The 72,089-nt window shown below is 42.2% G+C and overlaps 1 long non-coding RNA gene across 2 annotated transcripts; it reads right to left on the minus strand.

Annotated features, from left to right (window-relative positions):
• Positions 1–7,310: 7,310 nt before the first annotated feature.
• Positions 7,311–50,254, minus strand: LOC128146182 (uncharacterized). Of its 2 annotated transcripts, none has more exons than XR_008236704.1 (3): positions 50,205–50,254; positions 40,919–41,761; positions 7,311–7,693 (listed from the first exon to the last, which is right to left on the minus strand). It is a non-coding gene; the product is annotated as an uncharacterized LOC128146182 (long non-coding RNA). The 2 variants fall into 2 exon arrangements; XR_008236703.1 differs by lacking the exon at positions 7,311–7,693 and adding an exon at positions 24,937–26,751.
• Between the last annotated feature and the right edge of the window lie 21,835 nt (positions 50,255–72,089).

The following is a 72,089-nucleotide window of genomic DNA, read 5'->3' on the forward strand; positions in this document are numbered from 1 at the left end:
CTTCGCTGAACTCCCACAGAGTTGAGCACACCGTAATGAAGGAATTTTTAGCAACGCTACATATAAAATTGGAGCAGGTGCTCTCAATAAAGAAAATTCTTAACCCTGCTCATATTTATTTCAGTTCCTCTCTGTCTGGGCATAAAGCCACCATTTCAGTTTCAAGCTTTCCTGGCTTGCTGGAAAGGGTGAAGGATAACCTTTTTTTTTTTTCCCCCCACAAGAAAATGTGGAAACAGATTTTAACATCAGCCCTGGAAGAAGGTTAGGTGATTTGCCAGCAATACTTCTGAAATGAACTGCTAGGCCACCTAATTAAACAAACTCTTCCAACATTTTTTAAGCTTTCTCTCCCAGAGCGCACAGAAGATCGATTTTGTTCCTTCTGAGGGTGGCATGAAGAAGGGAACTCAAACAGCCTGATCCCGGTTGTCTCCCAGATATGGATTTATTTCAGAGATGAATACCACCTGCAGAAATTATGCCTGGATCCAGACTCCAACTGCAGGATCCAGACACTGCATGTTTGAGCATACCCCTAAGTGGAGCTGGAGCCGCGGGTGATGGAGAGCGCTTTCGCATTTGGGTTATATTGGGAAATGCCTATTTAAATTTGACCAATTATTTTTCCTGTTTAAGCATGTGAGGTGCCCAGAGTCATGTGTCTAGGAATAAAAGCAGTTCCTTGTCCTCTACCTTTTCACAAAGAAGAAATTTGGCAGTGAAAAAAAAAAAACCCAACAAAGCGCCAGCATGCAGGGTACAAGTCAGTGGAGCCATATTCACATTTTCATAATTCATGTGAGCTGCCATATCTGCTAAACTGCTTTGGGCCACTGGACAAGTGTGGGGTGAAAAAGGAAGGGGAAGAAAAAAAAAAGAAAAAAAAAATGGGCTGCCAGGGGAGAGTGAGACAAACAGGCCATTCATAAAGGCATCACTGCAGCGCTTTATGGCATTTCACGCTCGCAGAGAGGAATCACTGGGAACACTGGAAGGAGGCTCCGTGTTAACCACTGCACGGGTCTTGAACTCTCCTGCTGTTTAAAAATAAATGTCTGCCCCCACCCCACGGCCGGTCTCTTAAGGTGGACCCCGGCAAGAGATGCGCTGGGTGGGTATCGAAGAGAAAGTTTTGCTTTTCCTACTTGGTTGAAGTGCCCAGAGCATGTTTGGAGTCAAAGCATGCTGCTATTTTTATTATTTCTAACTCGTTAGAGAGGAAAAAAAAAAAGATGGGGCAAAAATAAAATAACTTCTATTGATTTGAGGCGCTGTGTATGAACACTGAACTTTCCTAGTGTAGCTTTTCTTACAGTTTCCACAGTCACCAGATTGGGTGACTTGAAGGAAAATATTTCTTGCTTGAAATTATTATTTGAAAGATTTCACAGGAATCTTTCTTTTCTCCCCCGGAATGGATGGGCAAGTTACCAAAGCAATACTATCAGCTGGGAAAGAGATGAATATCATTTTATTCAAATCATTTAGTAAAAGACATATTGTAAAATCTGCCAAAAGCATTGTCCTATGAATTTATTCAACAGACTCCAATCACCGGTGGATCTGATGGCAATCAAAGTAGTGCAATGCTTTTTTTCTGCCAAGGAAGCAGATTTTTTAAACAATTGGTTATACGCTACTGAAAAATCAGAAATTGTTTATCTGCATACATGAAACCTACCACTTGTAGCAGAACTAGCTTACCGCTTAACGCCCCCACAAAACAGTTAAATATTGCTTAAGAAATTTAATTGAAGAAAGAATTAAGTGCTCTTTCCTGAAAAAAGATGATAACCTGACACAATTAGATGCAAACTTAAAGCAGAATTAGGAGTACAGCCTGTGTCTCTGAATTCCATCTTATATTTACCTCATTGCATTATTCAGGCTTACAGATAAGTTTTTTTCAGTAGCACTATGTGAATTAAATATAAAAAGTCCTCACATATTAGGAAAATAGAGGGAACATTAGGTAAAGATAAAGATGTTTAGAAAAGAACTGAGTAAGTCTAGAATTGTGAGGAAAACATTATTCAGAGGAGCAGAGAGAAATTCAAATATTCAGTGAATTTGGGAGATTTTAGTTACAAACCTCCCATTAACAGCACTGAAATACAACAGTGAACATAGATTTTGGTTTTTTTACTTGCTTTCTTTGATCAGAGAATGATGAGCTACCAGCTAGAGAACCTATTTTATCTTTTCCTTTACAATTTTTTTCCCCAAATTCAACCCCAGTAAGACTGCACTTTATTAAAGTGATATTTAACTTTGTTACTTCATGCAAAGATTAGCTCGGAGGTCTACCCATAGTATCTGATGTAGGAACCACATTCAAGGTATCAAATATTTTGTCATTGCTTTCTCTAGAGAAAAAACATCAAACCCACTAAGTCCATAAACATATGACTACCCAAACTACACCAATTTAGGAAAAAAAAATTAGTTCCCTAAATATAACTACCAGTTTCTCAGTCTTTGTACATCTAGTTAGGTTTCTTCAGCTTCCTCATTAGCTAAAGTCTGTGAAATTCAGCCTCTTTTTGATAGCAGCCACAATTCTGTGCTTGAGGAAAATAACGCTTCAAATTATTACCCGTATTACTGAAAACTCAATATACCCTTTGAATGTCACAGCCTAGCTCTTAACAACAACTGAAACCCCATTCCTGCTAAGTGCTACAGAACTTGTCTAATTTCATGGTGGGGGCAGCCTGGTCATCTATTTATAGCATTGAGATGAACATTTGCTGACATACACATGGAAACAATTGGGAATGCAAAGTGGCTCATGCTGGGTCACAGGCTGACACACATTTGTTAATCCCCAGTTTTGCCTTCACCTGAAATTGGAAAGAAATGGCGATCACACTTTAAGCTAAACATCTCCAGCTAGCGTTTCAATTAGAGCTGATAAGACACTTGGCGTGTTTCAGTTAAATAGTGAAGGCACTGTAAAAAAACCCAATTAAGTTTAATTGTTGTGCAATGGTTTAATCAATGTGGTTGGTAATTAAGTGCAAATTATGCACATAATATATTACAGATGTGGAGCCCTACTTTTGAAACATAGAGGCTATTATGGGATGTAGGAAAGGTTGTAGGGAGAGGAAGAAATTTGTTGTTAAAGTTGCAGTGGAGACTTTGGTTACCCAAGAGTGAGGTTATATATCTCTATGTGTCATAGTAGTTTTAACATTAGAGCTTATTCTATCAAGAACCTTCTTTGTTGTTGGGCTTTAAACCAGCAGAAAATGCAGAAAACTCAAGCCCTAAAATATGGGATGTTGGTGAGATTTGTGATGGTTATTAGTTTCCTCAGAACTTGAGTAATACCGTAAACACAATAAACTCGAGTTGAAAGAGTCATTCCATTCTAACCCACTGTTTTTATATCTTCCCACATAACTTTCTCAAAAAAAATTTCCTCTCTGGCTACAGTTTCTCGTGTTTAGTCTGAACTTAGAGGTTAATTTTTTTTCTTTCAAAGCTGAAATAAAATTAGGTTGACTACTATAAGGTTTAAGACATGAGGAAGAAGATCGTTGGAATGGACTACCTTGCTTTGTATATGCTGCTGGCATCATAGAAGTAAATAAATAGCATTTTCAAAAAGGGTTTGTGAATTTTTCCTTTTGAATTCAGCCTGGAAAGAGTAAAAAACTTTTTGGCAATGGGGTGTGCTACAGTGAGAAAAAGGTTTTTAGAAGCTCTGAAGAAATTTGATTAAAATTAAATGATTTCCGAAATCTGTTTTTTTACTCTGCATCAAACATAACTCCGAAGAGAAGCATAGGACTGTGTGAGCATGCACACAGCTCACTTGCTTTGAATCAGTTACCTCTGCTTTATTTTCAGCATTTGTGAATGTAGCATCATCCATCATATTGCTAAGGGAAGGACTCTGAGTAGCAGTAGGGTAGTTGGATAAAAAGGTAAACCTTTCACCAGAAAGGACTGATTTTCAATTTATTTGAAGAAATATGGAGTTCTCTCTCTTACATCCCATCACCTGAAGTTTATGACTGACTGACTACATGTTCACAACTCTCTGAGAAAGGGAAGTTCGATAAATCCCATTTTACAGGTGGGGAAACTGAGGCACAGAGGGAAAAAATGGATTGACTATGGTTTCTCAGGAAGTGTACGATGGTATCGGCCTGACTCACCAAACTTCTGCCATCTGTTTCACCTCAACACTTTTTTTCTTCTTGTATTATTTTCTCCTCTTTTTTACCTAAGTCAACCGAGCAGCATACATACATAGTACTAATTCCATCGCTGGGCAGACTCGTGATTTTAAGCCGTCTGTCAAGCTCTATAAGATTTTTTAGCTAGAATATGAGGTGTGAATAAAAAGAACTGTTAAAACAATTGGGGTCAGAACCTGCCCACTGGATATGAGAACTCCTGTGGACTTTAATGGGATTATTTGCGTGAATAAAAAGAGCAGGGATACCCCATGGCTTCCTCATTTATTTCCAGCAAATGGAAACCTGGTGTTATATGACCAGAAGAAAATGAAAAAGAGGTGGTTGGAGTGTGGTAGTTCTCTAGTGATTTTTGTAAGCAACTGAAAACCCCTGAATTTCCACAGAAACGTTCCTGTTTACTGACAAAAACCCCAAACCTAACACTTTTCCAATTTTTAACAACTGTTCTTCAGTTACTTCTGGTTTCTGAAAATTAAAGCATCTTCAGATATATTCATATTTTTCTCTCTTCTGGTTTTCAACCACTCCTTCCTTACAGACTCCAGTAACTAAATCTTCTTAGCAGAAATAGAAATTTTAGCCAAAAAATTCAGTCAGAAAAAAAAAAAAGGTCCTTTTTTGTTCCAAAGAAACCCTGGAACTTGCGATAATAATTGTAATATCAGACAAAGGTTCGAGATGAAATGTTGCTGCAGCCCAGCCCAGGTAGAGCTGTGCAGATGCCATCAGTAATGCACCCCAGCCTGCGTAGGGAAAGGTCAACGGGAAAGGTATCCCCATGCCCTCCTCGCTCTATAGGACAATGAGGTCCATATGTTGCATGCGCTCCCGAGACCGTTGCAACTGGAAGAAGGTCAGCGACGTAGAATTATGGGGAGGAAAGTGAAAAAGCGAGAAGAGGTTTACAAAGGCCAAAAAAGCAAGGCTTTCATTTTACATTCAATTTATCTTTTCGCCTCTGAAAAGGGCACAGAGGTTGGAAATTATGATTGAGTTTTTTAATTTTATTAATGGCAGGCTTTGTGGTTGCTAGGGGAACTTGACCCAAGCAGGGAAAAAAAATGGCCCAATGCAGTATTACCAGGATTAATCTGCTGCCTTGAAATAGTTGGATCTCTCTCCATTGGCCTCATGAGTCCTTCCTGCACTGCCTGTATCTCCACGACCACCTTGTTGACACGAGCCTACCGCTTAATCCTTGGAAGGAAACCTAACCCTTGGCCTCGGAGAGATGTCCCCGAGAGAGGGTAACCAGAGTGCAGCCGCACGGGAGGTGAAGCCCACCGGAGCCAGCCTTCAAACCTCCAGGCGGTCGCTCCCGTCAGACAATAAAGCAGCGAGCGCAAGCGAGACGCTAATTTAACGGGAGGCTTGATTACACTGCGATAGGGCCCTGCTGGTTGTTTCCAACAGACCCCTTTATAGTATTAGTATTTATTACACCCCATATTATAAGGCATGGGGATTTGCTTCTGTAGGGCAGTTTGGCTGAGCAATGAAACATAATGTTTCTTTTATTGCTCAATAAACACTGTTCTCTCTTTCACTGCCACTCCAGCCCAGCTTTTTCAAGCCCGTTAAGCCCCTAACACAATAATCTTACAGGCCAGCAATGAGAGATTGCAGCTTCTAACCATTTTTGGTTACTTCTGAGGCCTCCTAGAGGCGAGATATGTGGATAATTCGGTCTCTGGGACTTTTGCAATCCCTACCTTTTTTTTTTTTTGGAAAGGCTTTGGTCTTCTGGATGGACAGGTTCAACGGGTTCTCCTCATCCCCCAGAAAGAGAGAAGAAACCTAGTGTTGGTCTGAAGGACATGGCTGTAGAGCAATGGTATTTTGTTTTCCCATCCGTGTATATCCACGTGTGGGTTTGCATCCCATGATTTAACATGACTGGTCTGGGCCAGGCGAAGTGCTGACAAGGAACCTACAGGCATCTTCCACACTTCTCTGCCAACAAACCTCAATCTTTTCCTGTGACATGCCCACCTCTGAGCTGTTCCCAACCTGGCCTTCTCCTCTGAGGAGACCAGTGTCTGTAGCACACTAATTGATAGTGTTATGAAGTGCTCGGCTGTCCTACCACGGTCAAGAACAAGATTTTCCAGTGTCGACTTCCCTTCTGCATTAGTTAATGTTTGGAAACTCGGTACATCAACACGCCGGACTCCTGCACCGGCCTCTCATCACCTTGTACGGCTCCTAATGTGCCAGACCGTTATCCCTCATGCTGTAACGGGATACAGCCATCACAAATACACCTCCTTGCAATAATATTGTGGACGGGTAGCATTTACAGCAGTGAAATTAAGCCGTTTTAGACATTAGCTGTGTAGGGCAAATGATTAAGGACTTAAAAAAAACACTGTACAAGCTTTGAGGGCATTACCAAACATTGCAGACAAGGATGATAGTGATTACTAGAAACTTTTACAGGTTGTTTAGCTTAGAATTATGGGGTTTTTATTTCAATTTCACATTTTACACTCAAAGTAGAGTTCAGATTATTTTTTCTTTTTTTTTTTTTTTTAAGTTTTAAAGAATCACAGATCTTTGGGTTAGACTGTGCCAAAATCTTGCACGGGATTTGTGTTTAGTATGATTTATCATGAATGGTAACAGCAGTGTGTGCCACTGGAAACCCTCTTGCAAGCAAGTGGCTCTTTCTCTGAAGTTCTCCTTGAAACATAACCTTTGTTTTTTCCTTCGCACTGGACCATTCTAATTCTCTCCCTCTTTATTTTTGTCACCTTAAATGTTTACTCTTGGTCGCTCTTTTTCACAAATTTGTAGATCACTTTAATGTCCCCATAGGTCAATGCCAAGTATGACTGCAGTTAGCAGTTTTAATCTTTTCTCTTTTTCCAGTCCATGCAGCTATCCCAACAGGAATCTTATCCATGTGATTGTATTTTATGACGCTGTCCACCTCTTCTGCTGAGTGATAACGTTTTTGTTTTAATTAAATACCAAAAGCATAATGATAGAATTCTTGTGCCGTCTTCAGTAAACGTCATGGCAATTTTCATACCTGCCATGATGCCGGCAGCTTGTTCTTTCCCAGAGATTATCAGGATCCTGGATTTCTCTTTAAATGCACATACATATTTATACAAAACTCTACTGCCATGTTTAGCTGTTTAAAATTATTTCTATAGTTTTCTATATTTAAAAAAAGTTATATTGGGGGAAAAAGTATACAATCAACATTAGTATAATTCAGGAAGAAGAGAGGAGACTTAAGTTTCCAGTAACATGTTTTCTGGCAAATGTAACATTGTTTCAATTTAAAAATTTTTATTAATAAATGAAGAAGTGTTAGTTACTGTAGCAGCAGCTTCTCTGTTCGCTTCTAAGATGATTTAGTTCTGCGTAGGAAAATCTGTTTTCAAACTGTGCAGGTGGCCTCGCTCCTTTGATTGCTAAATATTCCAATGCCTCTTTAGGGGATGTTTGTTCTCATTTATTCCTCTCTGTAATTAGAAATAGTGGTTAGAATCTCTCTATGGATCTGATTCGAAACCCACAGAGGTCAGCTGGAAGATGTGCAGTGACTTCCCTGGGTTTGAGTGAGCCCAAATCACCCTCGAGTTCTTCTTTTAGTTTACAGGCAAGTGTAACATCTTTAGTCCAAGCCCCCAACCACTTTTATACATAAATGCGCCCTCCTGGACCCGAGAACAGTAGCATCGCAAACACTCCTGCTCAGAGCTCTTCCCACTTCAAAGACTCACACATCTCTATTAAATACTTTGTCCTGCCAGCAAAGGGTTAAAAAATACACATTTTGCAAATAATCCCTTTGAATCATGGCATGAGAGGGAGCTCAAATATTTTCTCAATGGAGAGTTAGTGGAATTTTCTATAGATCTGGGGTGAAAGAAAAGTCTTCAGAAAGTCTCAGAAGAAAGATCCTTTGAAACGGCCCGACTTCTGTTATGATAAGCAGTTCGATAAGCCCACCCATGGTAAAGTTATTAGGAATTCATATCATATGGATCCCATTAACCTAAACGTTTGCTTTTAAAGTAAACTTCTCGGTACATGACTACCACTAAGTCCAAGCACTTCAGGTTTGAGGATTGTGTTTTTACAAATGAATCTCGGGTTATCCAATCAATTAGCTGAATTCCCTGTGTAATTGTGCTTTAAATGAATCACCTGGTACTAATGAGACTGCTTACCCATTAAAAAAAAGAAAAAAAATATCACTGCCTTTAAGGGAAACACTTTAAAATCTGTGGAAAAAATATCATGCAGTATATAGTTAATCTTTGGCACTCACTGCCTTGGGATATAACCAAAGCAGGTAGATTTGAAAGATTAGGCAGAAGGATTTAGGTCATATGGAAGTCAAAATATCACTCAAGCTATTTTTAATGAATTATTACAAGACCATGTGAAATCATTATTGAGATCAAAACCACATTATTTAGGTGATAATAAAAATATAGGCTAAGAATAAGGTTGTAGCTTATTCTTCACAGGCAGCAAGCAGAGCAGTGTCATGGAGATGACAGATAGAAGAGGAGGAAGGAACTGAGGCTCGCTGAGGCTGAATGACTAGTGCCGGTTACGCAGAAATTCAGCGTTAGAGCTTGGAAGAGAACCCAGTTATTTTAATCATCTTGCCTGCTACACTCTGTTGCACTTTGGAAGGGTTTAATACATAAGCTTTTGCCGTGAAATAATTTATCTCTGTGCTATATTATTGCACAGTTTAGACATATTATAGGCCTTATAGAAGCATAAAGGATTCCAGACTAAATGGGCTATTTGTCTGTCCCAGTCAGGCAACACTTAGCTATCAGTGGTTTAGTGAAGGATTTTATCATTAACTTATATTGTGTTTCTAAATGAATTCAGTTGAGCAAAAAGAAAAAGAGAAAAAAAAGCAATTAAGGCCATGCTATAAACAGTGCAGTCCGCAGGCAGGAGGCTGCAGCGAATTATACGGAGCATACTTCTCCCAACCGCAGCTTGATTGAAACAATTTACTGGATGTGTGCGTTGAATGACAGTGGATCCGAATGACTGATGGGGGAGCACCACCAGCCCTCCTTCCTCCCTCCCAGCAAACACTTGATTCTCCTGTTGGGAAAGGGTCAACACTTTGTCCCGCTCCGCTTTGTCCCGGTGCAAAGTGATGTAACGTATCGGATCCAAAGGGGCCTCCAAATCAGATATTAAGCATATTGTTGAAATTATTGCACGGGCTATTTTTGGTTCATTCAGAGGTCAATGCCCTTCCACAAACAGGGAGTTATTAGATACTCCCCTGGACAAACAAAGAGATAATTACTCGGCAAAATAAAAGGCGGCGCTTAGAAGTTGGCAAACCAGAGAATATTTTTGTTCTAATTTAGAGAAAGTTCTGATACATGTAGCTGGGATTTCTGGCATGTAAAAAGAGTCTGATTGAACGTCTACCCAACTGTTTTCAGTGAAGTGGAAAAAAATGAGAAACACGTGAGAAGTACCTACTTTTGATCACCAAGGTGTTTTGATCTCATAAATTATGTCTGAAATTAGGCATGGACTGGAAAATGTGAGTGTGTTTTCTCTCGGTCTGGGAGCTTCTTGTTTTGAGAGAAGGAGCACTGTTCCTCTACCTTCATCAAATACCTTTTTTTTTTTTTTTCCACCCCTGCTTTCTAACAAGTAGGTTTCTCTTACCATTTATCAGAGATGTCATGAGTATAGGATGGAGAAGCACTGCATACCTCCCTTTCTTTTTCCTCTGGGACTTCCTCAGTCTAAAACTCAAGCTTAGATCCAGAGAGACCTGAAAATGTTCCAGTCTAAGGAGCAGGTTGACCTACAACCTAATCTCATCCCAACTGTCATAACACTATGTTAGCCATGCGCAGCTAATAAATCATAATAATGCTAACTTAATGGACCAGGCTTTGACGGTGCCAGGATTAGAAGGGCATACAATAAACAAAGAGTGTCTGAGTAGAGAGGTACAGTAGAGCAGTGAAAAATCACCAAACCATGCAACAAATCTTCTGCTGGTATTTCCATGGGCCTCCGCTATAGACAGTGCCGGGAGGAGCTCAGCTCCCTGCCCCATCCCTCTTGTCCTCCTCTTCTGCCAGACCGTAAGACAAGGCACGAGAAGAAGAGGATCGGTGTAGGAGCTCAGCCCGGTGCAACGTGCAGCTGAAGAAACAGGATGGGCTGTCTGGAAGGGTATGAGAGGAGGCTGGTGAATTCTCTTGCCTTAAGCAGAGATTTCCTCCTCTAGCAGTAGGATTGCTCACCGGCAAGGCTGGGAGTTTGTGGCTTAGTCCGGCCGGCTGAGACAAAGCACTGCCCTGAGCATGCCACCAGGTTCAATTTAAATAGAGATAACGAATAAGGAGGGAAAATCATATCAGAAAAAGATGTCCATTTGTTAAAGATTTCAGGATGTCTTACTGAATAGACACGTGCCTGGAGAATTCTCCCTGTAACTTCTACAACTTCTGAAGAAAATGCATGCATAGGTAGAAAACCTGCAGAGGAACTTACTATCTTTGCACTAGAATGCTTTTGGCACTGAATTGTGCATCTCTTGGATCCTGAAATAGATTTTAACATTGTTTTCTTAACCCTGTCATGGGAAAGAGGGTAGATTTTTCAACCTTTGTTAACGATGGACAAGTCTGAAGACTTTTGATAATTTACTTTACAATGGGTAAATAGCCAAAGTAACCTTATCTGAACTAGCCAGGATCATTTGGTCTGAATAAAGAAGCTCGAAGTCTCATGAGAACGGGACTTCTTACAAGATTTCCATTATTTCCTCTTTCCAGTAGGAAAAGTGACACAAAGAGGATATCCTATCTTTCTGTATTTCAGCACCTCTACTTCTCCTTGGAGCTGGAACCAAGAAGCTGCAGAGTCATGTGAAACTAGAGATTGGGAATCATTTAACTGACCTTTTGGGAAAGATTAAATGTGTCTGTAGGTTTATCTGCATAACCACACAGTGACAGAGAAACAAGATTTCTTTGATGCATTTCTTCTGTTAAGTCTATTAATTTCAGTGGTGTTCTCTCTTCACTTACACACTTTGTTAAGAGAGGAATCAGATTCCCCTTTATCCCCTATTCTTTAGCAATATTTTTGCTGGTAGAACTGGGGCTTTCTTAGCAGAGGAGAAATCTTAATTCATCTTGGAGTCACCCAGAGAGGTGAAACAAGGATCTTAGGTTACAAGTCAAAAGAGTAAATTGTCAACTCAGAGGAACTAATCTTAAGCCCGAGTGAGCAAAGTGTGGTTTAGCTTTCAAATGTGAACTTTTTAGAATTGCTAGAAACATCCCTTTGCTGCAAACCCTTGGATTGCCAAGACAAAAATCAAAACAGTACAAGAGTTAAGTTCTGCCTGACCTGACTACTAATACGGAAAAACACCATTTGTAAGAGGTCTGAGCTAAAAGAATAGAGAACCTGACATTGGTAAAAGTGTGCACCTCCAGACAATAATGGGACCTTATGATTTAAATTACATTTATTCAGAAAAAAAGAAGGAAAGGAAGAAAAAAACAAAGGAGAAGAAGGGCCGTGATCCCTGCTGATGCCTGCATTTTTGCTATTAGTAGTGGCCCTGTCCCAGCCAGGAACGTATCACATGCAGAAATCAAAACTAACCATTGAGCAATACATTGGGGGGCTGGGGGTTGAAATCTCCTTGTTTGGGTTTGCTCCAAGATGAGCAGAATAGTGTGATCTGGATCCACCCATGCTTCAGTGGCTCCAACAAAATCTGCTCACTGGGCTTTTGCTTGTGGTACATGCCAATGTGATCCAAAGCTCTTTGAAATGAGCAACTTGCAGGGATTTCCTTGGTCTTTGGATCTTGCTCTTGAGAATATTTTTGACCTGTGATAAATGTGGGTTTCTCCCCCAGTTCATGCAAGGAGTCACCATCGATGCAATGGCTGCAAAGACTTACCAACTTCTCTAGTTCAGGCAAATCGGTAAATGTCTTTTATCAGCTGATTCTTCAATTATTTTTTGTGTGGGACTGCTGGAGGCTGATCCCTTGGATTGCCTCAGGGTGGATGCACCCCTGTAACATCTACCTCTTCCTAGGTCAAAACAGATGTACAAATCAACTCTTGAACATTTGTGGATGCTCTATTTTCTTGCATACTAACTTGAGCGTTAAGGGTTAGAAAAACCTGAGGTAGCTCTATGCAGATCCAGACGGAGTCCAGCTGGGCTTATTAACCCAGTACAGCTTTACCTCCACCCAGAGACAATCAAGGCTCAGGCTGAACCCCAGTTAATAAATCCCGAAGGCTTGAGCCCCTGCAGATGGGTATCTGCCCATCTCCTGGTGGTGCCTTCTCTCATCCATCCAATACTTGAGAACCTGGTGAGTTCATTGCCCATTTTATGAGCTATTGACTGGAGTGAACACGTGACTTAACTGTAATTGAGTTTTAACTGCTAGAAAAATATCTCATTTCTATTTGGGTACTGAGTTTATTGGTTTCTCAAATTTTTATCAGTTTTTTTTGGTGTGCATATACTATGTAGCTCTGATGACTAAGAAATAGGAGAGGACACTGTGAATTAGGGAGCATAAAGAGGAGGAAATGTAAATTAGTGACATTCTCTCCTTCCATAAATAAATATTTATGATTCCACCAATAGGTTATCCTGCTTCAGCCTTGTACAAACACTGTCTCCAGCAGAGGTAATCTTGATTTTAAGCAATGTGCCCTCAGATGCAGAGTCCTGGTTCTCATTGCCTGGAATGGGAGTTAGTGCAACTCAGCTCCTCACAACTTTAAGACTCTTTGATGCTTGAAATCCATGTCCATGTGCTTCCCAGGCAACTGGGAAACTACTTTATGCAGATCCATTTCCACAGTATCTCCTGAACCTTTGCAGCATTAGTCTTTGCAATTGCTGTCGCTGAAAATTTATCCAAGCTATTAAATGAATCGCTGCAATGTCGCTCAAATTCCTCGACTCCTGTTCCCTCAACACGCGTCTTTATTTAAGAGATCCTGTCCCTTCAGGCTGTCCCTCATCTCTACTTGCAATGTTTTGAACCGAAGTGAAACGTAGACTATTCTCCTGTTGACATTCTGATTTTGGTTGTGAAGAAGGATGTTTTTTCTGCGAGAGCTGGAGTTTCCGCAGGCAGCTAGCTGGGCTTGTTTACTCCCCGAGCATTTCAAAGCCTGCACTGTCCTGTGGCTCCACGTCATTAGGGCAGCTTTAGTGCCTGACAAAAGTGCGGAGGAAAACCCCCTTGAGCACTGGATGTTACAGCCTTCTGCAGAGGAGTGGCCAACGACCTCAGCCTTCCAACGCTCGCCTGCCAGACCACGCAGCGCTAAGATGCTAAAATATGTTCTTTCCTGGCAGGGCTCGAGAACGGCCAATTTAGTGGGAGAAGGAAGTTGGCAGAGCTCTGGCCGTAGAAGACTTTGAAATATTATGATTTTTATCAGAAATGACAACAACAAAAAGAGTGTAAGCCAAGTGTGCTCCAAAAGCTACGCTTGTCTGCTGCCTCCCTCTACTCTCACCAACGTCATGGAGAGAATTTCCTTAGGTTTTCTCCAGGAGACAAACGAGACTCTGTATGGAGGAGTTTGACTCAGTTACTGCAAACGTCTTGGGTCCTTATGTTTCTAAGGGACAATGTGTGTTTTGAGTAAATTATTGACAAAGCAAAAAGTGTGACTCTTCTGAGGTCGTTTAAGTGCATGAGGCTACATTCTTTCTTGCAGAGCTGGTGAAAGTAAACAACATTATTATAGATTTTGGTCATGCCCTGGCATCAGTAAGTATAGTTTCTGTGTTTGCCATATGCTCGCATTGAACTGGAACAGCAGTGCGTACACAGGGAAATTGTTTAAAGAGCCAGTTCAACCTCAGTACTCGCTGTCAAAATTATGATGTACACGATTCATTCTGCTAACCACAAAAGAGTTTTTGTTTGTCAAGTGAAATAATGTGTAATTTGGTATATCATTTGGGAAAGCTGTTTTTTTTCTTCTTTTTTTTCAATAACCCACCGCAGGCCTGGAGACTGCAGCATCAGATTAGTGGATAGCATCCTGCAGCTCCCTGGGACGACAGCGACTCAACGTGAGATAGGAGACAGAGGAGGCAGAAGCCAAGACTTTAAACTGTGATTGCAGAAGGTGGCTTGCTGAGCCAAATAAAGAGAAGAGGGAAAATTGACACCCCACAAGACATGGACAATTGTTGCCACCGGCTGGGAGGCCTTAAATTACAAACCCATTTTGTATATCCAAAAGCTTACACTTTCTATTTATATATCCCACTTCTTCTGTGCACCAAAAGTTGGATTTGGCAAATGCAGCTATTCCCTGCAGGCGTATGGGTGAGGTTTTCTGCAGAGAAAATAAACTTGATTGTTGAAAACCTGTGTTTGCAATTACTCTGGGTTTCAATATTCTGAGGTCAAAATAGATCCTTTAAAAAATCATAACGCTTTGAAACAGATTCATTTTCTTTCTGAAATGGTTATTGGATTAAAATGAAATATTGAAACATTTTTCGTAAGCAAGGCATAGCAAAACTTTTCAATAGAAATTATGAAAATATGGAAAGAAAGAAAGACAGAAACTATACAAAGTCAAGAGCTGGGGACCAATTTTTGGAGGGTTAAAGAAGACCATTTCTGTTAAAAATCATTAGTTCTAAAAATGACAACCAGCTACATTAATCAGTTCAGCTACATTGAACAGGCCAAACCAGGTTTCCAATACAACTTTTGGGAGATTATTCAATGGTCTGAGAGATCTTTGCTTGGCAAAGGAGCAGGTATAAATAGTAAGAAACATTTTCTTCAGGGACTTTGGTAGACTGGATGAGAATCTTAGTTCATAAATATTGTCACAGAAAACTGTGTGACTGTCTTTGGACAAAAAGCCAGATTTTGCAGGGTATTTAATGTGCATTAATTTCCTTAGGAGTGAGCAACACAGGCTGGCATTTAAAAATAAATTAAGGGTCCCAGACAGGACTGAGCCAAGGAGGTCTCAGAAGCTGGGAATAATCCTTAAATTCTAAAGCAATCATTCGAGGGGACGAACTATTTTTAATCGTCTATTTGCTATTTATATTTCAATGACATCTCCAGAGCATGTCAACACAGCTTCCACCTTGGACGACCAGCTCGAGGTGACATTTTGTCTTTCCAGCAGTGGAGAAAGAGTAAGAAATCAGAACTTCAGTAGCAGGAATGAAAAAAAAAAACGAATCCAGAAAAAAACCCCATAAGTAATTATTTAGGTCCTTGAGGCATACCAGTGCAGTGCAAAAGAGCTTCAATAAGACTAAGAGCCGGAGCCTTTCGCCTCCACCTCGGACTAGAGCTACATCTGGCATTTCACCCTTGTAAGAAAACAGTGAGGGGCTTGTTCCAAGGAAGGTGCAAGGAGGGTAGCAAGAGCCCGCTCTGCATGCTCTTTGCCTTGAAATATTCCTTCACTGCATGCCCACTTGAAGGCCCCTTTATGCTAAGGAAACTTAGTGTAAATAGGAATCAGGCTCAAAGAGCCTGGAAAGCCATAGCACGAGAGTTCAAACCTTTTCAGTTCAAACTCTTTCAGATCAGAGCAGCCCTAAACCTCCACCCAGATTTCACTCCACCATATAAAGTTGTCATGTGCTCATTAGGTCTGGCTGATGAGCTCTGCTAATTACCTAATGCTTGGGGTTGCCATGTTATGGATAGCAAGAAAAACCAAGGGTATGTTTTTGGAGGGGAGGAGGGGGCGTCTCTTAGTTCTCTTCAATATCTTGAAAAGAAAAAGCTTTTTTTTTTTTTTTTTAACCTTAAAGTGTTACTTGTAAATGGAGGCCAGAATTTAATTTCAGATAGTGTTACTCCACCTTGTGCAAGTGATTTCTCTTGACACTGCACTGACTACCCGTGCACAAAAAGCCCTTTATGACTTACATGCCAAAGAGCCTGAAGTATTTTTTGCCTCTCCGAAAATGACATTTCATCCCCCCTCCCCCCCTGCCTTTTTTTTTTTATCACCTGAACACTGGTCTTAAAACCACAGCACGCAAAGGCCCCATGTGAAGTAGGGAAAGGCATTCAGCATCTGCTTATATCCCCAAACTGAAGCACCAGTGTGCCTAAAAAAGCTTGTATTTAAAGGCATTGCAGCTGCATCAGCTCATATTTCATCCAGCCACCAATTTCCTTTTCCCCCTGACAAACAGGCCTCAGAAAGAACCCAGGCCAGAAATTCTCCACGTTAGCGAAACATTTCCTCTTTCCCGTTCTCCCTTCCATTAACATTATTACACTGCTCCTGGGAAAAGATGACTTTTCCAATCCAGGCAGCATATTTCTCTCTTTTCTTTTCTTTCTGTCTGTTTTCTCCCTCTCCAGGCTAGCGGTAAGGAAAGAACTGGGGCGGAGATAACAGGGGGAGAAAGAATATGGGGGTGAAAGGAAATATAGTGTTTCTTCAGGAAGGAGACCTTAAAATCCGCCTCCCTTTTTGCATGCAAATGCAGAGGAATAACAACTCCCGGCTCTTCCCTCTGCTGAGGGTGGGAAACAAAGAGGGAGAAAACCACAACGTTGGTGACAGCGTCCATCGAGGGTCAGGTGCTCCCTCTGGGATCAAGAGCTGCTTAAATCCCATTTGACTGAGCCAGGGGTTAAATTCATCCCAGACCTGACTGCAGCCAAATCTACCTACAGCTAGTTAATAAGTCACTATTTGCAGCCCTCGGGATATTATGTCTTTTTCTAGACGTCCAGCAGCCTTCATGATTTGTGCAATACTGGTTGTGTATATCCCACCTTGACTGAAGCTCTCCATCCTCCCACCTTGCAGGACCAACCCAATGGCAGCTTTAACTCACACGTCTTTACTGCCTGACATATATCACGACCATAGCAAATACGTTCAACCTACGCAAGACCAAAACCAGATCTGATACAAAAATGAGTGATTATACCGGGTATCAGGAGAGTTGCATTCATATCAAGTCTGATTTTACCATGTGCATGTTCACTTCAGCCTGCTTTTATTTTTCTTCTCCTTCAAGAACTGGAAGGCAAAGTCCCAGAGGAGAGAAAATATCTCACTGAAATTAGCAGCAAAGGACAGCCAGGTCATAATTCCTTGCCGCAGAGCAAGCGTGTCGTGACTGAACCATAAACTTTCTGTTACGCCTGTAAAAAAGGGGAACAGCAGCATCTGCTCACTCTAAATACCCTCTGGCACTATTTTAAAGCCACTTTACCTTATTCTAAGGTAACTAACCCAGGAAATCCATTCTTGAGGCAGCTCTTATAAGTTCTAATGGGGAATTGTTTCTTCTTTACCATTTTGCCTAAAAGTCCTAAAATACTTTGGGTTGGTTATGTTTGGTTTTTCGAGAAGTCAACACAAACAGCAGGTAACTTTTCTGAAAAAGTGGATTATAAAGAGAGTGATGTTCCAGTAAAGAATAAGCTTGGCAGAAAATTTCCTGCAGGTACTGGTTGCTTAATCATGTACTAGTGGCTGAATTGGGTATTTTTGATCAATTAGATTTTACATAGTATTTTAGCAATTCTTGGCAATAAGTACAAAACATGGCTGCAGAAATGGGCGAAAAATCAAAACTTAAAAAAGTCCAGGAATGGTTCATTTCAAGAGATCAGACTGAGCAAATTTACTTTTTGTTGTTCTATTCCAATTTGACTTTGTAATTTTGTTCTAAAAAAATCTTCTGCATAAATTGCCATTTACAGCGAGAAAGGCAAGAATCACATTGAGCCAGACCCCTGAACTTTCTCCTCCAGGACTGTCAGAAAGGGGCAGTTTCTCTAATTGCTCTTTGTTCCTCCATATTTTTTTTTTTTGTTATCTTACTTGCTTTTCTGTTTTTGCTTTTCACTTTGACTTGGGAGCTTTGTTCAGACAGACCTTCCCTTGTGAATGGTTTCAGTTTCAACAAATTGCCATTCTGTGACACCCCGCCAAATGAGTACCTTGGAAAATTCCCAACCACCTCTATTCTGTACGCTGGAGCACATTTCATTTCCAAATCCTCGGCTAGCTATGGACCAAACCATCCGTGGGTGTAGCTCCCTTGACTCCAGGACATCCCCTCTGCAAGGGAGCTTGGCCCCACGTTACAGGGAGGCAATTTGTATCAGAGGAGTGCAATCATTTTGGAGGTGAGATACAGACTCAGTTTAAAGCTGGGGAGGGTGCTATTCAGCAGTGTTGACAAGAACAAAGTAATGATATTGTGTCTGGTTTTGATTTAGAGCTAGTTGCAATGCCACATTTAAAAAATTAAAATTATTCCTGTTTTGCAGGGCTTGAAAAGATGAATTTTCTACTTTTGAAGGTTAAAGGCAGGCAATCCTCTCAACTTTATGGCTTTATCATTTTCAGATAGACAATCCTGTTACACTTAAGAGTGTTTACAGAAATATGAAGTCAATAATATTTAAAAAGAAAAATAAAAGCATTGATAATGACAAAGTTTTGTAAAAAAAAGTCATTTTCCAGAAAGGAGTGTTTTTCAATGATAACATGCTTGTAGTGAAAAAGATAAGATGAACTTATATTTTTTTTTCACCAGGTGTGAAAAGAAATCTATAATTAAAGTGCAGAAGATACATAATGAGAAGCAAAAGCATTAGGCGCGGATGGACTCAGTTAGAGTCCGAATTAACACAGGTTAGATCTTTAGTTGCATATTATGCACCTCTTGATGACTGACTCTACTCAGATCCCCTGAACGTGATCCTTGACTTAATTTTTTATCTTTACATTTACACTGGAACAGCTTACACAAAAATTTTGAACCATGTTTTGACTGATTTTTTTTTTCGTCTTACCTCACATGGTTTCTATGGCCTATAAGAATAATAAAAATAATAAAAACAATGTTAAAGCTATGCCTGGAGAAGCTTTATTTCAGCAGTCCACCAATGTCAAAATACCATTTTTAGCAGTCCTCATTCCCTGTCACGTGGTTCAAGATTTTTGTTTCATGCCTTTCTGGTTAGAGATGTCTTGTTTGAGAATTTTATTTCATGCATGTCATAGAACAAGTATGGTTTTTATGACATTTATGAATGTGACCAGTCTGGGAACATGCTGTCTGTCTGGTCGGGTTTAAGCCAAAATTTAAGTCATTGTAGCTAGAATTTCCAATTTTGGTGATAGCTGATACATCAGCCGGGGTCAATAAATTGGCAAAGTCATCTTTTAGAGTATGAAAAGGTAACTTGTCTTCTGCCTTATGAGAATTGTCAGGGTGAGGTTTTAATTATCTGAGATATTAATCAGAAAGACTCCTTCTACCTTGCTCTGCCTTTCCTTTTCGTTAAGCTAGTCCTATAAAATGTATATTAACAACTGTAGGATTAAAGCAAAAAAATGCATCTAGATTCTGAATGCCTGTCACAGAAATCAGTGCAAGAATCAAGCCCGTAGCATCAAAACATCAAAGAATTACAGTTTTATGTTGTATTAAGCCTCCCTGTCTTATTTCAGCTATTCCAACACTCTGAAATACATGATTGAGAGCTGTTAACTCCCAACGATACGCTCCTGGCAAGCAGACTTGAGGTTTTTTTAATATTTTATTTTAATTATTTTTAGTTTATAGCTCAGCAACTCAACTGACCCAGGGGAACACTTAAACTAAATTTGATAGATGTCAAGTTAGAAAAAATAAAGACAGCAGTGTTCTTTCTCCCTGCAATTACAAATGTTTGCTGGAGACTTTTCTGACAGTATTAAGCAGAGCAGAGACCTGGGGAGAGCAGAGAGGGACGTCGTACCCGTTTGCTGAGGTCAGTTTGGCTGATGTTCTCCAGAACCTGGAAGGGGAGGAGGACTAGGACATCTACCAGTAGCGGTTGCTCCTGACTCCAAATACAGTGGGTTTGTCTTTTTTTCCCCCTTTTGCCCGAGTCTTAATGTGTCTTGCATCAACTGGAGGAGCTAAAAAGAGAGTGCTTGTTTTTTCAGCTGACATTTGGAGCTGTGGAGACCTGTGAGATGCCCCATAGATGGGCTGAAAAACCCCCAAGAAAAACAAAAAAATGGAGCTTAATGAGCTGCAAAGAAGCCAGGAAATGCTCCAGGAAACTATGCAAAAGCCTGCTTTTGACAGTCTACCTGAAAAACAAATATCAGAAACATCCAAAAAAAAAAAAACCCCATCTACTGTTTTCTAGTCCATTTTTTTCCCTTGCAAACCAAAATATATGAAGATACTGTACAATACACTGATGCAATCAGTGAGAAAGAGAGAAAAACTAGTCTTCACAAAGTTCTATAGGAATTATTCAGAGGGGAAAAATGTTGCATATCTCCAGTATAATATGCTGGCTAGCTGCATCAGGGAAAAGGAATGGGCTTTCCAGTCTTTTATCATTAGATCACTGGCTCAAATCTCTCCTAGGGATTTCATCCAAAACCCAGTGAAATCAGTGGGAGTCTCATTACTCTGAATCAATACCCAGGTACACAACAAGAAAGGACTAAGAGAAATGATTAGAAAAAAATTTGAATTTTCACATGTTACTTTGAAAATGTTCAGAGTTTGCTTTCAACTGGAATAAGGGGAGAAATTTCATAATGGTCTGATCTTTCCCTATTTCTTTTCAATATTTGGTTTTGGGTGTTCCCTAATCCTGTAGGTTTACTTCTTACATTTTATCACTGGAAAAGAAGGGGAGGCATGGGCTGGGAACGAATAACCCACGCACATCAAAAATTAGATTTGGTTTGAAGGTTGGAAACCACCCCTTTTTGCTGCTTTTCTTTTTATAATGAAAAAATCAGAATTATATCTATGGGAGTGGATCATTTTTCCCATTGAAAGAAAAAGCTGAATAAGAAATGCTGCCTGAATTGATATCATATGAAGCTGTTTCATGGTTCATGTGAATTCCTCTGATGCTGGCCCGATTCGGTGAATTTTCTGAGCGGGTGCATACAACCTGAACTGCATTTTCCTGCTGGAGATGTCCTTTCCATAATGGGAGCCAAGGCTGGTACTACACTTGCTCATGATTTAGAGTGTTTTCACTATCTATTTTCCTATCTTATTAATTAAGGTAAGCCCTTTACTGAATGGCCGGGTATTTTTATAACACATTGAAGAACATAAAGTGAAGTGCAAGCTGATTTACTTCTATAACCATAGAGGCCAAGACTATTCCCTCCATATTTTTCTTCCCAGCTTTCAGACAAATAAATCAACACACATATATGTATTTACAATACTTGGTAACAAAAAAAAAAAGTTGAGGTCATCTGAATTATTTCATAATCAGGCAGGTGAAGTGGCTTAGCAGATTATGAAACCACACCGCTGCCAAATTGTTCCATGATGATAATTATTTGCTTCTGTTCTTTAATTCTGGGTGGGCAACACTGCTTTTCCTCTGTCCACTGGAAAAAAAAGCAGGATGGCTCTCCCTATGGTTTTTGGCTTAACTGCACACATCTGGGTTTCGTATCAAAAGAAATAAATATCAGACCTAATTAATCCTCTGAGGCTGCTGGGTACTGACTCCTGAGCAACACAGACTTTAATTACAGTTTCAACCAGGCATAGTGATGGAGTCAGTTGTAGAAGGCTGACTGTTGATTTAATGCAGCATATCATGTCTAAAAGTATCTGGAACAACACTGATTTACATCAGCTGAATATTTGGCTCATTTGAGACTCTCTTGGGAAGGAGAGGGGGGATACCTATATATATACATTCACCCTAATTTGTTCAGATGCGGTGTGTAGCAAACTGTATTGCAAAATGCTTATGAAAGCCAGGGAACTTTTTAGAAATGCAATTTGCTGACATTAAAATGTTGAAATTGCTTAATTGGGAAAAATTAATGTTATTATATATTCTTTCAAGAAATGCAAACTGCTTGATTTACTAATCCTTTATAAATGGTTATTTATAACTGATAACATATGTAATGATTCTACCAGAAGATAAAGTTCCTATATTTCAGACAAAGGAGTATCTAGACGGCAGTATTCTGATTAGTTTTACATCTTTTCTAATTCAGCTAATTTAAAGATAGACTTGAGGGACTTAGTTGAACACTAATAAAACTTGTCAGGAATGGGATCTGTTATAACTTTTACAATTCAAAAGCTGTCTCTCTGTCGCTCTTTTACTCCCCCCCCCCCTTTTTTTTTAAAGACTTAAAAACCGTTTTGATTGCAAATATACGAGTGAATTCAGAGCAAATGAAAGAGACTGTTAACACTGGCCTCGGTACAGCCAGGCTTTGTGCAAACTTCCCCTCCCTGCCAACGCACCTCAAGCCTAGCTTGCAGTAACCCTTGTTATTCTAGTCCCGGATTTATCTAACGAAGGGCTGCCAACAGTACCAAATCATGTGGTCGATTTTTGTAATGAGGAGTAATGAGACCACCATACTTATTTGCCCTCCCAACCAGAGCCCAAACTGGAACCGACATCCCCAGAGGTTCAAACCTGGTCTATTAATCCCCTGCGAAAGTCTTCCTGCCTCCCTGCTATGCCATCTGAAGTCATACCCATGAAGCCAGGCTGGTTTTGTTGTGCTAGGCAGCGGTGTGTTTACATGACTATCCATCTATTACAGGATATTATTTTTCCAGTGGAGAATATTTCAAATATTTCCAATGAAGATTTTTTTTTCCTGCTTTTTTATAGGTATTATTAAAAATAAAAAAGGAAAGAAATAAAACCGTACCACAAGAATCTATGGTAAAGTAAGAAAAGCAGGGAAAATTGAGAATTTAAAGATGAAGCTGATGTTGATACTTGCTCCACTACATGATGGCCCTGGTTGATGCACAGATCCTAGCCAGAAATACATGCAACATTTTCTAAAGTTCCTTGCATGTGCCTTAAATTCGCACTCTTATACATGCATATGTCATATGAAGACAAAGCAAGAGAATCCTCTAAATAAATAAATAATTACAATCACTGTAATTAATGTCAGTGTACAGTCCTGCTTTCTGAAAGTATTTCATAAACACTAAGGGCCAGATTCATCGGTGTAACACCAGGAAATCAATGGCATAAAGAACGAATTCGATTGTAGAAATCTTCCAGAGTCACTGCTTTCTCGTACCCGGTCTGTGCGTGTTCTTTATGGACAATCCAAGATCTGCCACTAGCTCTGATTTAAGTTTTTAAAATCCTTTGATTAAAGGAAGAAGTAAAATCACAATTATCTAAACGATAGCCCCCGCCGTTCTTGGGCTACCGAAGCCCTTGTGAAAGAAAAGCGATGGCTGCAGAAAGGTCATTACCAGGAAGCACACGAATGCCATCAATCCTCCTCTGTCAGCCCTTCCCAGCTGATAAGACTCTCTTTAGACCCTTAAGTCAAGTTCCTCTTACCCTGATATCTTCAAGTGGTCACTGACGTGCTTCTGTTCTTCACGTCTGTCTGTAAGGTTGCGTTTCTCCCCCGTTTTTTTTCTTTTACTTTAGTAGCTCTGGAGCCAGGAGAGCGTGGCCTCATCGGCTCTGCTCTTCTTCATTAGGAGTGAATCTTCTACCAACAAAGACCAACGGCAACTTTTTAATATGAGTGTGCAACCCCTATATTTGTATTTAAATGTTCATTCTACATTTATCAATGATTAAGCGTCTGGTTTTGGCACATATAGGAATACAAAATTATCTCCTGACCACCTTTCTCCATGAATAGCACCATTAACTGTGTTTTAACTCTATTCACACCTAAAACTTCACAGATACAAATGTGCGTTTGGGCACTAGGGCAAATGGTACCCAAGACTGCATCAGTTAATTTGAGATTTTTCCTCTTACTTATTTCTCCAGCTATTTATGGGATCAAGCAACTTGGGATAAAAACTTTAAAAATATGGGTCCTGCAGTAGTTCATTCCACCTACTCTTTATCATTCTGCTGAGCTATACGAAAAGCTGTTATACTAATGAATAACTGTATTTGGATTCTTTATAGCTCCCCACTACAGCAATATCTGAATACCTCATTGCTTCTACACATGTATTTGCCTAACGAGAGACATGAAATGACTCTATTTCACAGGTGGAGAACTGGGACACTAGAATCTAGGAGAAAGGTAATTCAGCTCAAATATATACTTGTAACTGAATTATCAACATACGGCACAAATACTACTGCTTGTGAAACCACAACCTGAATACCTTGTTTGGTCGCTCCAAAAAAACCCCACCAAATAATTGCATAGTCAGAAAGCATGCTTCTCTCAGTACCATGTTTTAACCGCAGATTTCTCCTCCCTCTTATCCAATATGCCATTTTCAAGAGCTATTCCACATGGTTCAGACGTTGGTACACAGGGAGGGACAAGCGGTATGAAAAAAGGCACAGAAAGTTGTTCAGGAAGTGACCTATCTTCAAAATTAATTTTGATCCTCTGTTTTCATTTTCTCTTTATATTTAAAAATAGCACTGAAAGGAGAAAGCAAAGTTTTGAGCAATTTCATGTAATAAAGGAACAATGCAGGTTTGGCTTACGTAGGGAAAAGTTACGTTTAGAGCAGTGAAATATTCATCAGAGACTGCATTTCTCGGAGCTGCTTAAATAGCTCAGAAAACCCATCTGATTAGGCACTTTGCAAATAAAAAAAACCTCGTTTGTTAAAATAGGCTTTAAATGTCAAATTAAAGATTTATGACTCATAATTGAACACAAATAAATAGCTGGCTGCATACTTGGAACAAATTCTTCTTTATTGTGCAATTAATATTGCTGAGATTGCTATTTAAAATATGAATGAATTTGTCTTTCTGGTTTGCACATTACTGGTAGCGATGGTGAGGGCAGCACTGAAAACATTTGCTGGGACATAATTTTAGCAGAGGGCAAAACCTGGGATGCGAGAGGCTGGTTGAATACCCTGCACCCTTGGAACCAGTCTTACAGCACTGAAAGCGCTCGATTCTGCCAGCAGACTTGACCATCGGTCCAATTTCATCCTGTTTATTCAGCTAGCAAATATGTAGTTAAGGTGGGACTGACTGTGATCTAATTCTTCTGAGAGAGACTTGCAAAATTATTGCCAAAAGAAGCAACGAGAGGCATTATTATCATTAAGAGCTGGTAAGTCCTTTGTCGGTTGTGCAAAGATCATCTTCTTGAGTGAACATACAAACCAGGTGGATGCTTCCCCCAATGTCCCATTTTAACAACACTCAGGCACATATCTGAACCTCAAAGACATGTTTAACCATTTGCTTGCAGTTAAACATGTGCTTAAATAATTTCTGCATGAAGATAACTTGCTGCATTGGAGGTCAAAAAAAAGTCAGACTGCACTTCCACTGTGCTTCTGGAGAAATGATGCAGGAAATTAATTGATAACTATTTTGTAAACTGCAGTCAAGGATTGCAGCTGATGTAAATCAGCATTGCTCCATTGATTTTGAGGATGGAGAAGTTGGCTCAGTCTTTCAACTAGTTTATTCACCAGGGGTAATTAAGAACAAAATGGCAAAACTGTAGGATCTCTCGTGTGTGAACACGCAGTTGCTTTAGATTATGCCATGTTACCATAGGGACTTTTATGTTGTAACACACTGCATAATAAGGTTTAGAACAAATATAGTCTTTCACATTTTCATTGTATTATCCGTATAGAAACTCATCTCAACCAGATGTAATTTAGAAAGTGGAGGAGAGTTTCATGATTATTGGTTACATCATCCAAATCCACTTGAGAAACAGTTCGTGAACGTCAGAGTTTGGCACAGATTTGGAAAATTTCATATCCCTTTGGTGGAGGAAGCTGACTAGAAATATTCAGAAATATATCAGATTTTCAAAGATGTTGAACCTCTACAGCTCTTCACATTTCCATAGCAGTGTTCCAGGGTTTGACACAGCTGAGAATCTGTTCGTTATCATCTATACGTTTCTTTTATGACTCCCTTAGAAAAAATTAGTCTCTGCAAAATGCATCTTCCAGAGAAGAAAATACGGCCAGCTTTGCCTGTGCCCTTTAGGAGTACACACAACTTAAATGTGTGCTCATGCCAGCCTATATGTACTGGCACCCCCAAACCACTGCCTGACTTCACAGCCTGTACCAGGCTGAAACTTGCAGGTCTTTCTACTTCTTGTTTATATAGCTATTTTTTAAGCATGTCGTTTTATGAGAAAAATTAAGGATTTGTGCTGTGAGCCTAATTTCTTGCCCTGTGGATTTGCATATTATTTCTACAGCATGGACATCCACCCCAGCTTTCCCTTTAAGGAAGACATTAATGCAAATTTCTGCCCTAACTATTTTTATGAAACATGTAGGAAGTTAATATTTTGGGAGACTCTGGCTCATTGATCAAATTTGACAGATGGATACACAGATACAACACAGACACAAGGATTGCATAAGCCTTAAATCCCCAAGGACACCAGCTAAAAAACACTTTGGGAGGAGCAGCTTCACTTATTTACACAACAAGCGGTTGCAGAATTGCAGGTGGGATTTCAGATGGACTGTGTAGCTTTGGCTTCAGCCAGGATTGGATTGTCTGTACAAATGAAAAACAAAATAGACGTTAAAAATGTGTGAAATGGGAAAATCAGATCTTCCAGTAATTTACAATTAGGCCAGAAAAGATGATTGCACCCATCTAATCTGCCTGCTCAGTATGCTACGTGCTCTAATTTGTCTGGGTCACATGTTTTGGAAAAAACACCCAATCATATATACCAATGTCCACCGATAACTTTGCCTTTTTCTGTTTCTTTTTTTTTCTTTTTCATCATAAGCAATTCTTTCTTTTCTATTATGACTTGATTATAAATATGGCATTTTGGCGATAGGTGACAGAACCACTCTGGGCCAGATGTGCTGGCTGCCTATGAAGGGCTTGGCCATAGGATGTTAGTGGTTTAAAGTAACAGGAAACCTGAGGAATATCATAAATCAGGCTTTTCTGACTAGGTTTTTTGTACAGAGTATAACAAAATGTATTGAATAACTTAAGTATGTGTGAGCCTCCTGCCTACCAAATTACTGGGGTCTGCCAGTGGAAAACACACTAATTTGATGTTGGCCTCAAACAGAAAATTGTTAAACGAAAATTAGGTTTCAGCATTTTAACAAAAAATCAACTTGGAGTTCAGTGTTAACAGGAGCCTAAGGATTTAACTAACTGTAATGAAAATAAAGAGAGACAAAATTCTTGATTTTCTAAGCCCCAGTCCTGAGAAAAGATTTCTACTTCTGGATCCCAACACAGCATGAGGGACAAAGCATGTACCAAAGGGTGGGTTTTCTTTCTTTTCTCTCTACTGCCATGGATTTCATAAGGTCATAGGTTGACATTTTGTACTTTTCCACACTTCCATTGACTTTTATTAACAATAAACAGAAAGTACTGGGCCAAAGTCATCGAATCCATGATAGAGTGTTTTAAAATATTAAGCCTCCTGCATGCAAAGACATCAGAAGGGGCTGAGCAAAGAGGTCCTCTCACCTGGTGTCCTGGCTCTGCCCCAGCCAGTGCAGGGCACTTAAGGAGAGGTATCAGAACCACATCTGAGCTATTCTCCATCGGGGAGCTGTTTCCAACCCTGACTGATGTAAGCAACTACATTTCAGTGAGATAAACCTGCCTACGGCAGTGCAGCTCCTGGCCTGACCAGCTAAAATAAGTTCTTGCAAATTGGTTCGTCCAAGGCCTTAATTAAAAGATGATCTATTCTTACCATCCAATTAAAAGTCTTAAAAGGTTGCCTATTTCTCTCCCAGCTCTTCTCTACTCTAGTTAAATAACAGAAGTAGAAGCAGCTGAATGCCTTTTTTTCATCTCATAACCATTCTTTTTGGGGGAAGAAGTAATTCTAAACTCCCTTCAGTCTCCTCCTTTTGACCATTTTGTGGAGACAGTCATGACATGCTGATGTATTCTTGTTCCCTGAAGTATGGGTCCCACATCAGTGCCTTAGCATCTACACCTTCTCAGATGCCCGTGTTTTCCCTTTCAGAAACCACTGCAAAGTCACTTTTAAACTTATTAAGTTAATAGACTTACAGTGGATTGGCCCAAATTTTACCATTTCCTCCATACTGTAGATGGGCTTTGGTCAAGCTGAGGCGATCTCTTTCCTGCCCTTCCTCTCCCTTTCTCCATGGCATCGCTACATGATATACATAGACATGGACCTCCTCCTATACCAACTTCTTAGGGCTGTGAGAGCAGTTAATACATTAAATGTTAGAGAGAGCTCCGACTTGAAATGCATCTGCAAACCTTAGTCCCGGGCCGTATTTCTTATACTTTTTTTTTAATATATATTTTGGTTTCTGGCAGAGATACAGGGAGCGAATGTGGCGTGCAGTGTGCAGCGTTTCCCAGACTGTGTAGCTTGGCACCAGAAAATAATTTCTTCGGAGTTCAAAACCTGTCAGGATGCTCTCTCGAAACCGCTCCACATTTAAGACGTGTAACACTAAAATGTCACTTTTGGAGCCCAAACCGGAGTGCCTTCAGCTTTCTGATTGGCAGAAAACTGACGGTTAAGCTCCAGGGAATTTCTACTACAGCTGTAAACTTTCAAAAATACTTTGCTGCTGCAAAAACTATAGAGTGTGGTTTAAACGAACAATATGCCCTCTTCATACCTCATCACCTGAAAGAACATGCTTTCGACTTCAGCATGAACAACCCGTGGTTTGATGGGGGGTTTTTTTTGCCCACACGAAACAGGTTAAGCAGTTTTCAGCTCAGTTTCTACCTGTCACACAAAAAGGACTATATTCCAGACATCTCTGGGAGGAGGAAGAGATGATACAGATGCTTGTGCAGATGTTTGGATCCTGTTCTCTTAATGTGCTATGCAGGACAAATTTAACCTCCTTATATGCCTCGCAGAAGACTAGATCACGGCCCTATTCCATCCCTGGGATCTCGGAGAAAGCCAAGTCTCTAGCTAATATGTTTATGTGACATTCTGAGCTTGGCTCTCCTCCGCCCTTGTGGGCCAAATCCTAATATGACCCAGTGCTCTCTCACATCAACTGGAGTTTTGCCTGAATAAAGTATAAGTTAAAACTGAGCAATGCCTCCAGGTTTGAGGCCAGCGATTCCATTTCACAAAAACTCATTGTATTATAAAAAGATACATCGGCTTCAGCCCACTGCAGGGTTGTTGGGTTTGGGGTTTTGGGGGGCTTGGGGTTTTTTTTTTTTTGGTGATGATTTTTTAAAATCTGAAATAGGAGAAGGCAGGTCTTCTCCTCCCACTCCTGGGACTACACCCTTCCCTGAACAAACCTACGCTCAGCGGGACCTGAATCCCTCCCGAACCAGTTATGTCTCCAGGGGCCAGTGCTGGTTGGCACCCTGCCCTGTGGCAGTCAATAGAAAAATGTCTCCTGAGGTTGCTAGGGGCTGGGTCATGTCCTGTTTACTTATAAACAAACCCCAGCTTTTATTCCAGGATTATCTTAATGTTTACTCCTATATTCTCTCCCTCCACTTCATTCAAACCCAAGAAATGACTAATGGTTTTATAGGAACAATCCTGACAAGCAACGTAGGAGGAGCTAAACAGCCTTGGAGAAGGAGATGACAGCTCTCCAGCTGAAGAAAGGCTACTGGAAAATACACAGGCTCGGGGAAAAGCCTCGAGCACTGATTCCCACTGAGGGTTGCAAGCCTTGGGTTTACCTGTTGCCTCCACGGTGTCCACACTTGTACAGCCAGTTCTGGCCATATATCTCGTGGTTCCCAATGTTGAGGCTCTCTGGACAGCTGGGGCTGCTGTGGGACATCTGGGCTGTCCTGTGCAGGGAACTGTGAGGAAATTTGCGGGAGGACTCTCTGCCCCTTGCACGATACAGCAATCCCAGTCCAAATTAGTGGAGACCCCAAGCTTGAACCCACCGGCTGGATGAGCTGCTTTTGGTTGTAAGGGGTTAAAAACTTGAGATGGCATCACCTCTTTGGATGGACCGTGGGTCTGTAGGCAAGGAAATGTTGTGTGCATGGAGATACCCCTGACACGTTGGGTATAGCCTGGCTATATGGCCTCGGTGTGGAAAGATGTGCCCCCTTGCATGGGGGTCAGCTTCCCCTGAGGCTGGATGGGGCACAGCTTTGTTGCTTTCTGAGCTCTCTTGCCAGCAATACTTGAAAAATTATGAGCCCAATGAAGACAAGGAACGAGCCAAATTAATCTTTGATATCAATCTCTCATACATATAATTTGGAGGTGCCGTTGAGTCTCTAATCACAGTGCTTCAGTGCTTTAATTGTGCCTTCTGCTTTTGAAACACATTACAGCCAAATGACTGAGTAATCATCACAATCCCATGAATGAGCCGGATAAGTAAGATTGTGCATGGAGAAACTGAGAGAGAAAGAGAGACCACACAGCAAGTAGTGTGAGCCATGGGATTAGAAATTGGGATTTCTTTTTCTCTATGCACAATCCACGAGGCCATGCTACCCTGTATGATCTCATGAAAGAAGTATATTTTCCATCTGCAAGGAACTCTTAACAGTATCAGCTAAGTGCAAATTAGTATGATCATTAGCCACTCTTTGAATGAGACGGCTGCCAGGAAGCCTGTGTGTATGTTTGAGGAAGAATTCCTAATGTCTGTGTGTCTGGAGGAGTATAAATTCTTCTATTCCCCTCCAGTAGCCTAATTAGATTTTACTCTGTTTATTAGGAGAGTTCAGTTGCTAGCTTAACATGAAATAAAATCTGCATGATTAAGAAGTCACAAGCAGTAAAGCTTACAGTATGCTGTTAGAAATTTTCCTTTCATATCAGCAACAGTGAAATCCTCCAGTGTTAAATAAAGGGAAAGCAGGAGTGTGTTTAGATCCAGCAGCCAGAATCAAAACAGTGTCAGGGATGGAGAGAGGGTGGGAAGGGCGGATCATGCCATTTAAATGGTACCTGAAATGAGAGAATTACTGGAAATGTTGCATTTTTAACCACATAGAAGACTGGAAGAAACATTGTTCTTTATGGATCTTCACTGTAAAACAAGGATAAGAAAGATGCTCTTCCATTTTAAAAGATATTCTTCAGCTCTCCTCACCTCCTTCTGTAGACATAGCAGTATATTGATGCCTGATGGCTCAGGCTTCAATATCAAGAGCCAAGGGTCATAAGAAGATGGAGTAATATCTCAATCTAAGGCTATTTGAACATCTTCAGTAGATGTCCAGATCTAAGCCCTTCAGGGGCTGGTGGCCCTAGTGATGTAAAATAACCTCCAGGAAGAGCTATATCCATTAGACATTAATTTTTCTAAAGTGACGCCTGGTCTTGTCTTTGGAATAAAAATCCATTGGAGGCAATGAAATGTTTGGGGTTAGGATCAGATCCTTGCATGAAAAATGCAGAAGTCTATGATGAGCAGCTAATAACCACCGAGATTTCTGCAGTTCAGAGTTTGTCTCCCAGTTTCCAGATCTGTGGTGGCACTGAAATCCAGGCATGCATCCCTCAAAACCTCCATGTAACATTTTAGGTACTGAAGGCTGAGGAACCAGAAAAAAAGACAGATACTCTGTTTCCACTGACTGTTGGGAACAGCTGGCAGTGTGTCACACACAAAGTCATTAGCAACCTGCAATAAGGAATTTTCCAAATGGTCTTTGAGTTGATGACCCCAAAATCCTACTCAAAAATTGCCTTCACATTCATTTATCGGTGGAAAGAAAAATACAGAGTGTTTTTTCCTTCCCCTAATAATCTGAGAAAGGGGCCTTTAATTACAAGGTAGGTTATTCTTCTAGAGGACCTCCATGACAAGAAGCAGCTGTGTCTAGTGCAGGTTTGCACCCATGCTGGGCTGCACCCACAATCTCTGAATCCAGGCTATGCCGCTGGTCGTCGTAACCTGACCTATAGCCACAGACGTGATGGAGTCCTCCTTCTCGTGCGTCGTTTAGAAAGACACTAGGGCTTAGAGTCAGGGTGCAAATCTGAGGACAAGGTAGGGAGCCTGGTGTAGAAAGTAAGTTCTGGAGCCTGAGCAAGAAAAGAGCAAGCTCAGAGAAGGTTAGGAGTCAAGGGAAGGAGACTTGAAACCTAAAGCTTTCCCAAAAAAGCAAAGGGATTTGTGTAACCCAAGGGACTAAAAGTACATTTTGGCCCACGGTCTGGTTTTCCTCAGCACGTGCCCAGCCACAAGAGTCCATGTGGTTCTTCTGTTTTCCCAAGTCTTTTGAAATATAGATGCAAGAGTCTCGAATCCCCGCACTTCCCTGCATTCCTCAAGAAATTGGCCCACCAAGTAGTTGTAATTCAGGATACCACCATACACCCACGTGTAAGATTCCTTAACAACTATGCACATTTTTAGGCTCAAATATTTTAGAATTGTTTTCACTGTGCCTGAGCTGTAATTGGCTCAGCTTCCCAAGTGTTGGATCATCTAACTAGAGTGATTTTTGACTCAGAGCCCAGGCACCATATCAAAACATTTATCAATTAATCATAAAAAGTAACTAACATTGTTGTCCACCCAAGAAAAACTGTCACTTACAGACTCATGTATGTTATTCCTTATGAAAGAGCTGCTATATAGAAGTTGATTTCCTGCACAGACCAGGTGGAAAATCTGCTAAAGGCAGAGGTCAAATCTAGTTTAATTTTATACCCTTTGTTAAGAATGTTCTCTCTCTCTCTCTCTCTCAAAAAAAAAACCCGTAAGAAAAAAAAAAACCCACCCTTGTGTTCCTTTCCAAGTTTTCTAAAGTTAATTCATGTGGAAGAAAAAAAGATTAGGATAAAATTTCAAATATTAAATTCAAATGCAGGATTAATGAGTTTTATTTCAAAGCCCCAGAGGTTGTCTGGAATTTAGGACATTTTTTTAGTAGCAGACACGAGACATAGCCAGATGCAGTCGTGTTTTGGACCAGCTCAGCACAAATTTAGCACCTTGAAGAAGAAGTTTTATGTCTGTTTTGTAAAGCAAACATTTCAACTTTTCCAAAATCCGTTGTCCAGAAGATATTACTGTTGCACTGGATGAAAGAATGGATTTAAAATAATGCTGACTTGTTGCTCTAGCACATAGTAATTTCCACCCCCATCACCATCACTGTAGGTGATGTAGGTCCTCTGCCCCATGCAATACATGGAATTTTTTTTTTTTTTTTAATAGCATGAAGCAACCCAGGTAAAAAAATGAATTAAACCTCTCTCTGACGCCAAATTCAAGACAGTCCTTGCAACACTTTGCAGGAAAGAGCTTTTTGCAACTTGGTTTCTTAAAGACCAGCAGGGAACAGCTTGGCAGAGGTACAAACACAATTCTTCTCACGCCCTTGCAGATAGCATGGCAAACCCATGGACGATGAGCAACTTCACTTCACACCCGGTCCCTGAGGCAAAGGAGTTGTAGGCCAAACCCGTCCCTTCATTAAAATATTTTTTTATCATCACAAAAATTAACAGCATTCAACTTTCTTCACAAACAGGATTGCTCCCAAGAAGCACCAAATAAAAGTAGTGTTTCAAGTCAGCATTGCTAGTTTGTTCAACTGAGACAGAAATTCTTGTTTTCAGTCAAGACTGCACTTTACTGATGACTCAGGAAAGGCCAGTAATACCTGCAAAGCATAGCCTAGAGATCCAGAGCAGGTTATCTGGACCACGATGTCTTTCGGACAGCCAAAAGTGTTTCGCATTGGCCTGACTGTGGTCTGCCTGAAATCAAAGACTAAAATCCCTGTTGAGTTCAATGGAAGAAGAAGGTGGCCAACATCGAGTTTAATGCTTTATACATCAGCACTGAAAACTTGATGGGAAAGGACCAAAACCTTGCAGTGAACACCTTCAAACATTGGAATCTTGTCTTGAAAGATTCCAATTATAGCAAGAAGAAAACACTGGCGTTTCAGTTTCAGATTCTGGCTTTTCTTCAAATTGACATACCACAGTCTGTAAATAGAACCAAAACTGAAAAATCATTCTGTTTAAATACCTTCATTGCCTTAGAAGTCTGCCTCACCTACAGAGAATCAATGTAATTAGCTGTAACACGAACAGGTAATTAGGACCTGGTGACAGGCAAGCTTCAGATGAACTATTCCATTTAGAAAAGGACTCACAAATGTTTTTTTCTCATTTCTTTTTGAGCTGGAAATCCTACAAGAACACGTTTTCTTTTCTCCCCCCCCCCCCAGTACAGAGCAAAAATAGTCCATGGAAATAGCCTTGTCTTACAGTATTTCTGTTCATGTTTCCCATCAAAATCAGTAAATGTCATGGCACACAAAAATATTATGCAAAGTAACAAAGGTACGTAAAAAAGTCTTTAAAAAGTTTTATTTGAGTTGCAGCTAAATTTTCTGGTCAACCACAATTTTATCCCATCCAGTTGCTCAGAATCACATCCCATCTCTAGCCCTTTTTAACAGTGAGGGAAGTTTGGATTTGAAGCTTCATTTTCAAATGGATTTCTTTCATCTATTTGATTCTGGACAGGATGGGAGAAGATGGGCATAATTGTCAGGCTTCTTAGGTTATAACTGCCTTGAGCTATTCTGAATGCAATGCTGAACCATCACCAAAGGAAGGGAAAAGCTGTGCAAGGCAATGGCAGCTCCACTAACAGCAAGCAGATTTCACTTACATGAGGCTAATGCCTCTTTTGGTCTTTCTCATCTCTGAACTCAACTCCTGACATTTTCTCAGCATTTTAATATATTAAAAGTCCAAAATTTCCCCCCAAATTGGTGAAGACTTGGTGTCATACCTAGTTTAACAAAGCCATGCTATGTGCTATCAGTGGCACAAGTCTATGTTTCACTTTGGATATACTAAGAAACGTTTTATTCCCAGACAGTGCTTTGCACATATACTATCAGTATCAATATTGTACAGTTTGACCCAAAACACTCGTGTCCAAAAGTCGCCCCCAAATCAGTTGCATCACTATGACTTATTGCCCGAGGACAGCTAAACTGGAGACTCAGCCAAGGGAAATGCTATCCAAAGGAAAACAGCAATAGCTGAAACATATCCAATGCACCAACAGGATGAGAACCTTACACAACATCTTCCTTTTTTGAGAACATATACTCTTAACACCATAAAAATATTGGGCTGTGCTCACACCTGGACCGTGTGAGTACCTCATAAGGCTGCTTAGCTGAACAGATTTGATGATTTTCCATTCTTGGCTTGGACTTCAGTGTGAAATATTCCCACAGTCAGATGCTCATTTACACAGCGAGCAAAGAGTGAAGCATCCCAGTGACCAGAAAATAGACACGAATGAGCCAAACCAAGGACTGGGTGGAAGCCTGCTCGGTGACCAGTTGCTCCACACCTGGCTCGGAGCTTGGGGATTTCGTACATGGTGTCGTGAGGTTTTATGGGCACTCCATCTATCATTGCATTGAGGAAAAAAAAAAAAGAAAAAAACCAGCAAAATAATAAAACGAAGATTTTTATGGGCCTAGGAGGAGCTAACCTGGAAATATCATTGGCACAAATAGAGCTGTTCAGCAGACAATAGCACTCTGATATTGCCACAAGTTTGTTTACCCAAACGTGGCCATCCTTGTTGTGAATTCCGCACCGTCCTGGTCCCCAGCCTGGTGGGTGTCCCCACCGCCCTCCGGCTGGTGGAACACAAGCACCGCTGTGATTGCCATGCTGACAGCTTTATTGCCTCCCTGACCTTGCTATTTTTAAAGAAACAGGTTATCTCGGTGATGTAAACAGGTCTTTCTCATGCAGTTATGTTATCCCATTGCAGGGAGCTGGAGCCTTTGGTCCTCACTTGTACTGTCAAGTCAGCTGTTTCGGGTGCCCAGGAGGTTATGGCACTGGTTTTACAGAAAGCTGCCTAGACTGACAAAGTGATTTCATTTTCCCAAATCACTTGGGAAATACAGCTTTAGATTTCTTCTTCAAACCTCGTTTACCCAAATTGCTAGAAAGAGTTAAAACTACCCAGATTCTGACAGCTAAAGCTTAAAAGAACAGCAGTGCATCCCGGCGGGGGGATGAGCAGAGACACTGATGTGAGATGCTGGATTGAGCAGGGATCAGTTAAATGTGTACTCTTGTTAGAAGTGCGAAAGTGCAAGTACGAGTTTTAGTGCATGAATGATTCTCCAGGTTAAGTGCAATAAATAGGTAAATGACAAAAATGGCATTGTAAAAAATGGCATTGCCCTCCCGCTTCGAAGGTGCTCGTTGCAAAACAAGAGTAGACAGAATGGCTAGACGCTTAGCTAGGGAAAATAAAATATTTCAGCTGGCTGAGTGATGCAGATTTACTAAAGACTTGATGTCTAGATTATCTTTTCTGGGGCAGAGATGGACAGGGTTTCAGAAAATGTTAAAAGTTTGGGTAAATTAGAAAAGCACTTAATGATTTAGTAACTATTTGTCCAACATTCTCTGTATGTATGTAAACTATTTACTCAGAAGGATACAAATAAAATGGAAAATGTCACAGTCTCTCTCCAATGCTAAAATTCCTGCCTCCAGTCCTAACTCCGTAAGCAAAGAAGCGCCCATGGCAAGGGTTAGACCAGCTCCCTCAGGAGGCCTTTCTTCAGCTCCCATGAAAACGGAACATCTTTTTCAGTCTAAGCTGGGATGAGGAAATTAAACGGGAAAAAAATGAAATTCTCCTAGAACTAATGCAGTCTGAACATGGCCAAAGGTATCTAACTGCTCCAAATCATTTCACCCATCTCTATTCTTGTTGATCCCAGTGTCAAGAAGGTTGTGAGACCCTATGACAAAACTGCCTGGAAGATTTCCTTGGTGCCTTGAAGCCCTCAGGAAACCTTAAGAGACATGCATTAAAGGAAGCAGTGTCCCCTCCTACTCCACTACTACTGCTTAGCCCTTGGGAATGGGAAGAGGGGCTTATGGATCACCAAGTACCTACGGTCCCTTTAGAGGTGATGGAGATAGATGCATCTGAGGCGTCCAGGGGGTAGCCAGTGGGTGTAAGCTGCACAGTGACACCGTTCCCATAACGTCAGAGCAAGAAGAGGTGGGTTAGAGGGAAAATGCAGTTCAGTTGCTCACCACTCACCCTTCTATTTTGAAGGAGTTCAGATAAGCAAACTGAAAATGATGTCATGGCTCCCAAAGGACACGGCAATACGTTGCCATTTGTCCAGCCAGAGTACAACTCTTATTAGCATGATATAACACAGTAGTTGGAAACTTAATAGAAAAAACAAAGCTGGAATTTAATAAAAAAAAAAACTATAGCTTTTAACTCGTTGCCCTTAGCATGCAGAGCTACTGTAAGTGAGCGCCTTAACATGAAAACTCTGAAGACTAAAGAATTAAAGTAAATGCAATCAGCAGATTACTAAATACCAATGGGAAATTTAGAGCCATAGAGCAAAATCCCGGAGCATTAAAGGATTTACCGCTTGGCATTGATGAGAAGCAAATCTTTGGATTTACATTTCTATCCTTAATTAGTAACTGAGGTTTATTTTAGTCTAAACTAAGTCACAAAAGATAACACACCCTAAAAGAAAATAGAAAGCAGTGCAATAAACTTCATAAAATGTCTTATTAAAAAATAATAAGAAAAAAGAATAGATTCAAATGGAAAATCAATTTCCAGCACTTCCATTTCCTTTTGTTTTCTTGTCTTCCCACCCATACTCAGCTCTTTTCTCATAATGTTCATCTCTGCTGGAGAGGTTACCAAGGGTGGTAACAAAGATAGCATTTTAAACCCAAAAGGGAGGCTCCCTTTTAGAAGGGACAGTTTAGGAGTGTTCTTGCTCCTTCACAGCTTGGTTTTTGAAAGTTTGCTGTCTCCCTGCCCAGTTCCCAGGGCCCCTCACTGGAAGTAGGACCTAAAATGGATGATCCGTGCTTCTCCGTGGCTTCAGCTCTGAAAAAACCAGCTGTGTCAAATGAAGCATTTTTTTATACGGGCACTTTGGGACAGGGGAAAGATAAGGTTCTTCTGGTTAATCAGGAGATCCCTAGCTTGGTTATCTGATGTCCCCATCTGCCGTTTGCATCACCAGTGATGGACTCCCAGGATCTGGCTCGGCGGGGGCACCCCGGTTTACCGGCAGGAGCCTGGCTGTGCTGGAGCGTGCCCAGCTCCTGAGATGCACCGAGGGTTCGGTGTCTGATTTCCTGAACTGCGATACAAACTCCCACTGCAGCATTTCCAGCAGAGCTTTTGCCGTGGCTTCAAGTAAAGCTGTGAAATATAAGCAGCTTGCTTCAGAACAGGAAAAGAACAAGAGCCTGTGAGTAAAATCTGAAAAAATACATAATAAAGAGTCCAGTCCCAAACAAACCACGTGCTTCAGCAAGAAAGAAGCTGAAGTACCATCTCCCTGCTGTTACCCACTCCCTGCTTTCCTGTCTTCCCCAGTGAACTCAGGAATACATTTGGTCCCCATAAAAATTTACTATGGAGTAGTCTGCGTGTGATTCTTGGGCTGAGGCTGAAAAGAGATGCCCAGGCATGATGCAGTAATGAAAGGGTGGCATGCTAGTGAGGCTAAGGCAGGGAAAGTAGGCCCATTTAAGGAGAAAGATTTTTAGGAAGACACCCTGTCTGTGTAGGTATGGGCTCAGTGTATCCCTAGGGTACCAAGACAGTCAGCAAGACACATCTGAACTCTTTGTTTCTTTGTCTCCTGTGGTCAGAGAAAAGCAGGACATAGGACTGGAAGGGATCTCTTGAATCATCTGATATACTTCTTCTATGGCAGTACTAGGTCAAATAATTCCCATCATAAGCTCACTAAACTCTGTCCTGGTTTTGGCTGGGGTAATTTTCTTTCTAGTAGCTGATATAGCGTTATGGTTTGGATTTAGTGTGAGAAGAATGTTGATAATGCACTGATGTTTTCAGTTGTTGCTAAGTAGTGTTTATACCAAGTCAAGGATTTTTCAGCTTCTCATGCCCAGCCAGCAAGAAGGCTGGAGGGGCACAAGGAGTTGGGAGGGGACACAGCCAGGGCAGCTGACCCAAACTGGCCAAAGGGGTATTCCAGACCATATAACATCATGGCCAGTATATGAATTGGGGGAGTTGGCCTGGGGGGGGTCGCTGCTCGGGAACTAACTGGGCATGGGTCAGCGAGTGGTGAGCAATTGCATTGTGCATCACTTGTTTTGTATACTCCAATTCTTTTATTATTATTATCATCATTTTATTATTGTTATTATTATCATTATTATTTTCTTCCTTTCTGTCCTATTAAGCTGTTCTTATCTCAACCCATGAGTTTTACTTTTTTTTCTTCCAATTCTTTCCCCCATCCCACTGGGTGGGGGGAAGTGAGTGAGTGGCTGTGTGGTGCTTAGCTGCTCGCTGGGGTTAAACCACGACAACTCCCTTAAAAAAAGAGGTTCAATTATTTGCCCTGTTTTTACCTACTGCAGCCACACCAGAGCCTCATTTCAACATCTTTGCCTGCTTTCTACTCACCTGTGGAGACTGTTAGGAAAGACGATAGAGACATAAGGGAATCTTAGATAAAAGGATTAAACACTTGCAGCACAAAAGCCAAGGTCAGCAAGCTTTGTCCAAGAGTTAAAATACTCATAACAGGCTCATATGTGCAACAACATAACCTCTTGATTTATCTGTTTAGCTTGGGATGTATCACGCCAAATGTCAGTGGGGTCACTTCTGTGCTAAGCCCAGTAGATAAAAGATTTTCTTTTGCATGAACCCAGCCTATTTAGCTCTGTTGCATTGCATTTGCTGACTTCTTACCTTGGCCCTAAGTTGTCTGGAGCCCAAAACGGACCACAGCATAACTGTAGCTATGGTTTTGAGTTCCTTTATCTGCATTTGGAGGCTGAGGTGGGACTACATGCTCTCTCCTGCCCATGTCCTCCTTTCTGCCTCCTGTCTCCTCTGCAGTCACTATGATGTGAAAGAAAGAGCAACGCTGGCTCCACCTGAGAAGACGTCTCTTTGGCCCAGGGTTGAGCCATAGTTCAAATATTTCCCTCTGCTCCCCTTCTTCTCCTACGTTACAGTGTGGCTAGAGTGAGCTTGCCCAAACCAAAAGTGTTGAGGCCAGAGGCACGGACGAGGCTCTGCTAATCCCCAGTGCAAACTGGCTGGTGGGGAGAGCAAAACTGGGCTCACCTCACGCATTTGCCAGTTAGCAAGGAGTCAGCAGACATGTGCAGTGCCCCGTATGGTCCATGAGCTCTTGGGGTCTGGGGAATCCAAGGTGCAGATCTACAGATCTGTCCCTCCAGCAGCAGTTACATGTTGCTTCACAGTCAGGGCTTGGAGTCAAATCCAGCATCAAATAGGTCCTCTAAGCTTATGAATCATCTAATGAGCAAAACTGCATTAAGTACAGCCAACCCCAGAAGTTTCAAAGATGGTATTTAGGCCTCCAAAATTATTGCATGGCTTAAAAGTGATGAGTTTAAAAAAATCTACTTTGAATTAATTTTGTCTTGTAGTTTCCGGTCCCTTCGATTGAAAACTGGACACTCGATGCACATTGTCAAAGTTTTCGTTACGAGCTAAAAGAATTAGAGATATGCATCTCAAAATGAACGCTGAATATAGTCATATGATTGCAGGAGCTGAGCACTTAAGATAAATCATCAAACAGCATGCAAAGTAAAATCACAAGTAAGTTCCCTTTCAACTAGTTCATTCATGAGAAAAAAAGAAAACCAAACCAAACCAAAAAAACCCCCACAACCTGTTTAATGACTTACTTAACAAGTGGTGATATTTCAATTTATGGTCATTCATTGGATCCTTATTCTCAAGGTGAATCGTGGTGTACTGATTTCGAGGCACTGATGGATATCTGCCCATCTGAGTTAGCAGTCCTCTTTATCTCGGTGCTTGAGCAGCTCACAGGCTTTAATGTATTTTGGTTTTGTGACACCTCTGCTATCGCCAGGAGGAAGACTGCCACAGGGGAATGTGATGGACGAGCGTGGCAGAGACATGAACTGGGACTACATCTCCTGTCTTACGGGGTGCCCTGTGCTAGCTCAGAGAGAAGAGAGAAAGCAACTCCCTCACTTGTTTTTTTAATTTGTTAGAATAACAGCTCCATATTCCCAGGGGCAAATGTCAGGAATAATTGCACGCAAATTGCACCGGAGTCATGCTAACGCACCCATTGCCACCCAAGGGCTCCTGAAGGGTTAATATCGAGGGCTCACTGGAGTTCAGTTAATTTACAACTGGAGACCTTTATCATCTCACACTGACATTGAGGGCTCACATTTCGCACTTAATTACTTGTTCAGCAATCACGCCTGGAAGAGATAGATGTGTTTCTGTGTTTAGCCCATGCAGCTGTGAATTGTTTATTTACTTATCGTCAGGCCGGGAATGGCTGTAATTTAAAAGTTCAGATCTCTGCTACCCTGAGCGGTGCAGGTCTTCCTTTAAATACTTCCATATTGCCGCGGTGGAATTTCGCTGGAGATGCCCGTCTTCTCCTCCTGTTCCGGGTAATGGGCTGGCAGGTGTTACTGGTTATTGGCGACCGTGATTATTTACGCTAAACAATCGCTGCCAAGTTCACAATCATAACGAAGGATCTGCGGAGATAAATTTTGGAAGGTAAAAAAGCAGGCCAAGGAGATGAAGCGAGATGAATTCCAGTAATTCGGCTTCTGAGGAATGACTCGATCCCTATCTCGGCGCTGGAATAGCTGAATCACGGCAGCTTCAAACAGTGGCTCACAGCAATTCATAGGCCAAATGGTGTAATTACAATTTAAGCTGTCAAATGGTGACCAGATGGCTTTATCTTTCACACCAGAGGCCTAAGAAGTTGGTAGGTGTGACCTTTCCACATACCGATCCACCTGCGCAGTGCATGAGGGCTGCGAAAGCCCGCGTTCCTGGCGCGCCCAGCCGTGGGCGCTGACACCCATCCTTGGCTTTGATAACTTTTGAGCAAAGCTGTGTAAAATCAACAGCGTCTTTTCACAGGGTTCCCAGGTCGCGTCACCCTTAAATGCCAAGACGGCAATGTTGTTGGACCACTTCACCACACGTGGATGCTGAGGGTTACCGGAGTACAAAGAAGGGGTGATGCCCCCCGTTATTCCCTTGGGGTACAGACAGACCTCTCAATCTACCTAGGAAAGAAAGAGTTGTGCAAAATTGGTGAAACTCCCTTCCAAGAGGGAGTAGCCAAAATGGTCTGTCCGTCCAGGCATGGCCAGCCCATGTGTAAGCAGAGCTGCAATGCAAGAATGCCACGCTGCAGCGGTCTTTGTGACGTGTGTGCGCGATGGAGGAGACGCTGTTGGTAAAAGCAGGCTGGACACATCACCTAAAAAAGCCTGAGGTAGTTCCCGGAGAGTCGCCCTGGGCAAACCCCAGTCCAATTTCCCAGCAGATACCAGCTCTCAAGGTTAGGTGCTTGCTGGGGACAATATCCTCATAACCTGTCCCATCGCCAGCGGCAGCTCGCTCCGGCCTCCAGGAAAACCCAGCCTGGTCCCGCACCGGCCAGACCCCGTGGGAAAGCACACAGTTTTGCAGCAACTCTCAGATTAGAGCAGCATTAAAAATAAGGACTTTGGGTTTGATATTAAGCCCAGTGTACTATGCCTGCGGGCAGGTGGAAGGGCTGACATATACCATCAGCAGCAGAGCTTCTGCCTCAAGACTCTTGCAGAAGCCAACTGCTTTTGAGTTAAAGAAAAGGTTTTCCTGGCCCGCGTTCTTGTGAGAAACACACATTTCTCCCAGTCCCAAAGTTCTTTCTATTTCAAAGGTGAGGAGAAAGGGATGCAAGCTAACAGGGAGCATGGCAAGGAAGGCTAATGCAAAGAGGTGGTGCTTCCTAATATTTTTTTCTATTATCATCACCACTGTTGCTGTAACAAATTACCGATCTCTCAAGATAGAACATCATTAAAATGGTTTGATAATAACATGTAACAAACAAAGATCAGAACTTTTGGGTTTTGAAGAAGCGTAAGGGATATTATTGGGCGTACGCAAGCCAACAAAAATGCAGATAATTCCAGGGTGATTTGAATTTTCTCAGAAACAGATATACAATCTTATGTGTCACTTCAGTAAAGCCAAAGAAAGAAGAAAAGAACCTAGATAGGTATAATTGAATTACACAAAATCCTGGAATTTGATGAGAGATAAAGTTACCACTAATTGTCTTAAAAAAAAAAAAAAAAAAAGAAAAGAAAAGAAAAGAAAAGAAAAGAAAAGAAAAGAAAAGAAAAGAAAAGAAAAGAAGATGAAATTAAAATGTCAAAAGAGCAGTAAGCTGCCTAATTGAACATTCAGTTTTTGGGTGCGTTCACGGTTGTGTTGGCAATGCCTCCGTGTACACACTGAAGTAAAAGCACTGCAAAATGGAAAAAACCCCAAACCGCAACTTTTACAACGGACAGAAATGAACAGCTCAGAAACGCTGCGGGATTTACAAAAGACCATTGCAAAACAGAAACAATCACAAGCAAAATCTGAGCCAGTAACAGTCCTGTACGTTCAAGCATGCTGGGAAGAGCTCTGCAGGCTGCATCCACGCGGGTGGCACGAGCGAGTTGGACCCAGCCAGCTCCCAGGGTGGCCACCTCTGCAATGACCCACTGACACAGAAAATGGAGAGAAATATTTGTTTCTTTCAGTATTTTGCTGGTTTTCCTCCTTTTAAAATTGTTGCTTCTGCTGACTTTGGTTTGATGGTTAGCAGCAGCACGGGTGTTCGGGGTCGCAGCATCAGCTTAGGTAAATGGGGATTTTCTGTGAACTAGGAAAATTTAACTCAGATGAATCTTGTCCCGATTTAACAGATAGGAAATGACAGAAGGCAACTATTGGCTATAAATAAGCTTCCCAGGCTGTCAGAAGAATTATTGCCGAGCTGCAAATAACCTGCGAACGCAGAGATTAAAGGCAATGGGCGCAACGAGCTATTTCAAAGGCAAGCGCAGAAGGGAAGGGGAGAGCATCCCTTCCGCCCGCTCCCTGGCATTGCCGCTTCAGTCGGGCTTTTCCCACACTTCAGGGGAAGCAAAAATGTTCACTGAGAGCCTGAGGGGATCCGAGGAGACAAGGTGGGCTGGGAAGGATGTGCCGAGGTCCTGCTGGGTGCCATAGGATGCTGGTCCAGATGTAAAAAGTACAGTGGGAGAGGGAGGACCCCACATCGCTGTGGCCCTGGTATTATTTTTGCACCGTACACACACAGCGCTGGCTATTGCAATAGACTGGGTCAGTAATAATATCATTCCGAAATGCATTTTTTGCCCTGGGCATTTGTGGAGGAGCGCTGGAGAAGATGCGCGTCTGCAGGCGATGCCTCCTTGGCTCTGGGACCTGAGGGCAGAGGGGGGATCGCGTACCCTGACAGTTGCATATTCACCACCCCACATTTCAAAGAGATTTTATCTGCCTGGCATGGAAGATTTCCCAAACTGTTTATATTAAGAGCAGCTTTTGATGCCAGCAATGAATATTACTATATTACTGAAAGGAATCAAAAGCTAAAGTGCCTGCGTGTACAGTTAATCTATCCAAACAGAAAATGTTTCTTAAAAAATTACGGCACTATTTTTATAACAAACCTCAGCCAAACTCAAAACTGAATAAATATAATATGTTCTTTTAAAACCGATTTATTTTTTTAATCATGGGCAAAAATACTTTCCTTGCTTTCATTCAGCAGCTAATACTTCACCCCCCCATATCCGAGCCCGGAGATTTGCCTGTGATGGGATTTCTGCTTCGGAGGCGTTCGGATTGAAACACCTCCCGAGGCCGGTGGGAACGCAGATGTGAGCACGTTAAGTTAGCATCATGGCCAGGCTGTGGTTTCTCTCTCTTTTTAACAAAACCATGAATTAGGCAAGAAAGTACCTCAAAGGGGCCAGTAGTGATGGGAAAGGCAGCCACCCTAACGCCCTCATCCACCAAGAGCCTAAATAAAGGCAGAGCCATATATATTTCTGTAGGATTATGCGAGGGCACCTATTCCTACTGACATGCTGTTAAGGCAAGAATACAGAGTTGCCGTCTTCGTGTTATTAAAAACTAACCTGTATAGTCATTACCACAATGTAATTTTCATTAGGGTTGCTTACAGCAGAGTTTGGCCCTTCCATTTTTTTTTTTAATATTATTATTATTACTATTTTATTTTAACTAGAAGGACTGAGCAGAACTTTTCCTGGATTTTTTAAGCATTTATTTAGACTTGCGTCATTGCCCAAGACCACAATTTGAATCTCTCAAGCCTCATCCCACGATCTTTTACTCCCCTAAACCCTGCACATATTTGATTCTCTCATGAAGAGGAGTCTAACCAAACAATTTGCAGCATGCAAGTACCCTAAAATGTAGTTAAAAATTACTAGAGGAGACGGCACTCGGTGATGAATAGGCAAGTGGGGTAACCTGACCCCTGAGAGCTTACACATCCCCTTTTTGTTTGTTTGTTTGTTCTGCTGAACTTTCCAGGAGTTTCAGCTGCAATCAAACCCAGGGCCCTAACGTGCTAGAAAGAAGCCATGAAAATGCTTTAAATACTGTCACCACGTTGACCATTTTTTGTATGTATTTTTTAAGAAGGGATGATTCAAGTTGCAAGCTGTCATAGAAAAATATATTTAAATTTCTTCCATCTGATTTTCTTGTATGAAAGAGAAACTGTGTTTGGGTGCCGTGCTGTTCCCCCAGCAGTTGTGCGCTGCTTATTCTGCTGCCCTGCTAAAGGTCAAAAGCAGGTAATGTATGTTGAAATTTCCACAGACCGGGGTAAGCTCTGAGGTTGTTGACTTTGATATCAGTTTTCTTCTACCCGGGGGGAAAAAAAAATCACTCCAGCTCCTCATTGATTTTTCATGGAAATTCACCAATTTCTCCTAGTTTAAGATCTGGTCTCTGATTTCTCCCTGATTATCATATCCGTCTGCCCCCCAAATGAAGTCCTGCTTTGTTTCAGCTCAGGATGATGATATCATTATTACTGCACCAAGCAGAGGGCAAAAATTCCAGTTTGCTAGAACACTGGTGCTGAATGACAGAGGTTACTTCAGAAAAAAAAACCAAACAACCCTCCCCCTAGTAAATGCACCTTAATAAAAAGGAAAAATAATGAAAGAAAAAGTTGCACAAAACTTGAAATGGGAATGGAACGTGCCTGCGCCGTTGTGCAGAAGATGCTAATAAGCAGAGTCTTGCAGAATTAACCAGCGTTATGATTTTAAATGCTCCTTTTGGAAATCACACTTTGCTCTGGCTGTGTTTGTTTTGGTTTAGCTGACTGTCGCTCTCTTCCCTGGCTTCAGCCCTTCTGCGTTTAGCTGCAGACTGATACAAGGGGAAAAAACTGTCTTGCATTTCTACAACTTTAGATAATACAGCACGAATTGATGGAAGGAGCCACGTAACTTTATGGCCATCCCCCCCGACTCTGCAAGGGACAAAAATTACCTTTAAACAAACAAAATTTTGGTCATCAACATGCTTAATTGGTACAGAACTGGATTAGGATGTTCCCATGGGGCTCCCAAGAGTTAAAGCCACTTTTCTTCAGATATATCGATATACATGTTGGTATTAATTCACTCTGTTCGACTCTTGCAGATGTTACAGGGAAAGCATTTAAAACTTACATTTTAAAATGTATCTGGGACATGAACGCTCAATTTATTATTGCTGGAGTCTAGAAATCTCAGATAATAGAATTAATTTTTTTTATTAATTGTCACTAACTCACATATTCAAATAGAAGTGCTGTTTTGTGCCCCCTACATTTAAAAAAAAAAAAAAAGCTTTTGAAAGCTTCAGTTGTCAAAATAGCCAGGATATTCCCTCCCATGAGAGCACAGGAAACCAGTATGGGTTATTAAAAGAAGTCCAACAAATCAGACTTTGAACATTTGCTCAGATAATTAATCCAGGGAAAGAAAGGTACAGTAAAGAAGACAAAAGTAGAAAAAAATTTGTACTGTGAGAAAATTTCACAGCCTAAAATAAAATTTTTTTTTTCTAGATAAAACAAGTGCTTTAAAATCTATTTAGCCATTAGTATGCATAGATATTTCATCTTATACATATATAGCAAGCTACCATTTCCGATACAGCTTACCGGTCATAACTTTGACAAAATATACAATTCAGTCTTTGTGAATCAGGATGTTTTAAAGCCATTCAGGGAAATTCCTTTAAACACAGTGGCTTGAGATTAAAGTACAGATTTAATTCTTTAGAACGTTTTTCCCAAATGAGTATAAATGTGAAGTCTGCCCTTTAAATTAAATGACAGCAAGAAGTCAGGGGGAAAAAACAAAACAAAACAAACAATAGCAAACAGTTTGAGATTGATTCTGCTCTTGCTAACCTCATTGTAAATAAGGGACTGGCTCTAATTTAGTTAATGAGATTTCACCAGTGTAAATTAAATTAGGCTAATTATTTTATGATTAAAATGATCTCTGTATTTGCAAACAAAATAGATTTTTTTTTAACAATTAAAGGATTTTTTAAAATTTTTTAAAAAATGCTGGCATGAGATGTAAAAGCAGAACTCCCATGGACAGAATGTTTCTGTGAGTAGAAAAAGTATTTTTCTTAATTGATTTATATTTAATTCTTCTTTTTTAGCATTTTAATTATTTTTATTATTTAAAATTGCATCTATAATCTCTCAGATCAAAACCAATTTGTGCTATATACCTTCAGAAAGCGTTTTTTTCTGATTGTCATCGTGTCTTTGCGCAGCGTACAACACACCCACAATTTGTAAGTGTGTAAAATCCATTTGCCAGTGCGCGCAGCTACCCTGCAAGATAAGGGCTGAACTACCTTTAGAAAACAGGAAAGGGTTGTGCATAATCTGTTATACATTATGTTTGATTGTTATGGTTTTTAAGTGTTATATAGCAACCAATTATTTTTATAACGCCTCTAATTGCATAAAAAGCAGATACAACGTGCACAGTTTAGGGCAAGTGGGTATTGATTTTCATTCTTGATACAGAAACCTACCCGATAAAATTATTAAACTGTGTGTTGATAGAGCAAATTGTACTATAAGTATATAACAAGTGCTGAAAAGATAAATAGGCTTTCAATTGCAATGCAAATACATGCCCCGGCAGTAGAAGTTGACCAGTGCACGAAGCCACTTTCTCCCTCTTGCACTGCCAAAGTAGCAATGCCACCTAATGGAGAGCCCGCACCTCGCACAACCCGAGCAGTTTTCCCGATAGCAATCTTTGCTCAGCTTTAACAGCTTTAAAAAAGGCTTTACAAAGCGATAGTTTCAATGGAAGAATAACAAAATCCCGTAGCAAAGGCTGGACAAATATTTGGATTGCCTTGCTAGATGTCAACACTTGAAATGAGTAGCGTTGTCTCAACCCATCCCTGTCTCGCGGGCAGATGCACGTGGCCCCTGAAGTACGAGTTTTGGGTTGATATGGGGTGCGCGGCTGATGCGGTAACTTAGATTTATTGTCTTCGTAGAAATCCCCCATTCCTGTTAGGCAGAAAACTTGGGAGACGTGACCCGGTTGCAAAGCGATGTGAAAATACACTCAGCCGTGCTAATCCCTGCTCTCTGACGCGTGGTCACGACATGCTTTCATCTTCGCCATCGCTCACGTCCCCACGCTCCGGCTCACGCACCCACGTACGCACAGGCACACACGTACACGGCTCCTCGCACGTGGCCGTTTGCAGAGAGATGAACGTGGAGAAACCGAGACCGGGGCGCAAAGAGAATAAATATGCCCTTGCCTTAAACTGCTCTTTGCGTGTCCTATCTGCTTTCTGCAGCGTTACAAACATCTGTGTGTGTGTGCGCGCACCTTCCCAGGAATGCTTTTACGTTCATATTCATAGGCAGGCACGCATCGCTGCTGACAAATGCGTGCACGGTTATCGATACACACGTATAGAAATATAGGAGCAAATTACACTGCATTTTCACCGGTGCAGCAAATCAAGTTGGACCAACTTTTAGGACTGACTCCCAAACCAGGCCCTAATTTGAAGATGATTTAAGATTTCCACCCTAGTTAAATACCCCTGGACATAAGACTATCAGAAAGCAGTTTGGATTTTGCTCTCCCCTTTCCCCGTTGCAGCTGAACAAAGCACCATTCTCTCTGACTCGTATATATTTTCCTTTACATCGTACCCAGGATTTTCCTCTAATTTATTTCTGTAGGGCCTGATCCAAAGCTCCCGCTGATTTCAGGAGGTTTGGGATAGGGCCCTGCGCTTCTTCCGCTCCTGACCTGCTGCTGCCAGGTCTGAAGTCAGTGCTAATTTGAATGATAAACATCAGGCCACACGAAAATAGTTTAAAAGGGGGGCTGGGGGGAAAAAACAGTAATTTTCTACACAGTGTGCTAGGCTTATGCCAAGGTTTGCACCCCCACCCCCACCTATTTCAAGCATATTCTAGTATGGTAAGGTTAGGAATAAAAATCAACTCTAAGAAAGATACAGTTTTAAAAGCAGCAGGGTTAAAGGCAGCAGTTAAAGCCAGTAGAGCTGAGAGAAACCTGTGCAAAGCATAGCTTTGCTGCTCTCAAAAAAAATAAAAAAAATCGAAATAATAGTAAAATAAACTCAGACAAGCCCAACAACAGAAAACCCGAAGCAAATAAAAGTGAGTGGAACAGATTTCCGTGTTTACTTTTCTTTCTGCAGTTGGATCCCTTGTTGTAGCCGCAAGAACTGCAAGGATAGGATGCGAAATGGGAAATAAAAGACGGGAAAAAGAAAAAGAAAAAAAAGAAAAAAAAACTTTTTAAAGCAATTTAGGGCAAAGGAAGCAAATCCAAAGGCTCCAGCCTGGACCAGCGGAGCGGTCCCGCTTCCCCCCCGCCCTTGCCCAGGCTCTGTCCCAGGAGCCCGGCGAGTTTTTGCAAGGCAGAAGCTCGGAGCGGGGAAAGGGGATGGTGCAAAGCCCGGGCTCGGAGGGGAGGAAGAGGAAGAGGAGGAGGGTTTCGGGACGGGGAGAGGGAAGAGAAAACGTCTAGTACATACATCTCGATGAGTTCACCAGCCCCCAGCCTCCGCTTGTCTCTCTCTCTCCCTCTTAAGTCAAAAAGGAAATGCGGTTCTTTTTTTTTTTTTTTTTTTTTTTTTTTTTTTTGCAGAATCAGAAAATGAACCGTCAGGAAGTTGGCAAAATCTCTAACTAAACAATCAATCGAGGAAATGCAACAAATTCGCGCGGGCCCTGCGCTTTGGCAGGGAGGGGAGCGAGGGCCGGCGGGCGGCGCGCAGAACCGCGCAGACCCGCGCAGACCCGCGCAGCGCAGCGCAGGGTTTTCCCTGCTGTATTTTTACCCTCCGCAAACTCATCCTCCGCGGCCAGGTACGCGAGTTAAAGGCAGCTCCCCGTACACCCGTGCGGGGGAATTAGCTTCCCTTCCCAGGGGCTGGGATAAGCGGGATGGAGAACTAAGCCAGTTCCGTGCTGGTTATTTCTTCTAAAAGTGCATTTCGCACAAGGATGAGTGTAGCAAGGAGAGGGTTTTGTGGGCTTTTTTTTGCTGTTGGTGGTTTTGGGTTTGGTGGGGGTTTTATTTATTTTAATTTTTTTCTCTTTTCTCTTTTTTCTTTTTTTTCTTTTTTATTTTTTCTTTTTTTCTCTTTTTTCTTTTTTTTTTTTCACAGCTATCGCCCCTGCTTTTCCTAAGTTTTCCACAATTCACCCGTTCCTCCCTCTTTTCTTCCCGTTTCCAAAGGATGATCTCTGCCCTCTGATACAGACCGAAAGGCTCCCCCCCCCCCTTACATAAAACAAACAAATATAGGGATAAATAAAAGCTGCTACGTGAGCGAAGCAGCCAGCCCTGCGCAACGCGTTGCTGTCCACCGCGAGAAGCGCGACAGCATCCCGAGGGGGGGTACGGGACACACACGGGGGGGGACACACGCTCCGCGGGCAGCCGCAGCCGCGTATTGCCGGGGCGGGGGGGGGGTGGCTTCTTTAGGCTCCCGTCTGGGCAAAGGTGACCCACCAAATCCCCCGCAAGGGATTTTATGGGGGGGGGGGGTCCCCCAGATGCTGCTGAAGGCAGCTGGAGACCCCCCCCACCTTCTCCTGCCCCCCCCCCCGGTGGGTGCGGGGCCGGGACTGGGGGACCCCCGGGTAAGGGGAGTTGCCCTCCCCCAAAAATGCGGGCCACGCTCCGGGGTCACTGCTAAAAGCAACACAACTCCGTATTTTTTAATAAAGAGCGTTCTCTTGCGAGCTGGCTGCCTTCCACCCACCCCACGGATGAGCTGGCTCTGTAAACACTGCAGAGAAGATTAACACTGCTGTTCTAACCTCAGAGAGAGATCTGTGCCTTAGGAAAGCTTTTACTGCTGCTCATCTATGGGTTCCATAATAGTCCTTTTGTTTTAAGGGTGACAACAGCCCCGGGTCCTGCCATCCTCAGCGCAGCCCCGCGTAATGCGGCTCGGCTCTCTCCCGGTCCCTCTCCATCACCAGCCCTCCCCTGCCTGGGTGTCCCCCCGGCTCTGGGTGTCCCCCAGGTCCTGGATATCCCCCAGGCTCTGGGTGTCCCCCCAGGTTCTGGGTATCCCCCAGATTCTGGGTGTCCCCCCACGGCAGAAGGAGTGGCTGCAAAAATCCGAGAGATTTCTTTTTTTCTTTTTTTTTTTTTTTTTGATGGGTGATGTCTTTAATTTGGCAGCCCAGAAGAGCTCGTAACAAATGACAGAGCGAGCTGCCAGCAAGGTTTTCTAGCAGATACCGGCCTGTTCCCAAGAGCTTCTTTGCTGACCGCCTGTATCTCGGGAGGGGAAGAAAACAGCGTTATCTGCAAGCGGGAGTTAGGGTAATTTATTATCGAAGCTTAGTTCAAAGGTACTGCTCTGCAGCTAGGTTTAATTGAGCTCTGTATTTGTGAAAAGGCGGAGGAAAGCTGGCAATGGCAAATTCATTTGCGCAGGAATTACACAAACGCACCGCAATCCCGGGGGAAGATGCGATCCGCACGGACGAGAGGCGGGATGGGGCGGGGGGGGGGAGTGCTTGTTTTTTCGCTTTTGCCAAAATAGCACCAGGCTGGGGGAGTTGGGAGGGTGGGGAGGAATGAATTGCAAATCAGAGAAAAAATCCAGGAGGAAAAGCCGGGTGCCCCGGGCCGGGTGAGGGCTCAGCATCGCCGGGCAGCAGCGGCTGGAGCAGCCGGCGGACCCACCGCAGCCTCCCGCCTCCATCCCTCACTGACACCCGCCTGCGCACCGAGCTCAGCCCCCGGAAAAAGTATTTAGTTAGCAGAAAAGAAGTTGAAACAACAACCGGGGGAAAAAAAAAAAAAAGAAAGAAAAAAGGGGGGAAAAGGAAGAAAAAGAAAAAAAAAGAAAAAAAGAAAAAAGAGAAAAAGAAAAAAGAAAAAAAAGAAAAAAGAAACAGAGAAAAAAGCGGTTCTGCTTCCCCCCCACCCCCTCACAAACAAGACCTTCACATAGTAAAATGTTTCCTTGGGTAAGGATTTTCCCCCATATCGTTTTACCCTTTCGATCACTTTTGGTAAATCCCTCTAATGCACGATACTTTTGAGGTTTTTCCTCCCCCCGTTTGCCCTTTCCGAGTAATACTGACATGAGCTCGCTTGAGGATGATGGTTTGACTTGATTTGACCACAACTCGTATGACAGCGAGACTGGGGCATTTAAAACCGGTATGCAATCGGAATAAAATAGCAGATCGAAGTTGGAGTACCCGGAAAACCGTCAGACAAAACACACTGTAGCCAAAATGGGCTTTACCTTTATGAGACGCTACAAATTGCTGCTATGGACACTTTGGAGACCTTTGAAATCCCTTCATTAGCTATTTGATGCATTTGACATCCGAGCTCACTGTACCCCCGAGGCGTCCAAAACCTTGAAAACCAAGTTTTATTAACCTAATAAAACGCACTCACACAAAATTCGGGGGAAAATTCAAGAATCAAGAAAGGCAAAAAACCCCCTCTGACGAGTTCCTGGAGATTTTTCAAGGTTGGATTAAATGTGGAGGAGATGAACTATTTATTTGTCAGAATAGGATTTTTTTTTTTTTTTCACTTAGGCGATTAGTTTTATAGCGGAATTGCTTTATAAAAGAAATCGAGCATTCGTTTACATTTATAACTGACAAGCTGTCTTCGTTTCCATCTTTATGATATATTTTCCTTCTTCCTTTATTCCTGCATTATGCAATAACTCAGTCATTTTTATGAACAAAGGGGCAATATAATGAGAAACATTACAGCAGCAGTGCGTATTTTCTGCCCACTAGCAGAGCGGTTTGCCTGTAATATATTTTGTTTCCAGCCAAAACTAACGATCTTAACGTCTTACATGATGGGAAAGGACGTATTTACAGTGTAGCCATTGTACGCCGGGATATTGGGACTTTTCTGTGCCATAAACATCACCTGGGCGGAGGTCCCGGCGCCCTTTCCCACCCCTTTGCGGGCAGCATCCCTCCTCCCGCAGCATCAGGGAGAAGGGGTCCAGATGTTTTCCCCTTGCTCTTCTTTTCCGCGAAGAGGACTGTTCACGGGAAAAAAAAAAAAAATTAGTAATGAATAAGAATAAGAAGAAAATAATATTGAAAAATCACCTTTGTGATCGCTTTGACCCAAGAAATCTAACCAAGCTGAAGCGCTCTCAAACGCAGCTAAAATTCAGCTGCAGCCGTCTCTCCCCTGCACAGAGCTTTTAATGCCCAGGGCACACGTTGCTCGCTTAAAACAGCGTCTGGCGTGAGAAAATCCCCCTTTTTTTCTATCAGATCCCCTCTAAAGCTCTTGCTTCCACCAAAAAATCCCGTTTGGGGCACGGCTGTGCTCTCGGGCACGACTTGCTCCCTGCCACAGGTAACCGGGGCTGTTCGCACCGTAATTGAGGCACAAGTGCCATAAACCCAGTAGCCATTAGCAATTGGTAAATAAGTGTGCGGACTGTAAAGCTAAGTGTTGTATCCTTTAGATAAGGGCTTATCTGTATAGCCATTAAACCCACACTTGCCTCTTTAGCATGTAGAGAGGCTGGGCGCGGGGGGTCGACTCCTATAGAAAAATATTTATCTAGTCCCTTTCGGACAGAAGGATTTAATCCAGCCTGACTTGATTTGCCAGGAGAAACCCCTTTCTTGTTTTTGTTTGGTGGGTTGTAATGCTGTGGATTAAAATCCTTAAAAACTTGCTGTTTGCCCACAAAACAAATAAAGGATAATCTGGGTGGAGTGACAGGAGTCTTAATATGTGGTGTCTTTTCTGTCATTCCTCCTTGGTAAAGCTCATCATTTGACCATATACACAGGCTGTTGACAAAAGCAAGCTTTTTATATATTCCAGAAAAAAAAAAAAAAAAGAAAATAGGACGCAATCCTGGCAGCTGTCAGGGAGGCTGGAGCATGCAGGATCAGGTCCCTGTGGTCCAGCTGTGCTAAAAGTAAAGCCAGTAGCAAGTCTCCCTTGGATCGGAGTATGACCCGGATCGGGCCCGAGAGATGGACACAGCAAGGAAGCAGCTGGGGAGAATCTCTCTGACCTGGCGCTGATGCACACCGCTGGGCTGATCCACGTTGGCAGGTCGGTTCAGAAAGTACTGCAGTGCGAGCTGCATGGATTGAGTAGAATGAACAAAATTTAGGTCCTGGTCCTGTACCCTCAGTCTTTCTCCTTCGCAGAGTTTTATCTACTTAAGGATGCTCTCATGCAACATGGGCTGCAGGGTACTAGAGACCTCGAATACCAGACTTTTATTAATGTAACGACTGCAGCAAAAACTAGTCTAGGAGGTAATCAGAAAGATGTTCTATTATTTTCCCCAGCTCTTTTGTAATTCCTGTAAATTTCAAAGTTTAATACAAAGATTAGTAGCATTTGTTTTCATTTTTATAGATAAGGAAACTGAGGCACTAGGAAAAAAAGAGGATTATCCAAGGTGCAATTTCAGTGGTAAAGTGCAGGATTAAAACACAGGTTCTGATGTGTTTATACCAAAGCCACATTGACTTTCAGCTAAGAGTCTTTGTCTGGTTCTTACAGAAGTCAATGGAAATTTTAGCACTGCTTTCAAAGAAAAGGCTGAGGAGACTGGTAAATGACCACTTGTTATCGATCCTTTCTGAACAGGGCTCTATTTTTTTTTAACATAAGCAAATCTCCCAGCCCCATCTGGGGCCCGGCATTCAGAGGGGAGGGGGCTGTAGAAAAATGGGAGCATTGGTATGCTTTGGTCCAGAAGGAAGTAAAATAATCAGTCTTCCAAGCAGCATTTTCAAACAGGGGACAGCTGCAATCTGAACCCTTTCTCTCAAGTGAAAGTGTACATTTTTAGAAGGGTACCCTTTTTGATCCATCTATAAAATTGTAAAATATGACAATTTTGCTGGCAGCAGAATGCATAAGAGCAGCAGACTGAATTATTCATGTGAAAGCCAAGTCATAACTTTCCGTGATACAGCACACACAAAATTCAGGGCTTAGACATGAGCAGAATTCTTACATGCCTTAACTTAAGCCCAGTATAATGGAGCCAGATTACAAGAAAGAAGGTTTTTCTCAGTAGCTGTCAGCTTTGACAATAAGGCTGTGGATATCATCTCACTATCTTCCTATCCCCATGATGAAACTAAAATCCAGAGCCGCAGAAAGTGGGGGGAAATTTTGCCACTGAGTTAAGCGAGAGGAGATGAGATGTCTTGATAAAATAAAAATATGCCATTACAGTTGGTTTTGGCCAATTACTGTCCTGCGTTTGCAATCTGCCCTGCTTCAGCAATGGTCATTTGGGTGCAGGATTCTCATTAGCTTCACCAGCAAAGCCACGTAAGCCAGAATTGCAGTACCAGGACATCTTCCCATCGCTCATGGCAGTGAGATTTGAGGGCACCGAGTTCTGTCCAAGAGAAGCTTTTTTAGGCCAAACCTTCAAAGGTGTCCTCTGAGAGCTCTGGGAAGATGGGTGCCCAAAGGAGGAGGACCGGGCCGTGTGGGTCTGGTCCCCCTGTGCCTACATCTGCAGGTTGTCGATGTGCATTTAGCTGCGCCTTCCATGGGGTCCCATGTGTTATCTCACCGTGTTTACCCAGCACTCTCATTGCAGTAACCTGGATGACTGACTGCCAAGATTGAACAACAATAGGATTTTCTTGCCCAAAACACTATTCCCGAGGGCCCCTGACAGCTCCCTTCTGTGATCCCATAAAAGCCACCCCCTGTTCTGGTCCTTTCCTGCATTTGGTCCTGGCAAATGTGCTAAAAAAGAAACGAATGGGCCAATAAGTAGTTTATTGCCATCACTCATTTGGGATCCACAATGACTCTGAGTACCCCCTGCCCTGTAATCGCATTAGATTGTGTTAGCCCTCAACCTGCCACAGAAAAGTCGATTTTATATATTTCTGTGCTTTCAAAAAAAAAAAAAAAGAGTGCAGAGGTAAGACATCAATTTTCCTGCCACTCAATATTTCAGGCTATAATTGCTGACATGTTGAGTGCAACACAAGCCAGCAGTAATTCCAAAGGCTCCAGATGATTTTATGCTTTTTTCTTTTTTTTTTTTTTTTCCTGGTTTGTAAGAAAAATGCTCAAAACTGAAACAAAGCTAGGTCTTCACAGCTGAAGTTTTAAAGGACTAGAGAGCTTTCTAACCAGCCAAAGGAACGAGCGGGGAGAAGAAAGGAGCACAGCCAGAGGGAGCAGACGTTACGGTTCCCGTAAATGCCCTTCTTCCAGGAGTATCTAATCAATAGGAATCAAAGAGCAATTGACCCCATTAGAATGATCCGGTTTTTATTAGGAGAAATTTCCCAACTGGTGTCTTCTTTTCCTCCAGCTGCAGGTGGTTTCTGACCTGGAGATGGGGTTCAAGCGGCATCCAGCCAGGAGCGGCAAAGGCTTCGCTCCACCTGCCAAGCCGAGCGCATCCAGAGTGGATGCAGCCGCTGCACACTGGGCTGTACATCCCTGAGCTGTACCCTCTAGTGGACTCTGTGTGCATTTTCTTTTGGAAAAAAAAAAACCTGGGAGAAGAGTTTTATGTGCAACTTCCATCTTCAGCGAGCTCTGCGACACCTTCCTTGTTGCGTCGGAGGGATATCCTTGTTGTTTCAATATCTTACCCACTGAACAGTCTCTAGCTTGAGATTTTAAAAAAGGGATGTGAAAAATACAGTGCAAAAAAAAGAAGCCCTCTGAAGCAAACACCTTTTTCTCTCGTGGGAAAAGAGCCAAACACCTATTTCATTTTCCAGGCATGAAAGGGAATTCCAGCCTAAAGCAAAGGACTAAAGAAGAGTTAATATATTTTGATTATATTTTATAACGGTATGGATCTTATTAATAGTAATCTTCCTAAAATAATTCCCAGGCTGAGCACTCATTTTGGGGGGGAATATATAATGATAAAATAGTCTTGTGAACAGAACCAGTTTCATTATTCAGGGGTATGAAATCTAAACAATGAATGAAAAAAAGATGAAAAAACACTTCCCATTTGCTCTTTACTGTCATCACACTGACTTTTAAGCCAGTCATGGTTACAAAAAAAGTATATAAAGTTATGAAAATTCTGCCCAAATGTAGAACAATGACAGTGACAGAACTTGGTTATAAAAAGGAAATCCAGCATTGAGGGAAATGTTTATATCATGCGTTAACATTTCAAACAACTGCTTTTTTATCCAGAATTGCCTTGGATTTTACTTTCCTTTAAATAGTGTAAATTACACATATAACAAATGTAGGGAAGAACAGTCCAGAGCTGAGCACTTCATAATGTACTGTGGGGAGAAGGAGAGAGGAAAAGAGTGATAACTTATATCCAGATTTAAAAAAAAACCCCACAAACTAGTGTTATCACTTCTCTGCCGATCCCCAACCAGAGAAAAGCTGTAAATTCCTCGTCTCTAGGCTATATCCAGGTAGCTCAGCTCCACAGCCAACCCAAAGTGGTGACAGCTCAAGAAAACGTCACTGTTGGATCGCTCTGGGTCAGAAAGACCAGATTCAGAGGCTGATATGATTTTTGCAGGACTTTGCAAGTACCGAGATCAGCTTGTGCCCCGTGTTGGGCTGGGATTTTTTTCGATTTTTGTTGTTGTTGTTGTTGTTTCCCTTTTATTTGCCTTTTAGTGTGAGATTTGCGCTCAGCAACCAAGACACCGTGTGTGCGTGGGCGTGCGTGGTCGGTGGCATTTTGTCCATGGGAATGCCCGTGGGGGGTACTCTTCTTCTCACCGTCTCTTTGACCTGTTGAGCTAGGGAAGGAAGGAGGCAAAGCAGAGGAGCTTGTCCTCTTTCCCTGCTCCTCAGTGCTGCCTGGAAGCTAGAACTTGAGGGACATTCTCAGAACAGTTAGATGCACCAAGCTTGGAAGTTGCAGGACAGGAGCAGCAGAAACAATCATATTATAACCACATCACCTTGTGTTTGCAAAGGTGTCCAGTTCAAAGCAGCTCTCCTTCTGCAGGCTTTTTGCATTAAACATTCATATTAATTTTATGCTTTGTTTATTTAATTGTAGGAGGAGAAAACCAACACAATTCCCCATTATCAGAGGAGAAGAAACAGTGTCAGGAAATTAGGTCAGCGAAATCGCCCTGCTGTGTGGAGAAGGGGTTCTGTTCCTTAAGAAATTTCCACCGGAGAAAACAAGTATCCCATGCAGCAGAGCTGCCTCCTTTGTTTCATCTCAGGCCCCCTTCCCAGCTCTTTGCCATGGATCCGATTACCCTTCCCTGGGAACAAGATGTGGCTCTAAATTAAATCAAACCATTTATTTGTCTGGGGCAGCTTGGCTAAGATACATCATGTGGTTTTCAGAGAAGTTGCTGCCATCTGAAAGTATGTCTTTGGAGTTGTCACTCCTCATCAAGCAAAGGAGAGGCATGGGTGCCTCTGTCAGATTGGCATCCCTATTTGTGGGCCTTTTTTTTTTTCCCCTCAAGGGAAATGCTCCCACCCAGGATGGGTCTTCTTTTCTTTACTGGTGCTATTTTCCTCTCTCCGTTCACAGTCTTCTTTTTGAAAATACATTTTTCTATGCTGGAGACATTCAAATCTCCAGGTACTCCAAAATGTCTTCTCACAGTTTGGTTTGTTCCAGGTCTCTCAAAACAGACTCTATGCAGGTAAAGACCTAAGAAGTGTGATCTGGGGAAGAACCCTGCAAATTTATCTGCATGTTTTCCAGGCTGAAAGGAAGGAGGGAGTTTTCTATCCACTTTGAGACTGAAATAAGCCCCTCAGTGCCTGTCCAGCCTTTCTCCTGCAAGGCCCCCTCACCAGGGAGATGCCCTAAAACCACATCAGAAGGCTGTTCTGGGACTTTAAAACTTCCACCTTTTTCTTCGTATGCTCCCTTTTTGATGGGAACTCATCCATAAGAGGCTTTGGGGGTCAAATGGTGCGGTTTTCTCTCTGTTTATAGTCTAGAATGGGTTTTATTTTTTTATACATATATATATATATAAGCCACTTTAGGTAGCGGGCTGCTGGAAGAGCCATGGTAGCCTTTGGTCCTGGGGGCACAGAAAGGAGCTCATCAGACCCTCCTAAGAAGAGTTCCTGGAGGAACGTGATGCAAGGAAGTAATGCAGGTTTCTGGGGATGTGTTACTGGACATAAGGCACGGCTTATGTCACGAAACAAGCAGTCACACATCGAGACCTTCAAAAGAATTTCTATTTTTGAGCACTGCAGTGTTTCCCATGATCTGATGAAAAAAGCAAGTGCCTCCAGGGCAGATGGAGAGAGAAGGTCCGGACAGCAACTTTCCAGTAAGCAAAAACCATCCTGAAGGCAAAGAGCTAACTCTGAACAAGACAGAGACCTACGGCCGAAAGGGTTGGCTCTTTAGGAGGCAGTTGCCCTCCTGGGCAATAGGGCAAACGTTGGCAGGACATAACATCCAGTTTTGCATTTACATCGGTGATTTTCCCCATCCCTAATCCAGACTTCTGCAGACTTGCAGAAGTGGTCCCCCAACGGGACCCCCCCCCGCAGCGGGTCCTTGCCACAGCCCCTGCTTTACACACGATCCATTGTATTGCTGTAAACACTGAGTGATGGTGAATTAGAGACACATTTTGGAAACGGGCTCCTGCTTCTGTGTTAGGTTAATTAGTGGTTTGCTAGTATGTTAACTGCTCTGCACATTGACCTCAGGCTGGTTCGTCTCTAATGAACAAAAGCAGTTCTCCAGCAACAGGTAACCACTGATTTCTTAGGGACTATAACTTAACTAACAAGCATTGAGTTACTGAGTCTCCCATCTGGCCAAGAAGTGAGAAAATCCTTCTTAGGAAATTCACCCTCTCCATCCCCTAAGGAAAGAGGTTATTAGAATGATCTAGAATCTAATTTAAAACCTGAAGCCTGGGATAGTTTGAAACCTTCCTCGTTTCTTTTCAATAAACTCCCCCAAAGCTGAAGTGACTTTTTGGACCATGGTCTGATGACTGCCAATTTTGTTTCTATGGTAAAGTTCATCAAGAAAGAATTCACCTTTCATAGGAAATCCCATTTTGATCAGGAAATGTATTTTTGCCAATGTTAAGTCCAGCTAAAGAGGCTCTTGTCAGGAAGTAGGATAGGGCCAGGCTGAAAATCCAAGACTTTTTCCCTTTCCTGTTAGGATGTCCTTGCATTGACAGGTTATAAAGCTGAAACATGCTCTGAAAAAAAACCCCCAAAACCAACAACAACGCACAGAGATGACTCTTGGGTGACCCAATGGCCTAGTGCCTATTTTTTTCCATGGGATTTGGGAAGAATTGCAAAGGCTGCAAGCCTTTGCGAAAGAAATCCTGCAAGTTGCAAGCAATGCTGACCGCTTTGGCTGCCAGGAGTTTCGAGATGATCCCTGGAATCACATTTGGTTTTAATCAGGCCCCTGCACTGTGGAACATCCTGTTTGTCTACACTTATTATTACTGACAAATTATCCTCCTCCAAATCTCAGGGAGCATTCACTTTATCCTCACATTAAACCTGATTGGAAACAGTAGGTTTAATTGGACTCAGCATGAGGCCCAGTCGTAAACTGCACCAGTTCCTTTTTTTATTGTGGCATTCACTAGATGTGTGAAAATACTATATTTCATATACAGACCCCAATTTGCTACCGCGAGGGCTGTTAAAGACAATGCACAGATGTCCTGTGCTACATGAGCAACCTCTGCCCACTCTCGGCATACCTACGGCTGGGAAAAGTTTGCCGATCTCGGCAGTCTGCGTATATAATATGTCATTCCAGAGGATAAGATCTGGCCCCAAAAACCTGAGAGTTGTCTTCCATCACTAACTGAGCCCCGTGGTTTGCAGGACTGTAAGTTTGCTCTGCTTCAGCCGAGGTCTGGAGTTTAAGAGAGATGGAGAAGGCGGTGCGGGGTGTGGAGGATTGTCCTCTTGTCGGTCTTCCTGAGAAACATGAGCATCTTCTTCTTGCCCTCATCAGCTGGAGACTCTTTCCTAGGAAAAGCCTATTGCAGTAAGCAAACCTCCTCAGGTTAAAGGTGTATGGCTTTCGTTTAATATATTTGGAGCTTGTGCAGATGGTCGATTATATGGGAGGACAGCTGAAGCCCTTACGTCTGCCCGGAGCCCACTGTTGTTGGACTGGCATGACGATTGGGGGTTACATATTTGGCTAATGCTCCAAGATCTTGCCACCATCTCTGATTTTCCATTGCCAGGGTTGACCCTCCAGCAGTTGCGCCTCATCCAGGTGTGCATTGCAGAGAGAATCGAGTGTTTCCAAATTGGTGAGAAAGTCCAGTGAGGTGTCATGTAGCGGCAATCTTGGGTGGAAGCCCAGAAATTGAGCTCGTGTCCCATGTTGTGAAGAGCTGCTGGCAGGAGCTGAGCTATTAAGTAACCTCTTTCCAATGTCCTGGGTGTGGAAAAGCATGAGACAGCATGATCTGTCTGGGTTTCAGAGGAAGAGGAAAAAACAAACCAGCAGAAGACAAACAGAACCCAACCTCTTTGCTATTCATGTTTACACAATTTGGGATTATTCATTAGGATCTGAAGGTGGAAGGGAGTGTGATCTGCTGAAATGAAGTCTTTCATGACAGTACGGTCTCTCCTAAGTGGGTAAAATAATACCATTCAAGGGATTACCTTGGGTTAGATATTATTTTAAACTGAATTTAAATAGCCTTTACATCTGCCATGCCTGTATATACCTTGCTCTGGAAGCAAATCTAGAGTGCATTTGCTGTATCCCCAGTTTATAAGCTGTTTCTCCCTATGTTTTGCCAAAAAACCTCTTGGAAATGATAAAAACATGGGTTGTTGATTAAGGCTCCTTACCAGGAAAACAAATAGAAAAGGAATTGCAAAGGTAATGAATACACATAAGATGGAGACTTGTCCCAAACTGTGCCAGAGCACAACTCTTAAATCTTTCTCCAAAACTGTCTTTGACAAAATCCATACCTCATGTTGTCTGGCAGAGAGTGTCACTCTAATTCTCCTTCCAGTGACACAAAACCTTTAACCATCAGTCTTGACAATTAGCTTTGCCCTTTAGATCGCTTGCTTGATCAGCTGCCGGTTGCTTTTTGGAGACTTTTACTGATATTTTTTAGGGGAACTTTTAAAGAGGTCACAGCAGAAGGCTTTTTTCTAGGTGGCTGTGATCTTGGGCATGTTCAGCCCATCTCAAAATAATGCCTATATCTGCTCTGCTATTATGTAAAGGTATAAGCAGGTGTGTCTTCCTGGAGTAGTAAATCCTCAGTGCTTTTCTGGGAGCTCTGGAGCTGGTCCCTGCTGTCCCTTGGATCTTCCTTCGGTGCAGGCAGGAGATGTGCAACCAGGGTCGCTCCTCACACATCCCACCAAAGCAGTGTCGACCAACCAACCATGCAGCCTTTTCCCACCTCTGCTCCTCATAACCTGGATTATTAATTTCTACCATGTCATTTCTGGGTGCTCTCTGTGCACCTTATTTTCTTTGGCTTAATTTCTGAGGTATGCACCCGGCATGTGTTACTTCGGGGTATTTTTTAAACAGACAAATCTACAAGTGAGTTACGGCTGAGATACCAACGTACGTCACAGAGTCAAGGCACCCGGCTTTCGCTGAAAATTGCTTATATCTTTCTCGATGCAATATGTTTCCTCTATGATATTTTGAAAGAAAACACACGGCAGTGGTTAGAAGAGATGTGGAGCTTCTTACCAGATGGAGGTGGCCTGACAGCTTGTAAAAAACCCTTTGCAAACAGTTAGCAGTAACGACAACTGACCTCAATTAACTGAAGCCTTTCATTTCTCCATCTGGGTAGCGCACTCACGATTGCGCGATGCTGGGGTGATGAACAGGCTGGGAGGCATACGGAAACAGTCTGTGTAAAACCATAGTGCTTTTGAAAACATATCCCACAAAACAAATCCTTTCTCATGCTGTATTTTTCCCCCAGTTCAGCTTTGGTACTGAACTTTCCATTTTCAACTGACCAACATAAATTAAAGCCAAACATTGGCATAGAGAGGAAAGATGGAGAAAGTTGACCATTTCCCTCAGGAGGTCAGCCACAAATTCCTGCTGTTGTCTGAGAAATGATGAGCTACTCTTTGGAGACATGACTTAGATCATTTAGTGTCACAGGGAAACTTTTCAAGCGTTTCAACAAGAGTTGAAATATGTCGTCTTTTTTTTCCCCCTTTTTTATAAATATAGTTTCAGACTATGTGTGGTTTTTTTTTTTCTTTTTCCCTTTTTCTTTTAATATAGTCTTCTATACAAAAAGTCAGTGTGCATGGTGCTATTTCCTTTGGGCGATCTCACAAGAAATGTTCCCAGCTCGCTTCATGCCACTACAAATATCTCTTTACCTCGGCGAAAAGGGCACATCACTCACTTTGCAGGCCTAAACAAATCTGACTGCTTAGAGCTCTAACAGCTCTGGGTGACAAAGTACATCAAGGAAAATATGTCATTCCCCCTTCATCGTTATTCTCACTTTCGTTATTCATAAATATAGGATATAAATCCATTGCTTCTAAAAGGGCTATCTGTCATGGGAGACAAGCTAGCTGGCAATTGCCTCCCACAGCACCCCACTGAGTTTCGAGACAAATTTCCAATCAAATGGAAACTCAAAGTGCTAAGGATGGAGGATTTAGAAGATCTTGTAAGTGACGTTTCCAGACAGAAGGAAAACAAGCTTTCAATTTCACTTAAAATGATAAATAAGGAGAAACGGTTTCGAACCTTCAGCAGAGGCTTTTCTGGTTTTCACATTTACGACGGCTCCTTGCTGACTGACTTAACAGATGCAATCCGTATTTAGTAGGGATGAGTAAAATGGTTCAAGACGCCGTAAATGTTCATCAAAAACTCACACGAAGCCTGAAATGAGCTTTCTGCTGAGGTTCTTGAAGCTGACTTTAATTCCTCTGCATCATGTAACGGCTCTGGCCCCACTTGCATCCCTGGACTTCATCCAGGGAAAGAAGTCAAAGAAATTTCTTCTGCTGAGATATTTATTGCATTTGCTGTTCTAGGAAGTATTTGTAACTTGTTCAAAGTTCAAAAAATCACCTCAAATCTTGCAGACTGACCTATGAACCCATTGCAGATTCATTTCTGAGGGTGTAAAATACAGGTTTGAAGCTTTTACAGTTATTTGGGGGAGGTAAGAAAGGTATAAATAAGCGCTCTTACCACTAATTCTAATTTTTTATGAATGTCTAAAAACAAATAAATAACTCCCCCAGGACATGGATCTTATGCTGGTCTTTTGCTAAATGAAATGAAATCTTTCTTTTCACTGTCTCTGGTAATTACAACGGGCTTCCACTTGACGCATGGGATCCCGATGCCAGTTGGGATCACCTTATTTATTGTCTGCTGGTGAGTTGTGGTAAATCCCACTGGTAGGATACTGGCGGATTAGCCAATAACATCAGCATAGTTTTTATGCCCTTGACTTAAATAATAATTTCCAAAGCAGGTGCTGTAGAGTTTTCCTTTTTGCATTTTGCTGTTACAGATTTACACTTCACTCCTCAATTTTTTAAATTATCCACACACAGAGTAATTTAATAGTATGTAAATCCACCAGCAGTTTTAGAGGCTGCAGATCATTTAATTAAAAGAAGCATCTGGGGACGAAGGGAAAAATCCCTCCGTGAACTCCCAGGCCTTGCTTCCCGCTGTATCACATCCATTGAGACCCAAATGAGAGGCGCTGAAATAAGGAAGAAAGTGTCAGGAGAAGGTCTCCGAGCACCGCGCCGGGCGGCAGACCACCCCGTGTGCATCCAGAGGTCAGTGATTCAGCCTAAAAAACGAAAGCAGACCCGAGCACATTTCCAAGCAATGAGCACCAGCAAGGACTGCGGTTTACCTGATTAAGAACATGTCTGTAACACACTTTTTTGGGGAAAAAAAAAGGCCACTCAATTGTATTTAAACTATAAGCACAGTATTAACAATCATAACTGCATCAGCAATGTTAATTATGGTCACAAATGACATATTGGCTTGTGGCTGCCCCCAAACCCTGTTTGGAACAGGAGACAGACTGGTACCCACCTCTGATGGTAGGTTTGGAAATAAATATTGCCCGTCATCAGTGCAAGGAGATGATGGTCCTCCATCCTTAAACATGGGTATTTCTTGGAAAGATTTTTTCCCCGCTCGTTAATATTTCCAATACATTTGCTTTAGTGATGAAAGCAGCATTTTCTGCAAGTAGTGTTTCTAGGAATAGTTTATGATGGCTCATAGCAGAGCATTGCTGGATGGAGAGAATAAGGGAGATGGATATTTTCTGTACCATTTGTGAAAAATTTATGCTTGCTGTGTCAGGAGGTACCCTAGCACTGGAGGTGTGAAATCTTAATCATAATAAAAAGGATTATCTTAATGGGCATATTAATGCATAGCAGAGAGTGAGCCTGTGGTGGTAAACAGCAAAATCGTCAGAAATGGAGCCTACTTGTTTTTTCGTACAAGAACAGACACATAGCCTTCTGCAAGAAACCTTCATTCCTTTTCAACATAACTCCTTAGCTGTGGAAATATGGGTTCAATTTGTTTTAAAGGTGCATTATGAAGCTGGAGTTTAAAATTAGGCATTTTCAGTTTCAAAGAAAAGACATCTTTGGGCGGGGAGGAACTTGTAATTTTGTCAAATTACACAGAAAATGAAATTGGAGGAGCAATAAAGTGCCTGAAATGAGGTAGTGAAAAGTTCCACAATGAAAAACCCCTTGTGCTGCACACGCAAAAAACACGTTTCCGTCGCCTTTACTTAATTCTGCACATTTCTCCACAAGCAATAATGACATAGTCTTGCTTTCACTCTTAAATACATGGCTCTTTGTTTAACTGTTCTTATGTTAAAGTGGGAGGATAACTATTCTCAGTTGCATTTTGCCTTTCCCTCATCCTTAACTGTTCAGATTCAAACAACATAATTTGATTCAGACAGGTAAATAATCCTTATTCTTACCAAAAAAAAAAATCAGCTGTCATGAATTAAAACCCATTTTTCCCTAACCCCAAATAAACATTAGTCAGCCTGCATTTGATTGTAATAACACACTTGTCATTTCAGATATAGCATGTTGGAGGGTTTTTTTCTAAAGGCTTTATTGGAATTCCTTGGACTAAATTTGCTGTGGGTTTATGATGGCTTCATTAAAAATGAGAAACCAAACGGATGTTAAGGACTCCGAAGAGTTTGTAGTACAAACATGAAATAGAAATTACTTGCAAGATTTTTCATTTTAAAGCTGCTCCTGTTTCAGATGCCCTCAAAATTTGTCACCTAGTAGTAATTCGGGGCCAAATGTGAAGTACTAAAGCACTTACTAAATTTATTTTGAGTTGCCAGCTACAGTTGAGATTCATGTGCAGTATTGCTTCTCCCTTACTTACAGTAAATCCAGAGCAAATCTGCTCAAATGCTTAAGTTTTCACTGATTTTACACTGATACAGTAGAGATCTCAGAGAAGATCAGAATGGAAATCCCACTCATTAAACAACAGTGACATATCTCCAGAAAAGAGTTTTATTTCAAGTAATCACAGCTTGTATTTAAAACTGTCCTGATGCAAACAGTCACTTTTATAAAGTGTGACTTTTAGGTTCTTACTTATTTTAATCGCAGAGCAGAGCAGAGCCCCAAGGGAGAAACATGGGCAACTGAATGTGAAATTACAGTTTCTGGTTGCCTTTTCCTGGTAACTGTGGAGTAAGAGCAAATTTCAGGCTTTGGCTTCATCCTTAATCTAGTTAAATCACTAGTAGTTGTCCGTTAATTAAAATGGGACTATAATCAGGCTGTTCTCCATACTAGCAGTGAAACTGCTGCAGAGAGAATGGAGTGGTATCTTCTCTTTATCCTTGGGTTGAAGGGAGAAGAAGAAATGGTATTGCATTACAGCAAAGAAGGCTCAAATTAAAACTTAAAAAAAGCTTCCAAATGGTGAGGGTGACAAAACGTAGCCCTGCGTGGCTCGGGGAGCCACGATGGCTGCAGAGCTTTGAGGAAATGCCGAATGTTGCTTCTGACCGAACTTTTTCATTTTGCCATTTCTGGGTCACAACTTTTGGCTCTGATCATTTTTAGGTCAGTTTTAGCGTGTCTTCCCATTTTGTGATGAAGTGGCAAAACAGTATCCAAATATATTCAATGACCGATGAGTAATAATGTGAGTTGTAACTCATTGTAGGTATTTAGATGGCAAACGGTCGTGACATGAAGCTTTTAAGGCATAATCAGTAGAGGTGAAGGGGAGCAGAAAGTGAGCCGAAGTTAAACACGTAACCTTCTTCCTCAATTACCTCCCAAATCCATCTGTCCGGTATTCACTAGCCCTCATTTACACTAGAATAGACCCATTTTACTTTCCCTTTCATATTTTACCCTGCTGGAAAGTAGCCCGCTCTCTTATGTCAGACCTGACAGGATGTGAATTATCTCCATCCAGCCTTGACATAACTTTGTGCACGGTGATGTAATGCTCCAAAAAGTCTGGTTAAAAAAAAGAGACGGTACTTATTAACAGGAAAGGAAACAAGCCTCTGTTTGACAACCAGTGGCTGAATATCAAGGAGAGCTTTCTTTGGAAAAAAAAAAAAATCATTTATGACCATATGAATTACTATTATTGATTCAGAGGGAAGAAGTGGCTATTGAATTTTTAACTAGAATCAGCTGGCTAAGCAACCTACAAGGACCAGGTATTTGGGCATGACTTCCAGGTAGATTCAGACAGGAAAGGTTCAAGCCTGTTCCCTCTGGGATCAATAAAACTACCAGAACTTGAGCGTGAGCTGAGGAGAGCGTAGCCTGCAACGTTTCCCTGCACTCCTCTTCCCCTCCCTCTGGGGGAATTTACCAGAATAGCATTACCCCACTCCAGCAGTTCCCTTTTTCTCCTTTTTTTCTTCATCTCCTGTGGGTGCAAGGCACTCGTGTGAAACCCCGGCTCTGTCATCCCTTCTGCTCTGAGCCCTTGCAGCCAGGGCTGCATTCCAGCGGCGCGATCTGAAACCGTATCCCTCTAAGTTCATGAAGTATTCGGCATGTGTGCGTGTGGACTTGTGAACTTTTACCTTTTACCTATCAGCAATGCAGCTCGCTTCACCCTTTCCTTCCCTTAAACTCACTGGAAGTAAGCGGTGGAGACCCAATCTGCACTGTGTCATGGAAAGGTCTCCAGCAAAGCGTCATGGCAAAATAACTCCCTATCTACATGATTTCCTTGCTGTGTTGCTCATGCTGGGCTGACACTGGAAATATTGGCGAGTATGGCAGGGACTTCAGATGGCTTTGCGGATTAAAGCACATTTTGCATGGTGTGGGTGAGCCGGGCAGCCCTGGCAGCTGACAGATGATGTAGCATCCCTGCAGGTGATGGTACCAGGCAGAAGAGGAGACAGGAGACTTTCTCCAAGAGTGGTTTGAAGTCTCTAAGGTCAGTAGGGTTTGTGGCAGCCAGAGCTAAGGCTGAGCCTACGAGCAAAATCCCTGGTGCTCTGCTCTGCCCAGGGAACGTGTTCAGCCTGGGGAGACGGAGGGAATTGATCATTTTTTGCAGGATTTCCTTCGCTGGGATAAATTACACACCAGTTCTGAGTCTGACGCTTTGAGAAGCGGGAGCTGCAGGGTCCTGACTCACAGCCCTGTTTAGGGACTGTAACCCAGGGCTGATGAAAACCCATTTTGTGCCGGTATTTTGCTTTGCCCGAAGCAGACTGTGGGGTAGTGACAGGAGCCTGAAGAAGTTTCTGGAGCTGCCCTGCACTTTTCCAAGCATGCTTTTATTTCCTTTCTGTTTAGTTTGCAGCACTGCAGCCTGCTGCTTAGTTAGCTGACGGCAGTGCGCTGGGCTGCCCCAACCCCAGCTGGGCGATCCCCACCACGTCCATGGTTCCCATGGGGGATCCCCACCAGAGCTTCTCGCGAAGGCATGGGTGGGATTGCAAACCTCGAAGGACTCCCAGCAAAGCACTCAGGAATAAATGGGCCATGGAGGTGGTGAACGACAAATGCATTTTGCAAATGACGAAGACAAATCTAACATACACGTGGGTGCTGCTGTGCATTGCTGCAACCCATCTTGAGCTACGTTAACAGCATCAGCTGCAAGGAAGTAATGCAGTAATGAACAATTTCTGTCCATGTCTTTAATGAATATGTCCAAAATGGTCTTCAACTCAGGTCTTTCAAGCCTTTCAGCTAACACTATAGTTATTCAAGAAAGGGAGCAAAGAGCCATGACAGATATCCTACTATTTCTAATCTACATGTATCACTTCTATTTTTGCAAACCATATTGATGCTCATATATGTGTGGGGTTTATGGAAGAGATGGCATGTGTGTCTATATATATGCATATATGATTACACGTTGGACTTTTTTTTAGCTACAAACTTAGATGCCAGTTTACTTTTACTTTCCCCTGTTTAATTACAAGATGAATTTGGTTCCTGGGGAGGTCAGTCTGACTGCAATGGTTACAGCCAGACATATCGCAATGTCAAGCTTTCCCACGCAGAGCTCTGCCAATGTCTCCCAGCCTTGACCTTGAAACACCCTCTGCCATTCCAAGCCCTCAGTGAAAGCTGAAAAATGTGCTGACACTGAAATCCCTGCTGTACACAGATATGCAATATTCGGGGACATTTCAGAACAATCACGTTCGTTTTGCAAACGTGCTCCTAAGCTCCAGGTGCTGGGCGAGAGCTGCGAGAGCCGAGTGCCGTGATAACCGTGTTTTGTCACTGTGTTGTCAGTACACACTAATGACACTTAAATGCAATTGAGCCCTATTTATCTCTAGTATAGTCATCTAAAGTGGAATGGCTAAATCTCAAGGCCCTCAATTTGGCTTCTTTTTGATTCACGGAGAAGTTGAAGAGCTGCAAGTGTGCTCTAACTCCAGCGTGACTCCAGTGATTTGGGAACCTGGGTTGTTATCTCTTGTCAGTCCTCCACAAACGCATTTGCAATCTCAAGGTCCAACTGGAAACATTTGTCAGTGCCCCTTACATAATACCGGGTTTTATGGAAAAATTGAACCCTCCAGTACATGCAGAGGAAATTCCAGAGCGAGCTTACTGACAGACATGTCTTGGAAGTTAGCTAGTTACTTTGGCAGAGACCCAGGATTTTTTTTTCTTTCTTCCCCACCACCCTTTAAAAAAAAAAGGGGAGGAGAAAATCCCCTTCAAGCAGAGGGTCTTGAAACCCAGGAAACCCCACCGGTGCTTCGCTTTCAACTGTCTTGAGGATATTTGTTGTGAGTCAAGATGGTGCATGCAGAAAAATAAGCCATTTGTGAGACAGAGTTGCCAATAAGAGAAACCTCTAGAATAACAAGGTTGGCTTTTTTGGTGTTTAATGTATGAAAATTCTGTGGCTGCTTTGATTGAATTTAATAGTTACTAAAATATTGCAATCTGGCTGATAAGTCCTCAGCAGAAGTGGGCTATAGCAGCTTAGTGTGTGTTTTAAGGAAGGCAGAGATCTGATTTTGCTATGCAAGAGAAGGAGCTGTAAAGCCTGTGACCAAAAAGCTCTCACCTGGTGTTTAACGCAGAAGCTGAATCACTGCAGGAATGAAGTGCTAAGAGCGCTGGGAAACTGAGTCAGCACCAGCTACAGGCAACATGTGCTCTAAATCCCTGTGGATGGATGTCCAGTGGGGCTGTGAACAAAAACAGAAAAAAAAGGGTTTTTTTTAAAGTGGAGTGGAAGAGGTCTGTGTCTGTGTTAAGGCTGTAAATGCACCAGAAGGGCATTTGTTCTGATATTTTGGAGAATAACCTGAATTCATTTATCTGTAGGAGCTTTTCAAGGTGACATCCCTAAACCTCTGGTTTTTAAAGAGCTTTTCCATTGAATTCCTGTGGACTTTGATCAGGCACCCAGCCTCCCTGTAAACGTGAATGAGTCTTGCCTTGCAGCCCCACCATCCCAAACGCTCGCTAACTCAGGTGTCCTCATTTTCCAGGTCAGGGAAGCGTGTGCCTGAAAGCTGAATACACTCTACGTACAAATGACTTCCAGCTGAAAGGGAGATTTTCATCTTTTCCCGTCCTCGCCACACTCCTCACCTTAACCGGGAAGGGTGAAAGCAGCTTCGTGTCGTCCCCCCCCGTGACGATGCCTGAGATGACACTGCCGTGGCTGGCACCCCTCCGTTCTTGGCGTTGGGCATCTAACAACAACACACGGGACCAAATATCGGAGAAAGCGTACAAGGCGTTTTTCATAGTTTTCTTGCTTCCCCCACTCCAGCCCTGGTCTGTGGCTTTTCTGAGTCATCTTGTAAACATCAGTCTCCGCAGCAAGCAGGACCAACAAAAAAGAAAAAGGAAACAAAAAAAAAAAAAAAAGAAAGAAAGAGAGAAATGGAGAAAAACGAACCCC

This window comes from Harpia harpyja, chromosome 9 (assembly GCF_026419915.1).
Source record: "Harpia harpyja isolate bHarHar1 chromosome 9, bHarHar1 primary haplotype, whole genome shotgun sequence".
NCBI classification, from domain to species: domain Eukaryota; kingdom Metazoa; phylum Chordata; class Aves; order Accipitriformes; family Accipitridae; genus Harpia; species Harpia harpyja.